At 39.3% G+C, this 62,447-nt stretch overlaps 3 protein-coding genes across 5 annotated transcripts; all 3 read left to right on the top strand.

Moving 5' to 3' along the window:
• Positions 1-1,942: 1,942 nt before the first annotated feature.
• On the top strand, positions 1,943-29,134 carry armh3 (armadillo like helical domain containing 3). Its single transcript, XM_036137263.1, has 26 exons — positions 1,943-2,087; positions 4,056-4,165; positions 4,251-4,307; positions 4,683-4,829; positions 5,081-5,188; positions 5,323-5,415; positions 5,512-5,586; positions 5,689-5,775; positions 7,258-7,314; positions 7,455-7,498; positions 7,982-8,042; positions 8,133-8,179; positions 10,091-10,166; positions 10,530-10,623; positions 11,934-12,035; positions 12,440-12,498; positions 12,595-12,660; positions 12,922-12,991; positions 13,469-13,529; positions 13,615-13,703; positions 14,753-14,835; positions 15,038-15,164; positions 16,929-17,004; positions 19,633-19,711; positions 26,632-26,748; positions 28,232-29,134. Exons 2-26 carry the CDS (start codon positions 4,064-4,066, stop codon positions 28,322-28,324), a joined length of 2,070 nt encoding a protein of 689 aa, XP_035993156.1. The 5' UTR covers positions 1,943-2,087; positions 4,056-4,063; the 3' UTR covers positions 28,325-29,134.
• Positions 29,135-35,837: 6,703 nt separating this feature from the next.
• Positions 35,838-54,871, top strand: LOC105917286 (Kv channel-interacting protein 2). Of its 3 annotated transcripts, none has more exons than XM_036137261.1 (9): positions 35,838-36,086; positions 49,340-49,438; positions 50,696-50,820; positions 50,975-51,044; positions 52,627-52,697; positions 52,912-53,019; positions 53,096-53,200; positions 53,989-54,051; positions 54,148-54,871. In XM_036137261.1, exons 1-9 carry the CDS (start codon positions 36,014-36,016, stop codon positions 54,193-54,195), a joined length of 762 nt encoding a protein of 253 aa, XP_035993154.1. In that variant the 5' UTR covers positions 35,838-36,013; the 3' UTR covers positions 54,196-54,871. The 3 variants fall into 3 exon arrangements, with proteins under 3 accessions (XP_035993154.1, XP_035993153.1, XP_035993155.1); XM_036137260.1 differs by having other exon boundaries at positions 50,693-50,820; XM_036137262.1 differs by lacking the exon at positions 54,148-54,871 and having other exon boundaries at positions 50,693-50,820; positions 53,989-54,057.
• Positions 54,872-57,076: 2,205 nt separating this feature from the next.
• On the top strand, positions 57,077-61,319 carry LOC105917288 (gastrula zinc finger protein XlCGF57.1). Its single transcript, XM_036137259.1, has 2 exons — positions 57,077-57,310; positions 59,382-61,319. Exons 1-2 carry the CDS (start codon positions 57,268-57,270, stop codon positions 61,100-61,102), a joined length of 1,764 nt encoding a protein of 587 aa, XP_035993152.1. The 5' UTR covers positions 57,077-57,267; the 3' UTR covers positions 61,103-61,319.
• The last annotated feature ends 1,128 nt before the right edge of the window (positions 61,320-62,447 follow it).

The raw sequence follows: 62,447 nt of genomic DNA, 5'->3' as shown, positions 1-62,447 counted from the left end.
AACGGCCAGTCAGTTCAAAAGTAGATTTAAATCAAAATGTATTTTGAAGACAGCCCTGAGGACATAAAATAATGAACTGTAATATAGATGATCTAGCTTTGCTGCAAACTAAGCCCCATATTTACCGCAAATATTCTGCTAATAATTGGAGTTTTAATACTGCTAATCCTTTTTTTAACACTGCAAATATATTTTTCACTCTGATTTAACACTTTCTCCACTTTAGAGTCCTTGGTCCTCACTTATAATCTCTACATTTCAGCTCACCGCATATGTTCTCTACAGGATTTCCAAAAAGAAATGATGGATTTGTGTCTTGTGAGTCCTTTATTTGTTGATTCAGCAATATGTCTTGTATTCTTGTACTTTCTAAGCAGCCATCGATGAGCATTGGTGTGCAGTTCACTGGTAGATTTCACCAGATTTTGCTGTGACACCTTCTGACATTTCAAGTAATTTCAGATACTGTGCACTCGGACAAGGTTCCCAGTGCCTTTAGAACAAAAACATGCCCACAGCAGCAAAATGCAGACACATGGTGTTTTTCAGATATTCATCCGTATTTTCTCATATTTTCTGTGATAGGTTGCTGCTCAAAACCCCGAGCTTAGTTTGATCTGCCTTATTCAGTTAAAGTCCCAATAAAGTTTAGTACAGTATGCTTGTTGTTGTTTAAAATGTTAGTATAGAAAAAGGTTTTTCCCTGGTGATATTTCTGCCAAACAGGGGTTTGACATGTAGATGGAGGTTGTTATGGGAATTTGGGCACTTCAAGATACCTCTCACTCTCTGCTGCAGTTTTCTAAGTGTTGGCTTTGGTCCTTTTTTTTTTAACCAACAATCCTGCTCCACGTGTGTGGTGGTAGGATAAACATGGGTCATCAGCCAGTCCAGTGGACTGTGGAGTCTCTCTGTTATATCATATTCATCCAGAAAGTCTTCAACTACTAATACTACTACTTTTACTACTACTTTATTTATAAAGCATTTTAAAAGAACAGCAGCTGCGGCAAAGTGCTGTACAGACAATGAGCAACATTTAAAATGGAAAAAAACAAAAGATTACAACAGAAATATAAAAAGGAACAAGAGCAAAAGTCTCTACGTGTTAAAGGTCAAGGAATAAAGATGTGTCTCATAAGTAATTGCTAAAAAAAACGTTTGATATATTTGAGGTTATGTGAGACTTCCATAAAATTTAAGTTTATTCTCAGGCTTGTTACACATCTTTATTCATGCGGTAACCACAACAGTTTTTCCTGACTTGTTGGCAAAAAAATAAATAAATAAATGAAATAAAATAGACAAACCTTCTTGGGTAAAGCAAGAACATAGTAATCTGCATGCTGGCAGTCTTCATAAAATGCAGAACACAAATTTATAGATTGTATATTACAGTCATATTCAATAAATGAAGATTATTATTGAACATTTCAGTTACTGGATTCACTGTGTAAAACACATATAGATTAATTAGACAGTGACTGATGATTTTAAGCCTTTGTTTCTGTTGATGATGATTCTTTCATCAAGAGGGAGTGGTGGCCTAGTGGTTAGTGGCGCTCTAAGTCCGACTCTAGCGGAAGCTGGGATTTCCGAGTTCCGACTGTAACTGGAACGCATCATTAGTCTGAGTGTAAAATCGCATTTTCACATTAAACATCCATGCATATTGTGGCAATCTCATGCATGTATGTATCCACTTTACAACCAAAAGGAAAATCTGGAACCGAGCAAAAATAATCTCGGATTATATTTCACACGATGTCAACGGTTTCTGCTTAGTTTGGTGTGTATGTCTAAATCTAGACTTACATTTATGTCTATTTAATTCGTTGACTTTATAAAAAAAAATTCAAGTTTAAAACTCTCCTGTTTTGTGGTGCACAGTGATAGGATTACACTTGTTTTATTCGACATAAATCCTTGCGTTACTTAGAATTTAAGAGTAAAAACTGAACGTGTCTGTTGGACTTTAAGACCCTGGAGAGATCCGTGGGGATGCTAACAGTGCGCTAACAGCTACCGCCGCTGCCACAGGCATTCATGAACTACTTAACCGATGACATTCGGGTTGTTTGACTGAGGTACGTTCATGGACATTCGCGGATATGAACAATAAAACGCGGATACTTGACCAGTAACAACGTAGACGTCTGTCAGTTAGTTCGCAGCCGTTAAATCAGTGCTAGCGCTAAGGAGAATAGCGATAAGCACTAGCCAGCTAGCGTTAGCTAAAGCTGCGAAGCATGTATATTTAAAAGCCCGATTAACTTTACAGCGGATGACTTGACAGTCTTGGAAAATGGGGCTTAATGTTTTTTTTCTGCTGTATTTAAAGTATTTGACTGGTTCGCTTTTTTGTTGTTGTTGTTGTTTAAAGAAGCAGCAGTGGCTCGTGTAGCTAGCGCAGGCTAATATGGCTAGCAGGTCATCCAAACCAGGACTGGTCAATATTTATTTCATCAACAGCAGCCGGTGTCAGCCGGTAACTAACTACCGGATCTCGGTGTGCTCTCACTGACTGCTCCGTAGGCTGGAGCCCCGCTAACACAGATACCGAGAAAGGGCCCGGGCGTTTAGGAATGGTTTAAAAATCTGTGAAATATTTACTGTTGTGTAGCAACGAAGCTGTGGGAAGGTTGTTGCCGTGCTTAGCTACAACGTTGTGTGAATTGTGTAAAAGAAACAAGTCACTGGTCCTTACTGATCTTTATAATATTTAATATCCCTTTAGGATTAATAAAGTATTTTAGAATTTAATAAGTTAAGTCAGACAGCTGGGAGAACCTTTTTTCTAATGTAATAATCAATCACAGATGTCTTATCTGTTGCCTAATTGTTACATTTGATTAAATAACAATTGGTTATATGACTATAATTCCCGTTAATATTGTGCAGCCCTTTGATTAATGCCCCAGTTACATTTAAATCTTGAAAACATTTCCTCTGAGCACAGCTCCAGTGGGGAAACAGGCTCCTAAAATAATTAAATTCAATTCAATTTTATTTATATAGCACCAATTCATGAAACATGCCACCTCAAGTCACTTTCCAAAGTCAAATTCAATCAGATTATACAGATTGGTCAAATGATGTCCTCTATAAGGGAACCCAGTTGATTGCATCAAGTCTTGACAAGCAGCATTCACTCCTGAAGAAGCGTAGAGCCACAGGGAGAGTCGTCTGCATTGTCCATGGCTTTGCAGCAATCCCTCATACTGAGCAAGCATGAAGCGACAGTGGAAAGAAAAACTCCCCATTAACGGGAAGGAAAAACCTCCAGCAGGACCGGGCTCAGTATGAACGGTCATCTGCCTCGACTGACTGCGGGTTAGAGAAGACAGTTATTTATTAATGACAACTCTCCCTGTGGCTGTACGCTCTTTCAGGGGGAATGAATGCTGCTTGTCAAGACTTGATAAAATCTGCTGGGTTTTCTTGGATAGGAAACTTTTTGACCAATCTTTATGATTTGATTGAATTTGAGTTTGTAAAGTTCCCTGAGATGACCCGTGTTGTGAATTGGCGCTATATAAATAAAATTTAGATGAATCGATGCTATCACTTTAAATCAAGAAAGGAATTTGTTGTTTCATGCCTTTTGGTCAACCACTTCCCAGATTCTGTTGGCGAGGCCAGTTAAACAATGCATTTAAACGTGGGCTGTTGAGCGGTGATTGTTTCCAGCCACTAGATTTGTCTCCTGATTATTCATGTGCTGGGATTGGCAGTAGAGTCAGTGTCCGAAATCAGATGTCAAACTCATCCTACAATCATTTCTACAAGCTGAGAATGTTTTCATCAAGATCCAAAGATCCAAAATAATTAAAGTTATTATAAAATGGGGTTCTTCTAGCACATTTTAATAATATGCAGTGTTTTCTTATTTTTGTTACCTGGACCCTGAGTCTGAAGTCAAGCATCCTTCCATCCAGCTGTGGATATACCTATACCTTTTCTTTTTAATGATAAAGCATGTTGGTTAGAGAGGATTTTGACTTGTTGGCGTATACCTCCTGATTTGTTTACCTCCACTTCCTCTTTCTTTGCAGACGCGGTCATGTCTCAAGTTGAGAAGAAAGCAGGACTGCTGCGGAGGACGTCGTCCTCCAAAAAACCTTTGAAAGAGAAGGTGGTTCTGATGTACGATGAGATCTTTGCTGTGAGTATAACAGCGGATGAAGAGAAGTGGGAAACGGAGTAAAAGTTCAAGTGTTCACAATACTGTTCGTCCTGTGCTGATTTAGAAAGAAGACCCGGCCAAAAATAACCCTCGCTTCTGGGACGAGCTGTTTCTCATGAAGGTACAGAAAACGTACTCCAAGGGAAATGTGTGCAGACGTGACTGTGAAGCTGTCATCTAGCCGGCTTAGCATGTTTAGGACTCACGTAGGCTGGTAGAAAAGAGTAGTTGGAGGAGAAAACTGCTGATCTTGTTTGCCATACCTGTTACCGTGCTCGAGCTAAAAGAGGGCGTGCTGATTCGCTCGGCTCAGACACAGGCCAAGCAAATGCTGCACGTATTAAACCGCAGCTGCTCTGTTTTCCTGCATTTGTAACAGATTAAGCAACTTGTCGTTTTTAAAGGACTTTATTGCGAAATTGTCACCAGGTTAAAGCTTGAGGATTTTTTTTTTGGGACTGGTTTTGCCCCGGATTTCTACATTCTTTTGTTTCAGGTGAACTTGGAGTACCTGGAGTCCAAACTGGAGAGCGTAAACGGGGAGGAAGTGCAACGTATTCAAGACAACATCAACTCTCTGTTTCACCACTGCGTCCAGGCTCTTGGAGAGGAGCACCAGATCAAAGTGGTGAATGCCCTGCAGGTAAATGATGCCTAGGGAGGCGTTTCCCATTGTTTGATCATCAAATCTGAATGTTGATCCAGCCTTTTGTTTACATAAAATGTTTACATCATTAAGAAACTTCCTGAACACTTAACGAGCTTAAAATCGTAATAAGAATTGACAAAATCCAATTATAGTAACATTTAGGTGCTACCGCAATTGCAATTTATGTATTCAGGAAGGGTTTCGCTTTGTTCAGCGAGGTCATATCTCTCTGCCTATCTCGCCAGACACTCTGTGCACTTTTCCGAGGGGTTCATCAGAAGAACAAGTCTGCATCCGGCTTCGACATTATTAACATGCTCATGGGCTTTGATAAGGCTGAGCAGAGGATGAAGGTGTGTGTGATGAATCACCTGTAAAAAGGGGAGCCATCTATGCGATAAGAAAAGGAAATTTGGATTTAAAAAAAGCTGAGACCGATTGAAGCTTTTATGTTTGAGTTTATTTGGGTAGCTTTTGTCTCCTTCAGGATCTGATGGAGAGATTGGACAGCCTTCTTTGTGGAGACAGCTCAGAGAGCCTCAAGAGCCTTTGCCTAAAGTTATTACTCTGTTTAGTGACGGTGAGAAAACTTCTTGTGTAATGTGCTTAAATACATGCTTCTCGTGTTGTTAAAACATGTGGACGGCGCATAAATGTGGACAAATCTGATTTCTAGGTGACAGATAATATAAGCCAGAACACTATTCTGGAATATGTGATGATCAACAGCATTTTTGAAGCTATTCTACAAGTAAGTTTTTTTTTTTCTTCCCATTTTGGATTTTTGTCATTTTTAAAGCAGTTCATGCTCTGTTTGGTTAACCGCTGCTTTTCCTTCTTCCCGACTGCTCAGATTCTGTCAGATCCGTCCAGCAGAGGGCAGCATGGTTATGATGCTGTGGTTCTTCTGGCGCTTCTGGTCAACTACAGGAAATATGAGGCGAGTATAAGGTCCCATGTGTGATGCAGTGTTTTATTTTTTTATTAACGTTTTAACTTTTGCTGGAAGATGGTTCAGTTCTCACATGGTGTGAGATGTTGATACAATCCATCTTTGCGTTTGCTGGCTGAATGTTAGTTATACAGAACATTAACAATATCTGGTGTCCACAACGCTGAGAAAAGCCCAAATTAAAAATATGAGATTTAATAAGTTTAATGTAAAGATTTTATGCATGAATTATAAGGGCACACATTTTATTTCATTAAAATGTGTGCTAACTCTTCAAAAGTGGCTTTATCCTGCAATGACATTCTTTTTTTTTTAAATATAAGCACCCATTCATTACATGCTATTGTATGAGTCAACTCCTCTCTGCTTAGCTATTTTAAGTACAAGCAGTGACCAGTGATGTTTTTAAATTATTACACCAGCTCACGGAGGCCCTGAGCCAAATTGAAGGTGTGTTAAAATAAGCACAAAGTAGCAGCAACAATTTTTCTGTAGCAGGTGCTACCTCCAAGTTGTGCCGGGCCAGAGAAGTTCCTCTGCCTTATAAATGCAACATACTGTTTCTTGATTCAGCATAAAGTGTCAAGATCTCCCTTGAGGTAGCCTGATGAAATTAAAACATAATTACTCCTTTATTATGTGTTAAAATGTACTACTCCTGTCACATTATTGCTCCTCTGCCTTCCATGTCCATTGAATATGAAAATATGCAGCTTTACATAAATAGCACTCCCTCGTAGCTTTTCTATGCCTCTGATACTCTAGCATACATCATTTGGACTCGAGTAAGTTGTGCTGGCGCAGGTGTTGCCGCTTCCTTATATCAAGGTAATGGCAAGGTTTTAAAAAGTAATGATTTATAAACTGCAGAAAGCGTCTAGGGTTTAAAGTGATTTTACAAAAGGACAGAAAAGTGTTGAATGAGCTGAGTTTTCTCCTGTCTGATGTAGACAATATAATTGCTTTTATATAAAGGAGAGAGACAGACATACACTGTGCCGTCAGCTGTTAAACAGAGTCTCGGCTAGCCGTCTGTGGTTTTAAATCAGTGTTAGGTTAATAATGTTAGACGTTTATGAAGCTCATGCGTGTGCCATTGTATTTATTTTAGTGCTGCAGAAATGTTGTGGCAGGGACCTGATAGTGGCATTACTTGACCTCATGCCACACTGTGCAGACGCTTCTTCTGCGCTGATGAAGATTCACTCACCTCTGCATGTTGAAGCAGCTCCACCAGCAACTCACCCTGTCCTTTCACTGCAGGATCTTACTCTGTCCATCCAAATATAAGGGCACTTTAAATAGGAATATACAAATAACTGGGATACCATTTAGCTAAATTATATTTCATAACATGCCCTTCATTTCCTAAGCTCCTTATTTTTGATGCACCAACATATGTGCAGAGGTAAGAAACATTGGGTCAGAAACTTTGGTCTAATATGTGTGTTTGTTTTTTTTTTTTTTTAGTCTGTAAATCCATACATTGTGAAACTTTCCATCGTGGATGATGAGCCGACACTCGATGTGAGTACTTTACTGCTGGTCACTGTTTCTTCATTTATACATAATAATGAGAAACGGATCCGGTGCAGCAGGTTAGCTTTTCATCAGATACGTTGTTAAAAATGTAACCAGAGGATGGCTCGTTTTTATTTTATTCCCAGGGAATGGGTGTGGTCCTCCACCAAGCTCTGACTGAATATAACAGGTGACATCTTCTGCATTTCTTCACATTTCCATTTGTCGAAACGGGTCTTTAGCAACGATGTCTGTGTGTGTGTGTGTGTGCGCGTGATGAGGCTGCTGGCATCATCACCGTTTCTATTTCTGCTCTGATGAAGGACAAAAACAATACAAGGCCTCTTTAGTTATTTATATCTGGCAGCTTGCTTTGGTGGTCTGTAATGTTTTTTTTCAGAAGAGGTGGTGTGTGGAAATTAAAGCACAGCTCGTGAGGAAGGTTCTGTCTGCCTGCGCGCAAAGACAGAAACATCAGGGTGATGGATGACGGCTTTATACAGCCTATTGTTTTTGTGTTTAAATTGAACAGCCTGTAGATAACATATTGGTAGCGTTAGAGTATTTTCAGTTAATATATGTGTGCGATTGTAAACGTTGATCCTATTTTCTGTTGTAGTGTTTATACGTTTATAACTTCCCATTTTCTGTTGGTTCTGTGTTTACGTTTTAGACAATACAAAGATAAAGAAGAAGAGAACCAGGGTGGGTTCTTCTCAACCCTCACTAGTATGGTAGGATCCACTTTCATAGTTGTAGAAAACAATTTTTTTTTTTTAGATTCATGACTAGTCTGCTTACACCGTTGCCCTTTTTGTCCACAGGTGGGCAGCATGTTTATAGCAGATGCTGATGAGAAGCTCTCTGTACAGTAAGATCAGTGTTTATACCTCTTGTTGGCCCACTTTCTTTTCTGCTGCTCAATCATGTTGCTGCCGTCGTGATTTTGCCCTTTGACCAAATTTGTCTGTAATGAGTTAAACGACTCCAACTTTAAATACATTTCTTCGCTCATGGAATTGAATCCAAAGCAGTCGGTGATTATCGAGTAAAACTCGTCATTTCGTACCTGGCGCTTTCAGGTGCAAGGAGGAGCCATTTTTCTTGAGGCATTTTGCTTATGCGTGTCAGTTTGTACCTGTCTTTGCGATACTTTCCTACTATTTTGTCAACCACTAATTTAAAGTAATTTTTCTCCTCGTAGTCTGCTGTAAGGAAATGTGGTTATGTGACTACAATCAATATATACTCGCAAGAGGACGCTAAGAGTTATTGTTATTGGTCAACTGTGTCATAAAGGAATCAGAAAGGCAATCGGTGGGAATAGGGTGCAGTATACAGTCTTTAGAAAGTAATATACTGTTTAATTCAAATTTTATGTGAAATTTGTGCCATGTTAGGATTATTTATCTCCATTATTCTTTAAAAAAATGCCCATAGAAATAAACAGATTTGCTGTGTTAAAGTACATGGACACATCCTGGTTTGATACGGGTGTAAAATTAAAGCTAAAAGGATGAAAGGCCAACATGTAGGTAAGAAGTGGGTATATGAATTGGCCAAGAGGCGGATTGACCCAGAGCCTTCACACTGCAAAAAGGGAACTAAAAATAAGTAAGATTTTTTTGAAATTTGTGTATTTTTCCTTGATTTGAGCAGGTAAATAACACTATTTGCCAATGGAATAAGATTTTTGCACTTAAAATAGGAACAATTCATCGCCACCATCTTATTTCAAGAGCAGAATTCCTAATTATCTTATTTCAGGGGTAAAAATACTAATTCCATTGGCAAATAGTCTTATTTAGCTGCTCAGACCAAGGAAAAATACACCAATTTCAAGAAAGTTTTACTTGCTTTTAGTTCCCTTTTTGCAGTGCCGTCGCACATGCTGTTTTCGGTAGATAAAGTATATAAAGGATATATTGTGTAATTTTCATTAGAAGTACCTATTTTGCTCGCTTTGTGTGTTAGCGACTCTAGCAAATCTCAGAAAGCTTTCTGTTCACACACAGAACTACGGTCTTGGACCTCCCTCTAAGGTCCTGTTTGCTGTGCAGCAGGTTTTCTTCTAAGCCTCTCAGTTATTGGCTTTCTCTAAACTGTTTTTTCTTATTAACCGTCTAAATCTGCAAGTCCCTTTTTTTAAATAAAGTAAAACCACAAAACTTCTTGCTGCATTTAAATGCTTACCTCACCATCTGCTCCCACAGTCACAGCAGCTAGTTCCACCAGATGGTTGTTTTTCTGTGACATACCCGTCTGTAGTTTTTATAATAAAACGCCACGCTGCTTAATATCAACCACTGTGTTAACGAAGCGGCTCAGACTGGTAGATATCTGGTCTTCTGCCTCGGTGTCATCAGTGTGCACTGCAAAAAGGGAACTAAAAGTAAGTAAAATCTCTTGAAATTAGTCTATTCTTCCTTGGATTGAGGAGCTAAATAAGACTATTTGCCAATGGAATACGATTTTTCCACTTAAAATAGGAACAATTCATCTCGAAAACAAGATAATTAGATATCCTGCACTTGAACTAAGACGATGGAGATGAATTGTTCCTATTTTACGTGCAAAAATCGTATTCCATTGGCAAATAGTCTTATTTACCTGCTCTAATCAAGGAAAAATACAATGATTTCAAGAAAATTTCACTTACTTTTAGTTCCCTTTTCTGCACGGAGCTTTAACCGCTATTTCATCCAAGATTACCTGAAAAACCGTCTTTCATTTAATAGTTGAATGTGCTCACCTTGAATCCTTTTCCCCTTCTAACTTTAAGGACAAACGAGGCGATTCTGCTGGCACTTTACGAGGCGGTCCACCTGAACAGAAACTTCATCACGGTGTTGGCGCAGGTAACGTGACGTGAGGCGTTTGTCGACACGTACGCTTATACTTCTTTGTCCGTGTTTTTAAAACGGGTAACCAGAAAGTAAAAAAAAAAAAAAAGATTTTTTTTTTTTATATATTACTTTAGGGAGATATCTGGTAAATTTGTCCTTCATCCAGAACAGACTGTTGTGTTTCACTTGTCGAACCTCTTGCATAACATAAGCTGATGGAGGACATGAGTAATAAATCATTTTTAAATCACAGGAGCTCCTCATTCCTCACAGTAATGGATCAGGCCTCTTTCTCTGTATTTTTTTTTTTTACATTATTGGGCTCATGTCGTCATTCCTGTCCTGCACATTAGAGCGCGTTTTTGTGCTTCACAGAGCCACCCTGAGATTGACATCGTAGTCACACCCACCACTCCCACGCCGACAACGCCAACGACGCCGCTCGGCACGACGCCGCCCTCCCTCGACGGTAAGCTGCTGATTCTCATGTGAACGGTGACAAGAGTTGTGATGGAGTTTCTTTTTGAGCAGCTTGTAGCGTAGCATTTAAAAAAAAAAAGCTTTTTTTTTTTTTAACCTGCATTTCTTGGTGAACAGTTTTCCAGATTTATTCAAAACCATATTTTTCTTACTTTGGTTTTAAATGTTATTTTAAAAAGAGAGACGAATGTGTATTGTTTTATCAGCATGTCTATGTTTACTTGGTCTATCTGATTAGGACGGACAAACATTTTTAAAACTCTTTAAATGCCTTCTTAGGGGAGTTTGATTCTCCTTTTATACGAAGAGATCATGTTCTCAGGTCCACTTTTCACTGCACTTAAATATCCATGCTTGGATTTGTTGCTGTGTGTATTTTCTGTTTTTTTTGTTTTTTTTAAATCCCTGGGTTGTAGACAGAACCATCGTATCCATTTCAGTTTTCACATTTAGCTTTCAGCATGATCTTAGTTTTCACCGAGAATAGGAGCCAGACTGAGAGAGTCAATCTATTTAAAGAGCAAAAGTGCTTCTTTTCTTTCTACGTCTATTTAAGCGGTTTATTTTAGTTGAAAGAGTTGCTGACTTGACTGCTGACACGGATACACACGTACAAGAAAACCTAAAAACAAACCTTTCACACCAGCAAAGTGTTCAGATAGCTTTATATGATGAACATAAAAGTGAATTATGTACCACAAATAGTGCTTCCATGGGTTCTTGACTCGGTGAAATCCGGATTATTACATAATACGGTTCCGTTCTTTGGAAAAGATTGCGTGGCTGTTTTGTGGAAGCCGTGTCTTGTAGCTAACGTGTGTTTAAAAGCATTTCCAACATACAGGCGCTCGTACTTTCTGTTCCCACATCTAACTCCATCACTGCTTAGCGGAGAGCTTTTCTCTTTTATAAAATATTTACGTTTAGCTTCAAACACAGACGTGCGCCCCACACGCAAGCTGCCTACATGCCATTTGATGGGAGCTTCTACAGAGACCAGACACGGTCACGTGTCCTAAACAGTCTGTCCTTTTTCTTCCCTGCTTCTGGACCTGCGGTAGGTTAAGAACGAGTGTTTTTGGTTGGGAGAAGCACATCTTTAGTCGTTAGTCGTGAAGCAAATTGTATGCTTGGACCAGCAGATTCCTGCCTGGACCCCTTGATATAATACAGCTGCAGCCATGGCTGCTTTTTAGCCGCATATTGAGTTTATTTTTAAAAACAGGCTTGCACAATTGTTTTTGTTACCATATTTACCATAAATGAATTTGAATTTTTATGTGTGTTCTTGTTGTGCAGTGATGAACAACCCAGAACTGCCCCTGGATCCCAACCTGCAGACCAGCAACCTCCTCATTACATTCCTCAAGTATGCCTCTATCGTAATGCAGGACACTAAAGGTAAACAGGACGCCTGGTGTCCTCCTTCTGTCCTGCCTGCTCAGCTTCACCGCCTCTTTCTATTGAAATGCCACGCAGTGTTTAGTTGTTCATGACAGCAGCGGCGAATAATCACCCTTTTAGACCGATGCACTTCCTGCTCCGGTTTGAAGCCAGAACCCATCTGAGATCTCGTCCTTTTTTTTTTTTTTTTATATGCTCTCCTCAGTGATGCCCGGTGCTACAGAAACATTAACTACTGACCGGCCGAGAGCCAAGAGTAGCTTAGCCTCAGCTGTTATAGGCAAGATTATTGAGGATGATGCGGCCAGTTTAAACTAACAAGCAGTGGTGTCCATGTGTGAAGAGGAGTGAGCTCTTTTTTTTATTGTCTTGCTGTTTAAGAGGTTTTCGTGTGTTTACAGATGAGCATCGACTCAACAGTGCCAGACTGTGCCTGATCATCCTCACGTGCATCGCTGAGGTGGGAGCTCTCTCTCTCCCCCCCTGTTGTAGCATTTGTCCATTTTCTTCAACAGCCTCAGTACTTTAGTTTTTTTTTGGTTGGCTTTTGTCACAGGACCAGTATGCTGATGCCTTTCTTCACGATGACAACATAAACTTCAGAGTCAGCCTCCACAAAATGGTGAGTTTGAGGGGAGGGGATTTTAAGCAGAAGACGCAACCAGTCACGACGCCCCTGATGGGGGAGTGGTTGACGGAAACACGAGTATACAGGGGATACAGTTGCAGCCTACTTTTTGGATGTCCTTATTTTGACGTTTGTCGAGTCTTAAAACGAGATCGGCTAATTCGACCCACATTTAAAAAGCAAAAATCGTCTCTGTATAATGTCGAATTTTATAATCCCCTTTGCATTTTACATGATTTATTTATTTTTTTTCAGCCAATGAGACACCGGAAAAAGACGCCGGGGAAAAACATCCCATCGCGTCCGCTGGTTTGCGCCGTTCTAGGTATCCAAACTGTTTTCCTCTGAACACCATTCAACCATAACCTCTTATCTACAAACTCATTGAGTAAATTTGAATACATTGTTTTAATCTTTTAAAAAATATGTTTTTGCTGGAATTTATGAGTAAATACAGATTCAAGAAAACACATTTCCCCCCCAACCAAACAACTTGCTAATGTTAGCTATTGCTCCACATCTGCAAAGTTTAGTCATTAAAAACCTGTTTGAATATTTTAGCTCCATTCCTCGTTATCCATCTACCTTTTTCATGCATACCCTGCAGCTCTGTTATTTCTTTTACATGTTCAGAATATATTGCACATGTAATAAATAATGTTTGTGTTTTACTCTGGTTTTATTAGAGAAAAGAGCTACACATCTGCCTAAAATAAACTAAAAATTGAATGTTTAAGATTAAACTATATTATTTCTGTCTGACGGTGCTCTTCGTTTCTGCTCTCTGAATTCCTGCTTCTAGATCTTATGGTGGAGTTTATCGTCACTCACATGATGAAGGATTTCCCCATGGATCTATACTTGTAAACCGACATTAAATAACAACATTGTTGGGATTCATGTACCGTTCGCTTCTCGCAAGTTTTAAATCATTGTTTCCTTTTCAAGGCGCTGTGTGCAAATCATTCACAAACTTCTGTGTTACCAGAAGAAATGCCGAATCAGACTACACTACACCTGGAGAGAGCTTTGGTCAGGTAAAGTAACCTCACCTAGATTATAGGCGTTTTGTCAAAATAAAGCCGTGTTCAATTAGAAAAGTGGATTCGGTCCAGATAAGCTCCAAACTGTGGGCGTCAAGCAAGTATGATTCTTCTTCCTTCAGTCTCAGCTTCCACACCGAAGAGTGTTGTTGTCCGTGTCCACTGTTAGGACTTTTGCTGCGATCATTAAGTCCTATCAGAAACACCTCTGAGGATTTAATGTTGCGTTTTTGAAAGCATGAAATGTTAAAACTTTGTACAACTTTGTGCAAACAGCGAAATGTTTTTGGTTAAAACTGACTTGACGGATGCACTGCTGTTGTTTTTTTTTTATTCAAGTTAATTGTTGCACACGGTGTACTTAACCACCACATTTTAAGATTTTAATGATGGTAAAAAACGGCGGGGCTATATTTATTACGCCGCCTCTGAAGTTAAAGTAATCCGTTTCTATTTTGGCAGAATGACCCCATTTTCCTCTTGAATGACTGTGCGTGTTGTTTTGGAAATGCACTGCATCATTGAGGTTGGATAATGACTCTGTTAAGAGAGATCCATCCATCCCAGAGGCCTTACTTTTAGCTGGCTCAACACACAATGAGGTAACATTTCAGCTCGTAATGGCCTCATCAAACTGTGTCTCCTTGGAATGCAGATTTCTCCAATCAGACCAATAATCACATTAATTCCCCGAATAACACAGACTCGCTGCCGATAATGGCCAAACAGAAAACAAGCCAGGAGACACAGAATAGCTGAATTAAAACACAGGATGCTTTTTATCTTTCTTCGGTCAGCCGTTTGTTAACAGCGGGCGCTCGCTTTAGTTTCCGTGACGCGTTTGTTTTTTCTCGGCGCGAGCTTGAAGACGGCCTTGGGTTTTTTTTTTTTTGCGTTGAGAGGTTCTCCCTCCTCCGGAGTTTCATTATCCACCTTAATGAAGATGCCCACCGAGAGGCGCCGACTGCTGCTGTCTGCCTCTGCTGGGAGACGGCAATCCTCCATTATTTCTTTAACGCGAGCATGTCTGTCTCTGTGCGCAGCTCTCATCAACCTGCTCAAGTTCCTGCTGTCAAACGAAACCACACTACTGGCCAAGCACAACATCTTTCACCTGGCCTTAATGGTGAGAAGTGCTGACACGCACAAAAAGTGGAGATGGGCGCCTGACTGACCTGTCAGTGCTGCCGTGTTAATATGGAAGTTTGCTGTTAAGATGTCATGTGAAGACGAGTTTAGTTAGTTTAGTTTCTATTAAATCCAAGCGTAGCATCTCTTGTGTGTTTCGAGTCTGGTTATCCTGAAAGGTGTCTCCCCTTTTTTCCCAGGTGGTGAACTTGTTCAACATGTTTATAACCTACGGAGACACTTTCCTGCCCACCTCCAACAGCTACGACGAGCTGTATTACGAGATTGTCCGAATGCACCAGGTCTTTGACAACCTCTACTGCATGGGTACGCTTCACAAGCTCTTGATTAGCCTAACGGAGCAGAGCAGCGAGGCTTTTAATTTTAAACATCCCATCCGGTTATCTGTTGACCTTCTGTTTTATTCTGTTTTTTATTCTTTTTTTCATTAATTATCTCAGTATCCCTGCAAACTGATGCGCCAATATCACCAACTTTAATGTATTATTGTAAACAACAAGATGAGTTCAGGGGCGTTTCACAATCCCAATCATCTCATCCGGACTCTTAGAAAACTGGAGTTAAACAACTTTTAGAGCAGTGTTCATTAGATAGATAGATAGATAGATAGATAGATAGATAGATAGATAGATAGATAGATAGATAGCTTTATTGTCATTTTGTATGCACAAAGTGCGTACAGAACGAAATTTCGTTTGCATACAACTTGAAAAAAATCACTGTAAAAATCACAGTAGATTGCACTATTTTTCAGGATAAAGATGCATCGTTAGGTGTCGTTAATGCAGATTCATTAACGACACCTAACGATGTTAAAAGACCGACTCTGTCCTCAGTTTTGCTTTTATCTCCTGATTCTGTCAAACTATCAGCAGAAGGCAAAAACAGGATGAAACAAATGGTAAAAGTGGCAATATTATGGGGATCAAACCACCTGATCTAACAGAAATCTTTTTTTGAGCACAAAAGGCGAAAGGCGCTCTCCTCTCCCTTTACACCCACGTCACGGTGAGTTTGATCTGGAGAGAGATTCAGACCGCCTAAGGCTCTCTCTTTGATTATTTTGATATTTTTCCTGGAGTTTTCTTTACTGCTTTTTGCCACGGTTGTAGAGTGATTGTGTTTTTTTTAATTTTTTTTTTTTATGTTTTTCCCCTGACGGCCAGAAGCATTTCCCTACGAGGATAATAATGAAGTTCTAGAGAGTCGTACTGATACTGAGTCTGAAATGAAGTTTATGGATTTATTGGAAAACAATCGGGTCGCAGTGAAGTTCTGAGAGCTGCATTTCTCTACCGGTGACATCAAAATAAACTGGGGGAAGATATGAGACAGCTTCTGTAATTCAGATGCATACATCATTTTTATTTTGAATTTGACAATCTGAGATTGAAAGTGAAGTGTGGCGCTCACATCGTTTTGGCTGCTTTTCTCCACAATGCCTCCAGTTTTTCTTGGCCAGAGCGATGGATTGAAACCCTGGCAACAGTTGAGCTCTTGAACCAGGTTCAGGGAACAGGCCCCTCTGTGTAGATTTCTAAAAATGTGCCACAGGTTGATTTATTTGTTTGTTTCGGCAGGGAAAATACAATAAACATAGATCATTATATAAAAAATAATCTGATGCCTGTATTATCGTGCCTATAGCCACCTCTCCCCTCAAGGGCTTTTAACAGTTGAAATAAATAAAAAATATAAACAATTGCAATGAATGCAATCAGAAATCTGCAGAAACCTAATAAAAATAATTGTAATAAAATAAAAACATTCACTGAAGGATCTTGTTTTTTTAAAGTGGAAAGTCTAGTCAGAGTCTTACTTTTTGTGGGAAGACCATTCCACAGGTTGCTTCCTTTCACAGAATTTTTTTTTTAGCAAAAGATGTTGTACAACATTTAACTTTACAGTCTCCACACATAGCATATGTTGATGATTTGCATGTTTTCAGTCTGTTACAGATTTACAAAGGTGCAAGTCTAGTTAAACATTTAAAACAACAACTTTGTATAGCTGAAATGTACATAAAAAGTTATCAGATCATGTTTCTTTCTGGCCGTCTCTTCCCTCCAGTGTTGAGAGTATCCACCAACGCAGGCCAGTGGAAGGAGGCAGCCAGCAAAGTCACGCACTCCCTCGTCAACATTCGGTAAGGACGCTCGCTCACTTGGATCCAGTGAAATATAAAACGGGTGATTTGGAGAAAGTTAAATATCAAATGAAGTCTTTGGATAAATGTTTCCTCAGACCTCCAAGGTTCTTTCCCTCCCCAACACACGTAAAGGTCAGTGCAGAAGCATTCGCCCCCGTTTGACCCTTTTTGTCCCATCACAAACTTAACTTCAGTGTATTTTAGTGCCATTGTGTGTGATAGCCTCGACACAAAATAGCTCATAAGTAAAATTACGCGTTTTCAGAAATTTTTTTTATTTCTGAAAACTGCTCTAGTTGATTTAAATCCCGCTAAAATACCCGGAAGTTTGAGCTTGTAACGTGACAAAATGGGAGGAAGTTGAAAGGGTAGGAATACTTTTGCTCAACTTTTTCGCAGAGCGCCGTCCTCTGATTGTACTGCGGCTCGGAGGCTTCAGGAGGCCGGATCCTCTCACGTTAAACCCGCCCACAAAGACCGTCTGCTGATGGAGCTGTGCTCCTGCTGAACTGGCAGTCGTAGGAGTTGATTTAAGCCCTTGGAGTCAGAACCTAAAGGAATATTTGGGAAAAATAAAATAAAAATAAATGATTGAAAGCAGAGGAGGGTATAAAGAGATCAGAGAGACGGTGAAATGAACCCGAATGGAGGAACTGATTCCATTTTACCTCCCTCAGTTTTCCCCTCTGTCATCCGTCCGAGCTCGCAGAAGAATAACGCCGACCGAAAAACCTCTCCGGTTTTGACACACTATTATATTGGACATGTTCTGCACTCCAAACTAATACAGAATAGGCAAATTATTCTCCCAGCTATGCTCATTGGATCAACTTGCATTTGAGCTATAAAGCAGTTTGTTCCTCGGGATGAATGCTAATGCTGGAGAGCATTGTCTGTGAATTTATATCTCAGCGATGGAGACGGCGATGAAAGAGGGGAGCGAGTTGTGGAGCTACCAGGCTGGCTGCTGCTGCCATCTGTCACCAGTTTAGAGAAGATGTGCATAAAAAAAAAATCTTTAAATAATTTGCTGTTGTGGAGATTAGGTGAACTAAAAATGCCCCTTTTTGCTGCAGTTGTCTAACATTGAGATTTAAAGATCTTTTCCCCCTCTTCTTCTCTCACCATCCTGTCTGCACATGCTGGCAAAGCAAACTTTGGTTCTGGTTCTTTTTAATTACTCTCTGACTGTAGATCCGGGCCGGGCTTAGCGGGCCAAAAAACTACACTGCAAAAAGGGAACTAAAAGCAACTTAAACTTTCTTGAAATTGGTGTATTTTTCCTTGATTTGAGCAGCTAAATAAGACTATTTGCCAATGGAATTAGTATTTTTACCCCTAAAATAAGATAATTAGGAATTCTGCTCTTGAAATAAGATAGTGGCGATGAATTGTTCCTATTTTAAGTGCAAAAATCTTATTCCATTGGCAAATAGTGTTATTTACCTGCTCAAATCAAGGAAAAATACACTAATTTCAAGAAAATCTTACTTATTTTTAGTTCCCTTTTTGCAGTGTAGAAACTAAATCTGTAGGGGTGGAATTACTCGCAGCATTGTAAATGTACTCAAATTACAGGTCGATTTAGTTTTTTGTCATTTTAAGATTTTGTGTTAAATGATGCCACTGCAGTCGGAAGATTAATCTACTTTGGGACATTTTACGCAACTTCACGAGGGCTCGCACTGATTGTGGAGGGAGGTGTGGACGTAAACACAAAAGTAGTCTTAGCTTGCTAATATGTGAATGTTGGATGTGTGTCTGTTGTAAACAGAACAATCTGGACACGGAGGCAGTTCAGCTTAGTCGGCGTAAATCTGACGGCTCGTGTCTCTCACGCCGTTATTGGCCGTGTTCGGTCGGCATAAACTGAAACTTTAGTCTTTGCGGCTTTTCGGCATTCAGTCAGAAAGTCCAGCCACGTTAATATTAGATTATTGATGTTGATGTTGCTGCACCAACAATCCTGGACTTTATGTTCACAGCATCTTCAGGACTTTTCTGATAGACACGTTTGCTGGTTTAAGCAGGTTCTCTAGTTTTTCCTAAAGACTGGGTCGAACAGTTCGTGTCTCTGAAGGTTTTGGTTCCTTGTAATGTAGATTGTCCTCTTATGTAAACATTTTTTTGTTTGCCGCAGTCTTTTTCAGATGAAGTGATGAAGTCGTACCTTTAGTTGCCGTATATAATAGATTCGAGTCAGATTTCTGTTTCTCTATTTACTAGACTTCGGTTGAACCTGAAGCTGATGTTTATTCTTTGCGATTTTCCAGTTATCCTCATTCAGCTGCTGTTTGTATGGAGGTAAATTGGGGTCAAAAAGTTTGTTAAAAAAAAGAACATGTTTGAAACTTACAAAATAGATAAAAATGAATACTGAATTTGAAAGTGTTCGATATATTGTAGTCTTTGTAAGGAAAATTGGGATCAGCAGGTTAGACCTGAAATAAAATAGTTATCCCTGATAAAAGCCTGATCATCTATATATTGGAGTAGCTCAGTCTGTGTCTCACATCCTCTCACCTTTTCTCCACTTCTCAAAACATTTGATGAAACCTACCAGACTCAGAGGCAGTGGGTACTCATAAACGGGTTGTTTAACAGCAGGGCTGTTTTTTTTTTCAGGGCCATCGTCAACCATTTTAATCCCAAGATCGAGTCGTACGCTGCAGTGAACCACATCTCCCAGCTGTCAGAGGAACAGGTAAACAAGAAAAACAAAAAACGCTTCAACTCTTCTGGCACTTTGGTTAAATGTGTTTGAATATAAATCAGCTCAGCAAAATCCTGGGGTTATTTGGGTTTCGACATCCCTGAAAGCTGACTAAGTAATATAGAATCTATGAGATTTTCTGAACTAAAAAAACACAGCAGCCATTAATGACGGTATTTAATAGAAAATACAGGCAATTAATCCAGAATTAGTTACAGCTGTGTGGAAGAAAGAAGTGACTCAAACCCTGCTTATGATGATAACACATCTGCTATGCCGCACACCAACCTAAATGAATCGCAATTTTCTATTAAATACACTGTGTGCACTATGATTTAGCAAATTATATTATGGTGATTAATTTAATTATTGAACAGCTACAGGGCTCACACTTGATGAAATTAATTAACTCTCAGGTCTGAATGTTTATGAAAGTAAACATGAGTTTTAAGGGGTTTTTTTTCAGGAGGATCTCTGTGTGCCTGTTAGTGTTTAACTTTTTTATCTGTTCCAGTTAGAATAATGAAAAGCAATTCAGTATTTATAAATAAACATTTTTGACTTAAATAACTTGTGACCAGTATGGCCACCCTTTTTTTTAATAAATCAGCACACTGCTCAGGTAGGAGTGCTACGTGGAGCTAATGCATGAAGCAGAGCTCTGTCCTGCATGAAAACCCCTCTCTTCTTGAAAGATGACGACTTTTTCTTTCACCGCTGCTCGACTGCGTCTTCTAAAATCTGGTGGTAGGTTTGAAAGTTGGTTTTGAGCCCCATCTTCACCCTGAAATGGTCCTCCTAGCCCGTCTTTAACAACACCAGCCCCCCCTACCACTGCTCCACCTTGAGTCGAGGTGGAGCTCTGAGCCAGTCACTGACCCAGCCACAGGCCTCTCCGTCTGGTCTGTCACACTCGTCTCATTGGTCGGCAAATGTTTAAAAAAAGTCTGTATCCGGACATTTTTTGTCCCGGTCTTATTATTTGAACTCTGAAGACATTCTCCTGGCCCTCCAGGCAGGTTGCAGGGCTGGAGTATGACGGCACTGGCACAGAACAGGTTTTTTTTTTACGATTTTTGACTATTCAGTCAGTTTTTCGGCCCGTTTGGGTTTTGATCTCCTTAAGCCACACACAGCCACCTGATATGATTAAAAGCTAATGAGCATTGAAGTTTATATAGCTTAGAGTAGGAATATATGCATAGAAAGGGTCTAAATGCTCACTGGCCTAAATTGTGCACACATTATAGGTGTCATTACTTACTGAGCTTTTAAGGCAAATATAAAAAGCCGGTTTATTTTGTTTAAAATTCATCCTTGCTACTCTCGCCCTTCTTTTACAAACAGTTACATTTGTCATAATCCCATCTGGCTTTTAAACGCACAAAAAGTGTGGAAAAGTAATTAAAAAGACGCATCTGGACAACTTTCTCAACACTAATGTGTTTCTTAATCACTCTTTGAAAATGTGAGTGAGACGAGGCCGGGCTTTATTAGGGCCCGATTTCAGACTTTTATCGTTTATGCTGAACATGTGAGGACGGAAAAGCAGCCTGGAGACTGTTTTTATTAGCAGCTGATAGGAGAGTAATGGATTTGGTCATTATATACTCTAATTACCTCTGTGCTTTTATCTGCTAGATTTATTCACAACAATGCAACAAGCAGCCGCTGCCTTTTGGTTTGAGCTTGCAAAGATTTTTTGTTTCTTCACATTACGTTCGTCACCTCTAGTCTGATAAATATACAGAAGTCATCAAAATATAGGTAACAATTTTTTTCATTAGTTGTTGCAATTAGTGTTGCAAAAATAATTAATGAATTGCATTTGTTTTATTCGACAAAATATAATTAGTAGTCATTAAAAACACTTTAGAAATAAATTCCGGTTCCTTTGAAGGGGCTGAGGGTAGTTCTTTCTTTTACCACTAATCATTTCAGCTGGAACCGGGTCCAATCAGATTACCAGGGTTGAATTTACCCAGAAAACGGTCCTGGTGGGGAAGCAGTACTTTGGGCTTCACCGTGTTTTTAAGCCAAAGACGCATCAGAAACGTATCCAGGCAGTCAGAACCACTTCTCACCCAAAAAGAACCCAAAGATCCGTCTCACATTTACCCAAAACATCCTGATTCCTGCTCAAGAGCACTTGGGTTATTCAGCAGGATAAAGATCAGAAGCACGTCCGCAAGTGCATCTCTGAATGGCCAAAACAAATGAGGCTTTTGGAGTGGCCTAGTCAAAGTCTGGGCTAAAATCTGATCTGAGATGTTGTGAAGTGACCTTAAACAAGTTATTGATGGTCGTAAACCCACTAAAGTGGCTGAATTAAACTAACTGGAAAGAAGAGTGGACCAAACTTCATTCTCGGCGATCTGAAACACCCTCTACAGATTTACCAAACTTCTGGGCGGCTCCTCGCGGGCATTTAGGATGGTTATTTTTGTCTGATATTAAGAGTCATTATATACTTGTTCTCAGCACTGAATGCACATGGTCCTCCTTATCTGGGGTCTGCATGTTTGCAGTGAATCCAAACCAGAAACGCATTAAAACTTCAGTAATTGTTTGTTTATCACGAGTCATATGATAATCGCAGCTTTTAACATCATAACGTGTCCTGATATGAGGCAGCACTACACTACATCTATCATCTTTGTTTCTCTAAGATTTTTTTCATGACCACTTGTAGTGTCCCAATACAGTGTAAAGGTTTTCTGAATGTATTCAACATGTTTACTATTTGATCAAATGGTTTTATCAGAAAACACTTGGTAGCATTGAACATAATGGTGTCTTTTTTTTTTGGCTTTTGAGTCATGTTTGCTGTAGAAACCAGTAAAGTGAAACCCAGCTCGTCCTGTCTATGCTTTTAGCAGCTGCTTACAGCCTGCTGTACCGTAGATCAACTCAGGAACTTAACGAGGGGCCAGGGAGCTTAAAACCCTGTCCAAACCTTCTGTCTTAGCTTTTCCTGATGCTGACCCCTTTTGTCAGCACGCAGGTTTTATTGAGCGATGGTGAACACTGGTGCATCATTTTTAAAGGGGGTCATGGAGGAAAATGTGCCTCTATTTTATCCTTTAAGCCAACCTAACTCTGCACAATGTTCCCGTCTGCACATGCCTGGGCCCTTAAATGGTTCAAAGTGCAAAAATATCTAGTTCAGACAGGGCTTTAAGTTGGAAAATGGGAAAAGTAATAAATGAATAATTATGAAGAGATCAGAAATTCAACAGCAAGGCAGAAAAATAAAGTAAATAAATATTTCAGAAAGCGTTTCTTACAACCTCCTGCCATGTTACACCCATGCACTTCACCATTGTGCATCAGTTTATTGCTCTTAATAATTAAAGACGATGATGAATTATGAAATAAAGAATAATAAAAATGCTAAAAATCCTATTTAAAGTTTAATTATTGTGTTGTTTTGTACAACTTGTGTATATTTTAAAACAGTTGTAGTTCCAGTCCCCTTTTGGGCCAGCTGATCTTTATGAAATGTGACAGATCATTACCGCCGTTCAGACCAAAATACCCCTTGCTGATGGGTAATATTTATTGGCATCACACAAAATACTAATACGGAAATATGCTTCAAATTATTAATAAAGTAAAAAACATTCCTGAGTACTAAACAACCAGAACTGCAAAGTGAGCAGCACCTGAAAGTAATTTTTTAATCAAACATTTTGGCTTTTCTGTTCCTGTATCCTGGTTTCTCTTTTCCTGTTGTTTTCTGTTATATCAGGGGTGTCATCAGCCATTTGCTGCCCTCAGAAAGATTTAGTGCCCCCGCCAAGTGCAAGTTTTGAAGTGAAATATTATTTATTTTCTTTCCCATACATGCCCTTGCAATTGTCCGACGTATAAAATGAGTTTTCATCTATTTACTGCAGTTGCCTCTATAATCCTCTGTGCATGGGCGTGACGCGCTGCACGCTCTCGTTCACCTGGCTACTTTATTGATTCTCCGCTGTAATCAATGCATTAGTAAGAGAACACGGGCTAACTTCAATATTTATAGACATTATGCCTCTAAACAAAACACCTGTGCAGTTGCAGGGGCAGATGCTTTTCCTCTTCTCCCATTCACGTACACAACACTGGTGTCATTTCATCTTGCCGCCAGAGGGGGCAGACGTCTGCAAAAATCCTGGAACTTGCGAAATGCACCTTTAAGCTGAGCAGGTAAAATAAAAAGATACAAATTTGATTTTTTTTTTTTTTAAACCAAAAAGTAACATTTTTGTGACTTCAAACTCAGCAATTTAGGCCCGTGGAGAAAAAAATGTTTGGACACCCCTATATCACCCCTGCCCTGGGTGATATATTTGTGTAAGCGCTCTTCATTCTGTTTTTATTATTTTATAGGAAATTGTCTTCAGTTTTGAGTTTATAGTTCTCATTCTCATTTTATATTTTCAAAAATCCTAAAAAGCTGCCGTTTACATCCAGAAGGTTTTCTCAGATATTTTAAATTTTTCCTCAGAATGAAACAAACACCAATCTCCTGCCAGGTTTTTGTTTATGTAATGATGGTAAAGTTCCCTTTGAAACATTTTTGCCTTTTTGTAAACAATAAAAAAACAAATCTAGAAGTAACCTGAGGTTAATCGGGTTACAGCTGTACTTCTTATAAAACAAAGTATTACAAACCCAGAGAAGCGTTTACTGAGACTCTAAATGCAGCCAGAGGAGCTTCTGTGTTCGCAGACAGCCTGAACAGAGAGGAAAGCAATAACGCACGTCGTCTCTTCAGGCCATGCTCTTTCCGTCTTTCTGCTGTCCTGTCCTGTCCATCAGCTGTTGTCTTTTAATAAAATGAAACAAACCTTGAATTTCCAGTCCTCCTCTGACATAACGTCCTCACACAAACATTGGGACGGCGCTCCGTCTGCCTGGAGTGTCTTCATCTCTTCATTACTCTGGAAGATGGATGGCCTCTGGAAGCAGAGCATTGAAACGCGACTCTACGCTCTCACAAACAAACAAAGGCCCACACTGAATTCACATCACATAAGATCAAATGCAATTCCACTATGTCGTCTTGTAATTATTATTTATGCATGAATCTAAACTGAATGAAAACCTGAATATAGTTATATCTGCTTGGCGTTTGATAACATGGAAAACTCCTAAACCTAAACCGGCTCGCCACATTTTTCCCTTCTTCCCTTCACTTTTTACCATTAGTTGAGGTTAAAGGTCAAACCTTGCGTTGGTGCTTTTATACACGTGTAGAAGCGAGGTAGAGAGCTGTGACGAAGGAGCAGGCAGAATAAGGGAAGAGATGTTTGGGCATGAATATTTTAGCAGTGTACTTCCAGAGGCTAAAAGAAAAAAAAAAACAGCCGTCATTTCTTTCCCGAGTGGAGCGACCTGCAGACGTGTTGGAAGGAAATAAAACGGGAACTATTATGCACTCAAAGTAAATGTAAAAATGTTGTTTAGCTTTTAGTTGAATAATCCGACAGAGAACAGCTGGTTTGTTAACATTGTAGTGTTTACATCTCTTAAAGCTGGCTGTGCTTCGTATGCAAAGAGTTGGTTTGTAGAGTTTCACCAGGTAGCGTGACGAAGGGCAGCTTAATAAAGTTATGAAAGATGTCTGCTTCTTGCACAACATAAAGGGGGTGATTGACTTTGCCAAACTTAAACAGCTGCAGTACTTGTGTTTAGTGTCATATCACTGATTTGCTGAAGTATATCAGAACATGCATGATATATCAGATGAATACCAAAGTTAGAAAGCTTGGACTATCCAGGTGTCAGCCCATGGAGGGGCAGAAAGTATGAACAGACAAAAGGAGGTTTGAATATCCCACGTGTTAGATCAAGTGTTTGTCTGGCATCTGTCCCTCTGGATAATTTATTCATGCAGGTACGTTACAACAAAATACATTTTGTAGGCGGTGAGCCACCTGTTCTCCTCAGAACCTTACACCCTAAGGCCTTTTGAGTGAAATTAATGATTACAAAGGATCCAATAAAATCCCCCCTTTTCATCAAGGTTTTTTATTCAGTAACATTAGAACCCACCAATTTGTTTGTCGTCTTTATACAACGACCAATAACGTATTTGAACCATAACTAAAGGGCCACGGAAATACATTTAGTACGAATTGTATTCAAAAGCGCCTAAAGTACAACTTTCATTTTCAAAAAAAAAAAAGAGAAAAGATTTAAAGCTGCACTGCCTTGCGACCTCTGATAACAGCTGGATTATTCTCGGCCTCTCTGAGTAATTAGGATTGCTCAGAGAGTGAGTGGTCTGTGTAGGCCTGACCAGCACACCCATGAGGTAAAGATTAGCTTTGAATTTGGTTGTCTGCATGTTTGTAGAACCTTATCATAGAAGAAGCGAGTGCATAGAATTAGTTTATTGTGGCTATGCTATAATCTGCAAAGAGTCCAAGCAATACATATAGACTCAAAAATATTCGTACATTCACCTAACATCTCTTTGTTGTCAATGTTTTGCAGATGATTTAAAGATCTACAGTTATACATGATGTTTGGGAGTAGCTAGATGCACGTCTGGGCTCTTTATCCGGCTTGAGGATATGATTTGTTTGAGTACAATCCATGTTTTTTTTCTGTTGCTCACTTAATTCAGGGGGATCAACTTTATTTTAAAAAAATCATCTATAGGATAATTGGAGGGATAAATATTATTTGAGAATAGTTTTTTTTTTTTTTTTAAACCCTGGAAGCCGGCAGATTGGATCAAATCTTCACTTGAGTTGCTTTCTCATCCTGAGCAAGCATGTGGTGACAGTGGAGAGGAACAACTCTGTTTTTATACGATGAAACCTTAAGACATGTTGACCTGTTTTAACCAAAACCTATACCTGTTCTGTTTTTTTTTTAATGAGTGGTATTCTTGTCTTTTTGTTTAAATTGTTTAGGTTCTGGAGGTGGTTCGGTCCAATTATGACACACTGACCCTGAAACTGCAGGATGGTCTGGACCAGTTTGAGAGATATTCGGAGCAGCCAAAAGAAGCTGCTTTCTTCAAGGAGCTGGTAAGAAACTATATGAGTTTATGGATTTATCTGTTCAGCTCCAACTAAAGTCAGACAGGAAGCAGAGGCTAACAGACTGGATGTGAGCGGGGTTCCTACTTAGTCCGGTAGGAAGCGAGTTTGATTTAAGTGTGTGTTTTCCAGATTTTGGAAGAAAAAAACTAGGAAAAGTATTTTCCTTTTCAGACTGTAGTTCCACTCATCCATCCATCAGTCGGCCCACTTGTCTATCCATCAATTTCAAAATCAGAATCTTTGCCAAGTTTGTGGGTAAAAACAAGGATTCCAAGGTCAAGTTGTATGGCTGATGGACAGTTTCTACGTCCATCCATTTGTTTGTCCATTTCTATGTTTGTACATCTGTCAATCCATTCATCAAGCTCTTTGTCTGTAATCCATCACTTTATCATCCCTTCCCTGTTTGTTAAAATTTTCATCCATCTATCCATCCATTCATTCATTCATCCATTCATTCATTCATTCATTCATTCATTCATTCAATTAAATTTTATTTATATAGCGGCAATTCACAACATTTATACAGATTGGTTAAAAGGTTTTCTAAGGAAACCCAGCAAATTGCATCGAGTCATTGATCTCTAGCATTCACTCCTCCTGGATGAGCGTGGAGCTACAATGGACAGTTGCTTCCAATATAGCGTAGACGTTGCAGCAATCCCTCATACCGAGCATGCATGTGGCGACAGTGGAGAGGAAAACTCCACCTTTAACAGGAAGAAACCTCCAGCAGCACCAGGCTCAGTGTTAAACGGCCATCTGCCACGACTGAGGGGGGGGGGGGGGTTGACAAGACAGAGCAGAGACACACAGAGCATTGATGCAGGAATCCTTTCTATGTTAGAGAGGGTAATGGCCGACTAAACACAGTGAAGCAGGTTGGCTCTCAGACAGTTTTCATGTCAAGAGGATAAAAGGGAGCACAGTTGTAGTAAAACCCCAGCCAGTAGCAGTTCTAGGAGAGAAACAGTGGGTCTGTCCATCACTTCATTCATCCCTCCTCCCGCCCACTGCCTTACAGTCTTTGGCTTTTGCAGTGTCCATGATTAAAGACTGAGCCCTGAATCTGCTGCTATTCAGAGAAAACTTTACAAATTAAAGTCCTCCAAATTTAATTAAGAGCTCTAAAACCTTTGAGTGTGGAAGATTATACAGTTTTTACACCAGATGTGTAAAAAAATAAATAAATATCTGAGTTTATCACACAGCAGGTGGAAAAACAAATATTGAAAGGCAAAATGGAGAAAAACGATGACGCGTTCATTTCAGGGATCTTACCTGCAGATCATAGAGCGTTGGGAGGATACGTGTCAAATCCTCCGGTTCATTCTTACTAGAAAACATTAATGTTGTTTGTAATGCGGCGACGCCTCAGAGGAGCAGCGGAGCTCGTTCTCGGCTCTGTGGGCGTGCCTCCCGCGTGAAAACCCGAGCGCCTGGTTAACAAATGTGTCTCTGTCTGCAGGTGCGCTCCATCAGTCTGAACGTGAGGAAGAACGTCTCCCTGAACTCGCTGAGTCAGGACGTGCTGCTCAAAGAGTTCTCCACCATCTCCTGAGCCTTCAGACCCCCCCCCCCACACACACACACACACACACACACACACACACACACACACACACAGCAGACCAGTCCTGGGTGGTGGAAAGGAGGAAAGCCGTCCTGCAGAGACGCAGCAGTCCAGACTCTCCTCCTCTGTGGTCCCAGACGTGTCTGAAACAATCAGCAGCACTGGCTGGACTGTTAACTTACCGTGGAACACAAGTATTTCCTTCTGGTGTTCCAATAATCCCAGTTTCCTGATTTACCCGCAGAACATTTTTAGGCTTTGCGTGTTTCCTGAGTTTGAGGTGATGGTGATTCTGAGCCGTTCAAGACTTTCGGCGACTCTCCTTGAATTTCAGGATTTTTTTTTTGCTCTTTTGCGTTTTGGTGAGTGAATGTAAAAAAAAGACAACGTCTCCTCTGGTTCTCAGAAGTGTTTCCAACTTTTTGTTTAAAGCGTAGAACAATTAGATGATTAAGTTGAGGATGCCGTGAAGTGATTAAAAGCTGGCTACAGCTAATGAGAAAATCCCTGCTGTTACAGTCATTTCTCTTTTATATTAACAAACTAACCTGGAAGTGTTGCTGAGAGCCGTTGGCTCAGAAGGGGAGGCTACCGTCAAAACTTGTGTGTTTGGCACCAATTAAGACTGTTTATAGCGGGGAAACAACCTTGAAAGCTGATATAAAACTCATTGAGTTGATTTTTTTTTTTTAAACTGAGTTAATTATGCAATTTTATCCAGTGTAGGTCTCTCTGTCATCTCTAACTTCTGTAGGTGTATTTATGTTTTTTTTAAATAAAGATTCTTTTCCTACTTGATTTTTTTTTTTCCCTTTTGATCATCTGATAGATAAATTACTCCATGTCGCTTGTTTCCAAGCTTTTCAGCAGATCTCAGCGTAAACACGCTCAGGCTGACCCTGCTCCCCTCCATCAGTGAGACTTATCGTCTCCGCAGACTGCAGCCACGAAAGATGTTTTCTCTTGATGGACGCGCCGACTGGAAGCCGAACGTTTTCGCCTCGTTTGTTTTTCCTCCGTTTCCTGTTGAGCAAATGTGAAATGTGAAGTCTTGTCTTCAGGTAAACCGAGTGCCTTTCATGCAGAGTCGTGTTTTTGTCCACCTTGAGAATAAGTGCCGTATTTATTCAGATGCAGAATTTTATTTTCATGAACATATTGAGTTTTTTTTTTTTTTTGTGCTTGGTACAGGATGTAAAATGGTTTATCACACCTGCTTAGAAGCAGCAGGAGACAAAATCTGTTTTCATAAAACATGAAATATGAAGGTCTTTTTCCCATTTAGCTATTGGTCATTTAATCTACTAGCGATATAAAAATGCTTGAAGGCCTTCGTTTTGTGATATAAATAATGAGATGACGAACCATTTAAAAAAGTTTTTCTATCTTAAATGTGATATTTATTCTTTGTAATTCAACTGAAAAAAGTGTTAAGGAAGAAAATCTAAAAAGCCAAAAAGGTACAACTGCCTGGTTGCGTAACTACGCCCAACATAAGTATAAAATAAACTTCAGCTGTCGCCGAAGGATTTGCTTGGCTTTTGGTCATTTGCATTATAAATCTAAAGCTACAACTTGCAGAGCGATCACAAAACATAGAAATTGTCTTTTAGCACAAAGGCACCAGATCAAACGTCGAAAAAAAAAAATCCAAAGCAAGATGGAAACCAGAAGGCTGACAAGAACAATGAAGGAGTGTCAAATATGAAATAAATGTAGATTTTTCATATTTGACACTTTATTTTAGAATCTAAGTTCTAAATCTCAAGACGGCTATAAGAAATTCTCTAAACAATTAATCTGGCATTTAAGAAATAGAAATAATTGCGTTAATCTTATCTGAAGTGAAGTAGGAGAAATTTAGACTGATTCAAAGACAGTGAGGGGAAATGTCTATTTTATACAGCATGTAAATGCTAGTGTGTAAATATGTTTATGTAAAAATCTGGTTCTCTCTGTAGTTCCGTGACGAGGAAAGTTGTTGCCCTCGCTTGCGTTTTTTTTTGTAAATTACTCACTGACATTTTCTTTCTGAACCTTGAGCCGCCTGGCAGGAATAATCTCCATTAACGTGAACTGATTAAAGCAAACAGATATTAAAGCAGTGTATCATCCCCTGATGTAAGAGCTGGATCGCTGGAAGTTCACGTGTCTGTGCTGATGCCTGAGCGTGTTACTGTGACTCCGCACTAATGCTTCTGTGTGTGTTCATGATGTTTCATCGGAGCATATCAACCTCCTCATCAAATATTCATTTGAGGGGAGATTGCTTCCTTTGTCTCCCTTCTGAACAGTCCCGTCCCGTCGGCTCACTTTTTATATATTTTATCTGTGGGTTGCAGCCTGGAAGCACAGACTGAACTTCTTTTACAGACGCTGGTTTGTGACGCTCGCTGTTGTTCAGATGTGCAGCCTGAGTCAGTTCATCATCTATCAGAGGATTATTTTTCAGAGTGTGTGTGTTACCTACAACCCTCTCCCGCTGCTCTGTGTGCGCATCAGTCAGAGCTTGTTATTGGTTATCTGTCAGCTCCACTTTCCAGCGGTGTTAAACTTCTCCGTAAACCCCCGCAGGAGATAAACACCATCAATACTGACAGATTTACCAGTCCCAAGGCACCTAGCAAATTCAGATACCTCCTCCTTCTACTTCTGTTCCACTTCTAACCTTCCTCTCTACAGCGTTTTTGATTCTTCAAACTTCTCAGGGTCTCATTTTCTGTCCTCCTTTCTCATCTTTTCTTCTTTGTCCCAGTCTTTCTCCCGCAGCTTGTGGATTATTTCCCTCCTCCATTGGACTTCTGATAGAGGATGTAATAATCCCTCGCTCGCCTGCCTGTCTTTAAAAAAAAAAAAAAAACTCTGTTCATCCCCAACAAGCATTAGTTTTTTTTTTCTTTCCTAGAAAAGGGATTTCTCTCTTTCTGATGTTTCATATTTTTGTATTTGAGGGATATGATGTTTTCAAGCACTTCTAGAGCCAAAATGGTTTGGTTCATTTTGCCAGGAGTTGGGGGATAAGATACCTAGAAGCAGTGTTTTAGTCCAAACTTGGTTGGTCAGCTTTATGCTGTCTTCTGGTTATTATTTATTTATTTACAAGCAATTAACGGCTTGCTGCCACAATACCAGTCTTTTATCTTAACCAGAGTCTCATTAGGCCAGGGGTCACGAGCTGATATGATGCTGTTGTGCGTAACAGATTTTGTATTTCCTGCACTTTTTTGTAAGAGCTCTTATAAGATTATGACTTTATTCTCATAAAATTATGACTTCATCCCCCAAGATTATCCAGGTCAATCGTCTCCCTTTTTACAATGCTGTTATTTCGAGCGTGATCCTGCCCTCTGGGAATAACAGGCGGCCATCAGAGCACTAACGACTGGTTATCAGCCTGAATCACCTCCTTTGCACGTGAGCATATGTTTTGATTATACCAATTAATCCGTTGAGCCCCTATGCAAAAGTATTGCTTAAAAGTTATCACTAACTCTTCAGATTGAAGAAGTCTCTTGGTGAGGAACCCATTCAGAGGACTTAATCAGTTTTTTTATTAAATTTTTTTTGACCTGGATTATTGAGCTGTGTCGGCACATTTACATTTCGTCATTCAAACTTGGGGTTTCGATAAGTTTAGAAAATGTCTAGATGGGAGTTTGGCTTGATAGTAAGACTATCTAGTACAAAATATATGGAAGTGTTTCTGATTTAGGTCAGAAATTCATCAGGAAAACTGATAATTACTTTTCAGGAGACCAACGTCTCTTTAAAGATAAGACACTGTAAAGTGGTATTCACTTAAAAAACGTTTTACATTTAATAAAAAATAATGCCATTCTGAAAATTATTTCTTCCCATTTCAGTAAACAATTGAACAATCTGATAATTGCAGACCAGATTTGCCAGATTTTAAACTGATATTTTTCACGATTCTTCGAGGCTGGAAGGCCTCCTTGCCATCACCCTAATCTTCAGCTCCCTCCACAGATCATATTCAAGTCGGATCTCTGGCTGCGCCGCCCTTAAATGTTAAGATTTCCTCCATTCAGAAGAAACATGATTACTTTAAACCTAAATATTTCAGGGCTTTGAATAATTCTGTGCTTACCTTCATGTGGTGCTTACAAAATGTAGCAAGAACCTCAGAGTCAACCTGAACACAGCGTGATTATATTGGAAACCCCAGTGGGAGTTAATTATTGTGGTTTTGACCAGTTCAAGACAATAACGCGTTTCTTTCCATTGTGTTGATTCAAACACTAAAGGAACTTGTTCACAAATGGAGGCGGTACATTTCTCAGCATGGAACTGCATCAGTGAGAAAAAAAAGTGCTGATAAATACTTCATACTTATAATTTAATGCTAAATTCAATTAAATTTGAAAAACTAATTTTACTGCATTTTGTAGACATTATGGACACCAAGCTCCAAGCTGCTCCCAAATTTACTCTTTACTGGTGTCCCTCTGATCGAAGGTTTAAATATCAACATGAAATAGAAACCCTCCAAGGTTTCTATTTAATGGGACAAAAGTTGTTCTGAGAACAATCGAGCAGTCGGTGTATAACCATTCCCAGAAACAAGCATCCACGTCATCCAGCTTCCTCTTGGAAGATAATCTTTTCAAGGTTTTTGGTGATTTTTTTTTATTTTTTATTATAACTGTTTCCTTTTTTTACAGACTAACACATTTCTGTCTGCAACAACAACAATCATCTGGGGGGAAAAAAGCAGGAACAGGTTGATGATCGCAAAATATATAATCAGGTCGAGAAATAGGCTAAAGCCATTGAGAGGCTCACGGTAATCACATAAGAGGATTGAAATGGGTTTTCTATTAAAAAACAAAAAGCTGGTAAATTTTGATCATTTATCATATGAACCAGGGTGAGAACTTCATAAGTTCAGGGTATGTTTCTAATGATTTTTATGTGAGAAAATTGTGCGCATTTGTATTCAACCCCCCCTCACAATAATACGGATAAATAAAATCCAATTAAGAAGTAATCTATAGCATTCATCTCAGTTAAGCATTAATACAGTGGTTCTGTGGAGGCCGCAGATACTGATTAGAAAATATCAGTATCATGTTTAACGGTGGGGAGGACCCAAATGCTAACAGTAGCACGGTAGTCTCAGGTTTAAAGATATTTATTGAAAGAAATAGAAAAATAAACAGGAAAAAGCACAATGAACAGATCACAATTCGCAGTTCAACTCTGATTTATAAACGAGCGGGACCAAAGGAGAGGATCTGCAAAGGAGTGACTGGAAACAGAGAGGAGGTGACCACTGCGACCGGGATCAGGTACAGTATAATCAACACAATGCAACGGATTCAGCACATGAAACGAAGAACTGAGGGGACATGGGTAGAAATTACTGCACTGAAAGATAAATAAACGGGATATTCACAGAGAAATACAAGGATGAAAGAACAACACTGCAAAAACAGATCTAAAAATAAGTAAAAATTTTCCTTAAAATTTGTGTTTTTGTCCTAGATTTGAGCAGGTAAATAACGTTATTTGCCAATGGAAAGTATTTTGACCCCTAAAATAAGATAATTAGACATACTGCACTTGAAATAAGACAATAGATATCAGTTGATCCTATTTTAAATGCAAAAATCTTATTCCATTGGCAGATCATCTTATTTATCTGCTCAAATCAAGGACAGAAAATGCTCATTTTAAGAAAATGTTACTTATTTTCAGTTCCGTTTTTGCAGCGAATCACTGACCAGAACTCAAGTTCAATAGGAATGTCGAACTCAGTATAGAAAACCAGATGTGACAAACAATATGGCAAGCCGTTTTAACATAAATTCGGTTTTACCGCCCTTACGTTCGAGATATCTCAAATTGTTTTATGACTAGACGTTTTAGCAATTTAAGATATCTCTAATTGTATTTTGACTAGTCAAAATACCTATTCGAGATATCTCTAATTACATTCTGACTAGTCGAAATGACATCAGATTTTCCATTGAGTTGTATGGAGACGTCAATTCAAGATATCTCGAATGAATTACTGACTATCTGAAATACCCATTTCAGATATCTACAATTAAATTACGACTAGTCAAAATTACAATTCAAGATATCTTAAATTGAGTTTTGACTAGTCATAATTCTAATTAAAGATATCTCAAATGCCACCATAATTCAAGATATCTTAAATGTATTTTTGGATAGGCGAAATGTAGTTTTGTCTAGTCAAAATGCATTTTAAGATATCTGGAATGTAATTACGGATAGTCAGACGAAACCGAATTTATGTTAAAACGGCTTGCCATACAAACAAAGCCCGTAGATTGTGGTAGTCGGTGGTCCAACATCAACGAGAAAAGCAGCCAAGAGGCACGTAATAATTTAAGAGGAGCTGCAGAGACCCACAGCTCAGGTGGAGGAATCTGTTGACTAGACCATTTAGTTGAACACTCCACAAATCAGGGCTTTTTTTTTTTTTTTTTTTTGAAAAAAAACCAAGAAGCAAGTGTAAGAGACACAGTAATGTAGAGGACAGGGCTCTGGTCAGGTGATGCTGAGATTAAACTTGTAGCCAACATGCAGAACGCCATGTGTGGAAGAAAACTAATACCGCATCTAAACCTGAACCCAGTGTCCTCGTGCCGATGTTTGGTGGGGGCAGCATCATGCTGTGGGATGCCGGATGAAAAGCTGCTCTGGTCAAGATTTTAGACGAGGGTTGATCGAAAAAGATCTTCCAGCAGGACAACAACTCCAACACAAGTCCAGAGCTGCAGTGGGACGGTTTCGGTCAAAACTGTTAATGAATGACTCGGTTAGAGTTCAGACATGAAACCAGTTAGGAATCTGGGGCCAGATCTGAACTTTAATATGCTCAGACTCGCTCCGTCCAATCTGACTGACCTTGAGCTGCTATAAGACATAGAGAAAAAAATGGTTTATTGAGGTGCGTCCCTGGTAGAGAAATGGGCCCACAGCTAAACGTGGAGCAGATATTGCAGTTTAAAGTAATTCTAAAAAATATGGACTCATATGAAAATTACGCAGGATGGCATTCTGTTAAGAAGAGAAAAAAATGAACGTTATTTTCCTTTTCACTACCCAATAAGGCACTAGTTTGTGTTTGTTTATGACGTAAAATCCCAGTGGAAAAAAATAAACGTTTAAATTTGTGGTTCTGACAAAGTTCAGGTTTAACCTAGCAGCTCAGGTTCTGATCCAAAGAAGAAACGTCTGTCAGCGAAGCGCGGTTCTCTCCTCCTCTCCACTAATCTGTGACGCTGTGCGCCTCCTGCCTCCTGCCTCCCTCCTCCTCTCTGGAGAACATCTTGGACACATGAGCGCACCAGCTGGACGGACCACTCGCGGTTCCATTTTTTGCGCTTCGACCTTCAGCGAAGTAACATTTTAAACTTAGAATCCCCTTTAAAATCCGTCTGAACCGTGGATGAGAGAGCAAGAAAGCGGAAAGAAAAAAGTCGCCGGGAGCTTTGCGTGGACTTTTTTTTTTTTTTTTTTTTTTGATGCTACTTGTTTTTTTCCTTTCTCTGCGCACACAGACCGATGTTTGGAGACCAGTGATGTGTCATCGGAAACAAAAGCGGGAACAAATGCGTAAATGAAGCGCGGTTCAGACCCAGTGGCTCCAGCGAGGTGGTTTTGGTGAAAAAATAAGAGACAAGGATGAAATCCAGGAGTCAGGATCAGAGTCTGTCTGACTCCAGAGAGCTGGACCGGTCCTACGACCCGCTCACAGGTAAGGTTTCTCATTATCATCATCATCATCTTCACCATCAGCAGCAGCTTGATTTATTAACATCAGCACAGCGTCCAAAGAGCTTCAGCATGCTCAGAAATGAACTTTGCGTCAGTTTTCTGAACAAAAACAGCTGGCAGGGTTTTATCCTGACTCTGTTTCATGTTTCCAGCCATAACCTGAACAGTAAACCAGTGAATCAGCAAAGCGGAGCAGTTTTTCTTTCTTTCTTTCTTTTAGATAAAGGATAAAAACAAGCAACACAGATTTATTTTTTGCATTTATCAATTTAAGCTCTGTATTCTCATCTGCCTTGGCTGGAAGAAAATATCCAGTCAGACAATCAACTTTGATCGCCCCAGATAAAAAAAAAACATGATGATGCATTTGCGGCATGGATTTGTACCTGTGTTTTGTCCTCACAGTGAGGAAAAGATTGCAAAAAAATCAGATATATTCTACTACACAACAGACGTGTTCATCTGAGCTGCTCAAGGATTAGTTTGGATTCACGTTCTGGTTGCCTGCAGTCCACCTGGACAACAGTATCATTAGATGCTTTAAATACTTTTCTGAGGTGCTCAGAATGCTTCAAAAGATTAATATTTAATGTAGCTTCGTCTTCTTTAACATCAATAGGGTAAACGGTGCATTGCCTTGCAAAAATATTGAAAGTCCTTGAACTTTTTAACATTTGTCACATCACGACCACAGCCGCTGATATAATCTATTGGGGTTTTATGTGACAGATCAACCCATTGTAGTGTAGAGTGTACCCCCTAATTAAATAGTTTTTTTTAATCGCTTCTTTGCGTTAATTATATCGACTCTAACCAGCGTACCTGTAGCTGTTGAAGAATAGCATCCCCAAAGCACCATGCTGCCACCATTGTTTTCGGATGAGGTGTTTAGAGAGTTAGTTTTCCGCCACACAGCATTTTGCAAAAAGTTACGTTTTGGCCTCATCTTACCAAAACACACCTTTCCGCATTTTTGCAGTCTGCCTTACATGGATTGTGTTAAACTGCAAATAAAGTTTTTTTTTTTTTTCAATGTCTTTCATCTTGGCGCTTGTTTTGTTTAAAATTTCCTACATTTTATTCCAACTGTTTTTTTTTTTTACTTGCTTTTATTCTGTTTTATTCATGTAAAGCACTTTGCATTTAACCTGACGAGCCAGCTGAATTTCGTTCTGCTTAGCTCCGCCTAGCTTCACTCACATCCATCTGGGACATCTCCCATAGAGAGTGATTTCTCCAACCAATTTTATTGTCTAGCCAATCAGGACGCAGGGCTAGAGTTTCATAGATGTGACGTAGTGGAGATGCGACCGTGACGTGAGACTGTTTTGATTCAGACAATGGCGGTTAGCATCGAGGAAGCAAGCGTTAACATTGATGCTGCTATTTCTTCCGTGTTGTCCAATCTACCTAATATTGTTTCATTAAAAGAACATCAGAGAACGCCTCTGAAGGCTTTTGTTGGTGGAAACCATGTTTTCGCGCTTCTCCCGACCGGATTTGGCAAGTTTTGTTTTCCGGGGCCCGACAGTGGCGGAGCGGTTAGCGGTTAGCGTGAACCATATTAGGAGGCCTTTAGTCCTCGACGCGGTCGGCCAGGGATCGACTCTGACCCGCGGCGCTTTGCCGCCTGTCTTCCCCCCTCTTCCTGTCAGCTCACTGTCAATAAAACGCGTGCCACTAGAGCCGCAAACACATTTAAAAAAAAAAGTTTTGTTTTTTCCTGCGTCGCTCTCACCGCGTCACTGGTTAGCTTCGCTGTGAGTGGTTGAAATAGCACGTCGATAAAGATGACAGACAAGTGGCTTATCCAATCATATGCAAGGATTTTTGATAAGGCCCAGCCTTCTGAAACACAATTCCTATGGATCTGTCCCAGATGGATGAGTGGAGCTAGGTGGAGCGAAATACATCTGGCTAGAGTCAGGTTACTTTGCATTGTCCTTGTACTGAAATGTGCTATACAAATAAATATGCCTTGCCCATTTGTCATCAAAGTGTCCTGGTTCCTCAACACTTGACGCAGACCTTGTGACCAGGTGATGTCTGAACCATTTCATTATGATATGCATCGTCCAGCTGCTTTGAGAGTGCGTTGTAGATGTGGGGCAGTCAGTGTTTGCGATAGTGCTATTTTAAAAATGTCCTGCAGTGAGAGTGCCACTTAAAATTTACTTAGTGCTGCTTTAGGGGCCTATGTCAACATTTAGAGATTTTAACTGTGCTGTAATGCTCGATTCTTGATTTGTAATGCTATTTATTCCCTTATCAAAATCATGGACACGTGTTGCTTGATTCATGCATGTCTGAGAAATCCTCGTGAATTTGGCTCTCTGAGCAGCAGCCCCTCTGTACCCTGGAAAACGAGCGGCCATCACAGGTCTACGCAGAGCACCTACAATGACCAAGCCGTCCCTGCCCAGTAGACAAGTCCACCTTCTCAAGCCAGCAGTAATGTGAGGCAGAGCGTGATAATTTCTGTTCAGAGTTGATACGAAGTGGCTCTTTTAGCACCTAATATGCACAATGACAGCAATAGCTGTCGCAAAAATGGGTTTCTGGCTACAAGGTCATGGACTTTGTCCAGCTTTTTTGAAGAAAAGTGTAATCACCAAATTATTTTGGGAGCACGACAACTTGTGTTTGCCTGTGACCATCATTTCACTGATGACTACTTGGTAAACCTCGGCCTGTACATGCCTGTGCAAATTCTCAGTTATCCGGGTCATCGCATCAGCAGACAGGCTTAAATTGGAGGCAACCGGACTTTAGCTCAGTTCTTTCTGAAAACGTTTCAACACCTATCCAGGAGTCTTTGTCAATTCGGGTGGCTCGCACTTGAGCTCAGGAACTGAGTGAAAGTCCGGTTGCCTCCGATTTAAGCCTGTTTGCTTTCAGTCTGTACCAAAGTGGATTGTCCGGAGATTAAAACTGGCACGAATCCTACCACAAAACTATCCGATGGAGACTCCAGAGCTGTAGGTAAATCAAACCTAATAGTAGCGTCGAGTTAGAGTTGCATGCTGCAGCGGCTCTGGGGTGACATCATGAATGTGGGCGGCACCCACATGGGGAGAGGCTGTGTTGCAGTGAAGGCCAACATCTTTCTTCCAGGTTGGAAAAATAGTTCCAGAAAACAACTAATATATCATAACAAATTAATCCTCAGTAGTGCCAAACACAATATTGCGTCATATATATACCTATAGTTGACTTTGGAAGGCTTATAAACGCACCAAATAGAATCTCTAAACTGTTGTTTACGTGTCCATGCTGTGCTCTGTGAAAGATATTAGAGACAGACTTTTTTGTTGGAAAAAAAAAATATCCTCATCTGTCATCTGAAGTTACACGTCAACAAGAGCCTTAGTAGCCGGAGATTGGTGTGTTTTTTTCTACTGTTTTATTTTCTCCTTTGTGAGGATCACACACAGATTTCTCTCTGCTTTTGTAGACCCACTGTCATTCTTCTGACAACTCCCAGAAATATTTATTTATTTATTTTTAAATCTTTGATACAATCTAAAGTAGCATATAAAAATAACCAAGAGGCCAGCTTTAGTGCTGTTCCTGTTACAATTTTAGGTTCTTAGTAAACTACTTTATGTCGTGGAAGATTCATCTCATCATAAGCAGGGTGTACGTCCATCCAGCTGCGAGTTAACCAAACGATGAACGATGTGAGGCTTTAGGGGCCTTCAGAAAATATAAACAAACTGTGGTCTGAACAAATGAAGTCTGAGGGATAAAACCTAATCAAGTTAAAACCATAGTCCTGCTCTTTTAAAACTTATAAAACTTAATATTTAATATTTATCAGCTGCCCATGAGCAAGGCAGCTGAAAACCTCATGTTTTTTGCTCATATATTATAGATCCAGTAGATATTTGTCAAGGCATCATTTCTATGCCACCTGTCACATGTCCCTGAGATGAAAGTGATGTCATTGAAAGTGAATTTTTTTTTTTTGTATAGATTTGCTGATATAGAGGTGGAGGACTAATGCTTCTAGAGCAAAATAAAGTCAACACAGGCATGGTGCCAATAACACATGAGAATAGGGGTCTGGACCTCTTAATTTAGAGGTGGACACCCTTAGGAAAGGGAATAATAAGTTGGACTATACTATCTGTAGTCATGCATTAACATTAAATAAATTGAAAAAAAGTGTGGAAGAAAATTGATCATTTCACCTTAGCTCCCCCAAAAGTGAACCATACCAATTATGTGCCATCACGTTAAGCTTCCACCTCCTCACTTAAACTCAAACTTTATTTTTAAGACAACTCATTTTAACCAAAATGTTGTACAAAATACAGACAAATTAAAGTAATTTGCATGGAAAATAGATTAAGCTGTAAAAATAACAAAACTACTAATGAGTTCTATGCAAATTCAATCAGAGCAACTGGGACAGATGACATATAAAGACAAGTCTAATTAAATGGGCTCACATGCCAATAACTTGTCTAAGTGTCTTCCAAGATCATTAAAATTGACCAATTAGCACAAATTATGATTGCTAATGATCCCAGCATAGGCCATCTCATATTCTCTCTGTGAAGTTCAAGCCAAAACTATATTAATCATTATGGGAAACAAACTAGAACAAGTGAGCTGTGGGTCCGTTTGGACCCAGTCCTTCACATAAAAAGGACCAGGTGTCAGGATCATGTGGGCTGTCACGGTCACTTTAATTGTCCATTTTCTGTTTCTTTGTGGTATTTTGTATTTCAATGTATTCTGATTTGTACGCAGTTCTTAGCGTTTTCTTTTGGTGTTCGTGTCTGTTTATTTCCTCTGTGTTTCTTAGTTTGTGTGCATATTAGTTATTTTTTTTTTCTCTGTTTCCCTTGGATGCCTGCTCCTCATAGCTGTTGCATGTCCAATAATTAGACATGACCGTATTGTATTCCAGTAATCAACCTCACCAGCATGCATCTTTATTTGCTCTGCTTTGGTGCTAATAACCAACTATTATTATTAACAAAGTATTTTATTCTAAGCCATATTACCCAGCCCTTGTATAAACACTGAAATGTTTAAATGTGAGTGCAAAATCCTGCCGAGGAGATTGAACAAAGTGACCACCCTAATACACTCTGATCAGGTGGGATTCATTTGCTCTTGTAGGGCAGCAGATAATATTAGGTGTTGGATAGATCTGAGGTGGGCTGTCCATAAATGATACCTCTCTTGATGACCTTAGTCCAGCAGCATTCCTCTCCCTGGGTGCAGAAAAAGCTTTCGACAGGGTTGACTGGAGTTTTCTTTTTGCTACTCTGGAGACCTATGGCTTCGGGCAAAAATGTATCTCCTGGATTAAGCTGCTGTATGATGACTCTAAAGCCTTGGTTAAAAACAAGCGGTGTTATTTCACAACCCATTAAGCTCTACAGGGGTACACAATAGTTTTTGCCCTAGCACTGGAACCTCAAGGGGCCTCTCTTCACAAGGAGCCCAACTTCCCAGGTGCTCAAATCCGTGGAAGGACCCATAAGGTTATTATGTATGCTGATGACGCTCTGGTATTGGTGACAAAACCGCATCGATCTATATCGGCAGTTCTCTTTTCTATCGGGATACGAGGTTAACTGGACCAAATCAGAGGCACTCCCTCTAACGTCTTATTGTGCGAAGACTCTATTCACATCTGGTGACTTTATCTGGCCACAGTAAGGAGTTAGATATCTAGAAATGTTATTTCCTTGCTCCTTCTCAGACTTAAGTTTGTCAGGGTGCAGTTTTTGAACATTTTCCAGCACCTTCCTCCTCCCATCCAGCCCTGATTCCACTCTCCCTGGATCACCTACACCTGTCATCAATCAACCCGGACTCAAGCCACCTGTCAGTCAACCTATTTAAACTCACCTCAGTCTCCTCTTCCCCGCCGGTTCGTCTTTCGTCCGCCTTTGCCAGAAGGACTATCCTCTCATCGTCCTCCAAAACGACTGACTCCCCGCTCACGCATGCTGTCCTATCCTGACCGCATTCCTTCCTTGGATTCCGCTCCAAGCTCGGGTCTCATCCCGAAGCTCACCTGTAACCTTGGGTCCCGTCCCAAGGATCACCCGCCGTCTGCCTGCTCCTGCATTCACCTTCCTCCTGCTCCATCCCGGTAAAGACTCTCCGCTTCTCATCCTCCACTACTCATCTAGTTCAATAAAACCCTTAAAACGAAGCTCCGTGTGGGGGGTGTGTGTTCGGGTTCGTCGTGACCCATAAACTCTGCACAACACCCGTATATTGCACATTTTGCATCATTGCATCTCCATCTAGCAGTACAAATGCTGCCGAACTCTTAGTTTTTAAATTGTGTACATACAAATGGTTTGTAAAAAAAATAAAAATAAAAATATCCACCTGCACACTGTGGCTTTCTCCTGCATTGTTTACATTTCAATTGTTTTACTTTTAAATCAGTGCTGCAGATTATACTGTATTTTAAATCTACGGTAAATTACAAGCTGTATTCTTGCACTAATGCCCTTGCACAATCAATTCTGCACATACAAATGGTTTTAAAATACTCACCTGTACACTGTGACTTCTCCTGCATTCTCTACATTTAAATCGCTTACTTTTAAATCACTGCTGCACCTCATACTGTAAATTCAATTCTTCTGCAATTTTACAAGCTGTATGCAACGAAATTTCGTTCTGTACGCACTCTGTGCATACAAAATGACAAATAAAGTTGTCTAAGTCAACAAATGACAAAGTTTAGTTAACGTCAAACCCTTATTAGACGCGTTCAGTGATGATATAGAACAGTGTTTGAACAACATGTTTGTCTCTCTGGAGCAGGGTTAATGTTGTTAAGATGATGATCACTGTATGTCACAACAAACCAGTCCCAGATTGGCATGAATTGACAGAAAAGATATATTTTTGAAATTTGCTTTACATCCATCGCAGGTTTCGCTTTGCTCTCTCTTTACTCTATTCGCCCTAGTTGCTCCCTTCGCATTGCTTCACTCCTGAACGCGCCATAGGGATAACATGGAAAGCAATCAATTTACAAACTTTCGTCTCTCTGGAAGCCTCCCTCAGCTCCTCCTTTAGTTATTTGGCATCAGGAGCTCAGCAAATTAGCAGCTTTAGAAAGCCTCTCATTTAAGCTTATTGACAGACAGAACTGCTTTTATTTGAAATGGGGCCCCGATTTGGCTTCTCTAGGTGGAGCTGTGTTAAGTCAATAGGTTGTATAACTGGTTTACATCTTCTCACTGTATGCTGTTTTAGTTATTTTTATTTAAAAATTCTGATGTTACTGTCACTTTCTGACTTTTAAGGTACCACAGACTTTATTGTCTTTGCATAATGATATACGTACCTTACATGCATATTGTGTAATGTTTAATTTAGGAAAAAACAATAAAGTTTAAATAATAAAAAAACAATTTTCATTGTAATGATTTTCAAGCATTTTTCAATTTGTCTTTAGTGTGTGTACATAGTTCACTTGTTTCTTTTATCTTAATTTTGCTTAGTAGTTTTAATTTACTTTCACTAGCCTGGAGTTGTTGATTGAAATATGTTTAACTTGAAGTTGAATTATTTCTGCTAATAAATTCTTGTATTTTAAGGAGAAGTTGTTACTGGTTTGTTACATACAGAGTTTGCTGTTTGAGAAAGCCAGATCTCGAATCCCTCTTTCATCTATGGTCCTAACACCATCGCCAGATCGGGTTGGTATTCGCAGAACAATGCCTAATAGACCAGGAGTTATTTGATATTAATTACCTTAAATGTATTTAATTGCAAAACAGTGGGTTAAAAGTGTGGGGAAATAATGGCTTTAAAATGGAACTTCAAAAGTAAGTCCAATTAATTTAAAGGTAAATAACATCTATAAAATGTCTGAGGATAACAATTATATAAATCTATATTTAGCATCAAAATAGAAACAAAAAGCTTCTTTTTCTATGAGTCACAAATCAAGTCTGTAACTTCTTAACTTTCCCTGAAAGTTTTTGCCCTTGTGGAGTTTTTGTCTGCTTTCTGTGTCAAATAATCATCTTACAGAAAAGCAAGAGAGAAAGAAAATCTGAAATGTCAACACTGCAGAAAGGAAGATATTTTCCCTTCTCTGCATCATGGCCTCAGATGAATTCCTGCTTGTTGTTTGCATGGTTGGACGGAGGCTTATTTGTTCTCCCCATGCTATGAAGCTGCCAAATTTGATACTTACACAAAGGAGACAAATATTGTTGCCATCCACCGTGACTGATAGCAATAATTAGCAGACTTAAGGTCTCTGCCAGCCTGGAAACTGCAGTAGTGACCAAAAGACTGTTAAGCCAACGCGTCAATTTGTTGGGAAGAACCAACTTGTTCCAATAATATCAGAAACAGTGGAGGGTAAAGGAGAAAAAGAAACACAAATATCTGTCTTGAAAACATTGAATTTCAGCATTGTTGCTACATGTAAGGAAATGCCCCAGTCCAGACCGAGGATCAGTTCACCCCCTTTGATGGATAATTTTATCAGTATCAGTCTACTGTCAGAGATCTCGCTGAAAAATGTTGTTTCCTCCATGGAAAACACCCCATTTATTCTTACAATAGTTGGTCAAGAGATTATAAATTTACGCGTTGGATCACTAATGAAGCTTGCTGTTATTATTAAACCTCTCAAATCCATTCACAGCCAGTAGTTTGCTTAGCTCAACACCACCATCTAGTGACCGAAAACATTCTGACATATTTCTGATTTTTGAATTCTTTGTTACACTTGTTTCATATCATTAAAGAACCTCTGACAACATGAAGTAGGCTCCAAGACCAACGTGTCATGCTCCTATTTCAGAACCAGTCCTCAATATCAGTATCATTTCAAATTAGAGATACGGCTGTTAGGTGACGTATAACCATAAAGATTTAATATTTGGTCAGATTTTAAATAAATATCGTTTTTTCTTAGATATTTAATGTATTGTTTTTTGAGGTGCATTGTGGAAACTTAAATGTTCTTTCTTAAAGATCAGATGCTGTTATTTATTTATTTCTATATAAGGAAATGAGCTGTGATGATGTGTCTCTGTAAATCACCTGATATTCAGAATTTTAGAAGAAAAAGTTGTTGGTTTTGAGGCGATAACTCCTTATATCATGACCTATTTACAATACAGAAAACTGACCACATTTAGCATACTTCAGTTGGTGATTTGTCAGATACGTTGATTTTTAATTGATGTGTTTTTAGAAATACGTTTATTCAGTCTGATTTAACCTAGGAAATGTTTCATACACAGCGACATTGACATTTCATTGAAAAAAACACACGCTGGGATGATAGTTTGATATAATTTAAAGATAACTGAATGTTTGAATTAAAATCTGTTATCTGTTCCAGTTAAGATTACAGCTTTAACACTTTTGTATCAATTATTTCCATCCATCCATCCATTTTCTTCCAGTTTCCTCTCCCCAGTGATACCATCCAGCTTATTCTGGGGGATAATCCCAAGGTTTTCCCAGACCTGACAGGATATATAGTCCCTCCAGGGTCTTCCCCAGGGTTTCCTCCTAGTGGCATTGGTCCAGAAACTAGCAAAAGGAGGTGACCAGGGAGCATCCTGATCAAGTTCCCTAACCAACTCAACTCAAACTTTATTTATAAAGCACATTTAAAACAACCGGGGTTGACCAAAGTGCTGTACAGAAATCACAGTTGCATGCAGAGTATAAGATAAAAACGGAATGCTAAGATACATAAACACAATGCAAAAAGAAAAATTGAACGGAGATAAAATATAATAGGATAAATGTTTCAATTTAAATAAAATAAATGTCAAAATAAAATATAATTTTGCCAAATGTCCACTTAGACTTGATTAAAAGCCAGGGAGAAGAAATGTGCTTTTAAAAAGGATTTAAAAACCTCCAAGGAGCCTGCCGATCGAATATGCCAAGGCAAGTTATTCCAGAGTCTCGTTGCCGCTGCCATAAAGGCGCGGTCACCTTTGGTTTTAAGTCCGGTTTTATGCATGGCCAGTAGCAACTGATTAGAGGATCTCAGTGTTCTGGCCGGGACATGGATTTTTGAGAAGCTCAGTCAAATACTGGGGGACTAGACCATTAAGAGCTTTAAAAACAAACAATTAAATTTTAAAATCTATTCTAAAAACAACCGGAAGCCAGTGCACCTCAACTGACTCCTTTGGATGTGGAACCCTAGCTCACACTATCTCTAAGGCTGAGCCTGATAACCCTCCAGAAAAAGCTCATTTTGGCTGCTTGTATCCAGGATCTCGTTCTCTCTGTCGTGATCCATACCTCATGACCAAAGGGTTGGGAAGTACACCGGTAAATCAAGAGCTTTGATTTTTGGCTGAACTCTTTTTTCATCACAACAGATCGGAGCAGCTCCCACGTTACTGCAGATGGAGCCCCACGCTGTTTTTCCATCACTGCTGACCAACACACCAAGATACCTAAAGTCTTTCGCTTGAGGAGACTGAGAAAAACCCAGAGGCGTAGACCCTCAGTAATACCACAAGGGGAAAGATCGGGTTCCCTATTCCAAAGATGTGACAATGCTATTAAACAGGAATCTACAAGATACTATATATTTCAACATTTAACTGTTGTATCATTTTGCTTTTATCCTTGTTTTTTTTATCTGTAGAGGATTTTAAACACAAATCAGAAAGTAACAGACTTACTCAGGCATGCTGTCAATGTGACTGCTGCAACTGTATAATTTATTGACAACGCACATACGTCACAACAAAGTGTGTGTGTGTGTGTGTGTGTTTTATCTTTTTCCACATAGAACACAATATTCTGGTCTCTCTCTCCCCCGTGTGGATTCTCATGTGTCTAGTTGGCTTACAGGTGAATCTTTGTCCACATAGATCACTACCAGTGGCCAGGCCCAACCAGATGTCACTGTGGAGCTCTATATTCACAATCAGCGGGACTCAATCGTTTCTATTTAGAGCAACATTGTAAAAAAGACAGAGTCCCTTACCAATAAAATTCCTTTGGAAGCATTTGTGTCTATATATCTAATTCTTCCAGAAAACTGACAAGCTCAGCAGGCTAAATCCTCTTGAGGCGTCTTGATATTGGGGCCGGCCCACCAACGTTTGTTTAAATAATGGACATGCATGCCCTGCAGACTGCAGAAGCCTATGATAGAAACAGCACATCTTTCAAAGGGAACTAAAAGTAAGTGAAATTTTCTTGAGATCAGTGTATTTTTCCTCGATTAGAGCAGGTAAACAAGACTATTTGGCAATGGAATAAGATTTTTGCACTTAAAATAGGAACATTTCATCTCTATCATCTTATTTCAACTGCAGGATATCTAATTATGTTATTTTAGGGGTAAAAATAATCATTCCATTGGCAAATGGTCTTATTTAGCTCCCCAAATCGAGGAAAAATACACACATTTCAAGAAATTTTTACTTACTTTTAGTTCCCTTTTTGCAGTGAGGCAAAGAACCTTGGGGTGACCGCAACTGGAGGCGGTCAATTCTCAACAGGTCTGTGTGCTGAGATGCATGTGTATCATCTAACAGGCTCTTTCATTCTCACTTAAAAAAGAAAATGGGATTGAATCAGCAGATTAATTCCTAACAGGTGTTTTAATTACTAAAGTGGGGACAATCACACATATTCATAAATATCTGCATAAAGTTGTGGATAATTGTGGAATGGTGGCGGCTTGGCACTGCTGGAGGACATCGCCGATGGAAGAATGCAGGGGGAGCTTGTGTTCAGAGATCCTGCTGACCTGCTGGCACATGAGTAGCTTACTAACTGGGCGATTATTTTTTTAACAGGCCCCAGCATTACTGGGAAACAGGGAAACTAGGAAGAACTATGCGTCTCCAGTGCCTTTTCAAGTTCTAACTCTGCTGTTGTCTCTGCAAAGGGAGCTGACTGACAGTTTGGGTAGTTAACATCCAAAAATCGTTCCTATCTTGCTTCCTAGGGCAATCTCCATTTGTTCTTCAAATATATAAAAGCTCCCCGAACCGCGGCTCTCAGTTGTAGCAAGGAGCCGATTTTCAAATGTAATCAAAGCAATGCTATAATTCCGCTGTACTATCATAATTATAATTGTTCTTAATATAATAGTGTGCCTGGAACAAAATAGGAGCAGGCTCTGCGTGCAATTGCTGGCTTGTAATTTTTATGTAACATCCTGACCCACCTTAGAGATTTATAGTAGTTCGGTTTGGGGACAGACTCCCTCATCAAAGTCTGGGAGGCATAATGAAGCTGAAGCGCAAGTTCAATCGAAGAAACTCATCGCCTGTCTCCATTCAGAGTCCGATCCGCCTCTGATGTGAGCCAATCAGCTACGAACCACACCTCCATGAAGCCAATCAGCATCCCGCGCTCATCTTAAGAGCAACTTCCAATCCACGTCTCAGCCTTCTAACCAGCAAGCGCAAACGGATTGCATGTCGGATTACGAATCAGATGTCCGATTCAACCCACACCCAACCCCTTCTCCACCATCGTAGCTGAGTTCATCTAGCTTCCAAGACGTTCCTCCATCCTCAACCCATCAGAGTGTTTTCTCCCTTCAGTCTTCAGCACTCCCTATCACCCCGTTATTGGTCCGGCAGAAGACCGCCATGTTGGGCCCGGTTCTGCCAGAGGTTTCTTCCCAAAGGGGAGTTTTTCCTCTCCACAGTCGCTTCAAGCTTGCTCATCATGGACAGCTCATGCAAACCTGTGTTTATCAAGTTGGACATCTATCTTAAACAGATCACCATATGGACTGAACAAACTTCTTCTATCTCCACTCCACCACCAGTTTCAGACCTGGGGGGAACATCCCTGTTCTCATACATCTACTTATGCATATTAAAGTATAATTCAGCATTAATGTTCCTGCCGAGGTCTGAGCGCCAAAGACTTAAAATATTGTGTCAATAAAATCCTTCTAATTGCCATTTCTTTCTCTGTGAGTTTTTCAGATTGAATTCACATCATTAAAATGATTCGGTGTACATTACAATAATTAGCATTAAGTTCTATATCTATCTATCTATCTATCTATCTATCTATCTATCTATCTATCTATCTATCTATCTATCTATCTATCTATCTATCTATCTATCTATCTATCTATCTATCTATCTATCTATCTATCTATCTATCTATCTATCTATCTATCTATCTATCTATCTATCTATCTATCTTCACCATGATTTATACACCACAACTTATTTCTGTTGTGTTGCCCTGCTTCACTATTTTCAGGTAATCCTCGTTCCAAACCCAACAAAAAGACAATTAAACAACGCTTCCTCAAACTGCTGCCATGCTATCACTCCGGCTCCAGCCCTTCAATTAATCAAAGTAAGTGTCATTACCAGACCTCTCAACTTTTATCAAAAGTTAGGAGTGAGATTATGCTAATGTGGGGGCGGGGCTTGTTTGGGGGCGGGGCTAACCGGACCATGGAAGTGCCGGTGGAGTCAACTCCATCTCATTTTTATCCCACCAGACAATGAAGTAGACATGTATTACTTGTGTTAAAAAGAGAAAGAGACATATTAATACTTTATTGTTCAGTTAATGGATTAAAACATAAATAATACACAATTGTTCAAATAATACTGAATAAAATTAAGTAGATTTTAATTATTGACCGAATTATTATACTGTTACACATTCATCTATGGGTTGTTTATCATTGTAAATCTATAACCTGATTGGTGAATCAGGCTGAGTTTCATCAAGCCTTTATGATCCCCTCAGCAGCAACACTGAAGCACACAGAGGTTCCCGCTGCGTCTTTACGCACGATCCAGCTGCTGATGTCTCCCTCTTTTCAGCTCAATGCACGTCTACACTGTTACAGTTTATAACATTCTCATCACCTTTCACAGCGACAGGTTTCTCAGTCAGTCGCCGCGCTGGCCAGACAAATCTCTATTGCTCTCGTCAGTGCGCTCTGGGCGCACCTGCTCCGAGGGAAAGGAGGGGAGGGAGAGGAGCAAGCGCGGAGGCACAGAAATACGGTGCATGTAGTTAAAAAATGCAGAATTAATAAAAACGAAACTTATAAACTGACCAAGTGGCGTTTTAAACTGCATCTGGTTAGCAGAACTGTTTTATGATCAGCGTGCAGCCATGACTGGTTCTGAATGAACCGGTCATCTGGCTGCAGCTCCACCCCCTCCCCTCCTGTGTACGCGGTACAGGACCTTACCGGCTCACTTTCACCACTGTTAAGACTAAAATTATTCATAACTCTGATCACTCTTCCTGCTGCCCTGTTAACACGAACTGCAGCAGGAATTACTGATGGCCACAAGCTGTGAAAGAAGCCGAAAGAGCTCAGCAGAAGGCGGAGTTTTGTCGTCCGCAGCCCAGATGGGCTTTGTGATTTTTATGCATGAGAAATTCCATGTTTGCGTGTGAAATGCCATGTGTTGCGTGTGAGCGTGTGAAGTTAGTGAAATGCGTGTGTCACACGGTCAATGCGTGAGAGTTGAGAGCTATGGTCATTACACAGGCACATATCTTCATAAAATTATCCTATTTGTAAAACAAAAACCCTTTAGTGTGGATCTCTGTATAGCTAACGTGTGTGTCTCTTTCTTCCAGCAGGAAGTATAACCGATGAGGGGGAGCTATCCACAGTCTGTTACAGACCCGAGGGGCTTGACAATCTTGTCCAGCAGACCAAATTCAGCAAAAAGGAGCTGCAGGTTCTCTACCGAGGATTCAAAAATGTCAGTTTGAGGATTGCTAGGAACTTTCAGCTCTCTTGCATTCCTTTACAGTGAGAGTGTTTTACCGTGCACGCTCCGCAGCTGTTACATGCTGTTTGTGTATCAGCGTGCTGTTGGGAAGTTTTGCTGACTCATGTTTTTCTTATACCTGCAGGAGTGCCCCAGCGGTGTTGTGAATGAAGACACGTTTAAAACTATCTACTCCCAGTTCTTCCCTCTGGGAGGTTAGCCAGTGTCTCTATCCTTTAATAATGCTTGGAGTTTTGTTTTACCCTAAATTTTTTTCTTCTTCACTATGGTAAGAGCATTTTTTGTTGTGTGTAGGGAAAGAGAAACTTAAATTTTTTTTTTCATGTTTCCATTGAGAAACCTAACAGAATAATAAAGACGTAGCAGTCACAGATTCCTGAGCGCCTCACCTGTGGTGACAACAGGGGTGTTTTTGTGTTTCAAGATTGATTTGATACCAATTCAGAAGTAAGAAGCTACAAATCAGTAAAGGAAACAGATACATGTTCGGCTAGATGGGTGTACTGACGCACTCACTGTTTCTCCATCAAAAACTGGGCTGTGTCCAGATAGTAAATGATCCAGTACAAGAACACAATTACACAGACATCTAGAAGTAAATAGAGACCACCACTGCCTACACGAGGAAGTGCTTTGATGATGTCCCCGTCTCCAGAACCGTTCCCATTCCCAACAAGGAATCCCAACAACAGCAGGGACACCGAGACACCTCTGCTGAATGAGCTAAACAAGACTCTAAACAAGACTCCTTCACCATCTTCAATACCGACAACCACAGATGTCCTCACAAATATCTTCAACACCTCACTGAGCTGAGGTGTTGTGCCCACAAACCTCAAATCCACCACCATAATTCTTGTCCCTGAGAAATCATCTCCATCCTGCTTCAACAACTACCTCCCGGTTGCACTCACTTCACCGTCCTGTCCAGCTGCATCACTGCCAGCACCGTGTCCTGCAACAGGACCAGAGAAGATCTTGGTTTATCTGGATATCTACAGGTCCTGCCTTACCTACAAAGCCCCACAGACTCCAGATGACCCACCTAGCCATCTCACAGGCTGAAAGGAAGCTACACTGTCTCCCAGTTGTGTGTTTATTGCCTAATTGTTGCCCATTTGCATTATAGATGTTGGTCATTGGCACTGCATCTTGCCTGGGTGAGAGCAGACGTGAAAGGGTTCCTCCTGGTCCGTGATAAAGCCCAGCCTCACATGGCAGGAGCATGCAGTTCCTGAAAGATGAAGGAACTGATATCATTGACTGACCTCTAGTCTCCCCCAACCTAGACCCAATAGAAAGTCTCTGGTACATCATGTTTAGGTGCATACAAGCACCCGGGGGACATAGAAACTACTGAGAGCCATTGTCGCATTTCTATAAATTAGACTACCTTTCTGTATCGGCTTTTCAGCTTCGCTTTCTCCGTGACTTCGGATTAGGCCCCCAGTTTCATCAAATTATGTGGTATCCTTTTGTTTCTAATACATTACCCATTCCATATCTGTAGGGATAACGAGCATGATATATCATTTTATCTCACATCCCTCATGGATAAGTTTACATGTAAGTATAATCAATGCATAACGTAATGAAAGTGAAAATATGAGTAAATAAAATAAAACAATTTGCTGTTTGCTGGTAAAATTCAAATAACCTTTTGACTTGGAACCTAATTGAAACGTGTACTTTTGTAGACTGCTTGGAAAGTCAAACTGCCTGGCTCAGTGGCAAAAAGAAATTAAGATTGTCGGTTTCTCTTTTTTTTTTTTCTAGATTCAAGTATGTACGCACATTTCCTGTTTGAAGCCTTTGACACCCACAACAACGGACTGGTTAGCTTTGAAGTGAGCCATTTCTCTTCACTCTTACTCCTTTCTCTGTCTTCAGACTTCTGAACATATAACAGGTTTTTAAAAGCAGTATTGCATAAAATCTTTAATCAGTGTCCTCACGTCTGAAACCATATTAGTATGTTAACACTGTAAAGTAAAGATGGGTTAACTTTTAAACTTGTTTACTGACCTAGTTCATGCTTAATTGTTCTACACCCTGCTTTAGGACTTTGCAGTAAGTCTGTCCATCATCTTAAGAGGATCCATTACTGATAAACTCAATTGGGCCTTCAATCTGTACGATCTGAACAAGGACGGCTGCATAACCAAAGAGGTACTTGAAGTCATTCTTCGTATAAAATGTCCTAATTGGTTTCAACATTCTTTATTATTGTTTCCTTTTGGTTCAGGAGATGACAGATATAATGCACTCCATCTATAACATGATGGGGAAGCATACATACCCCAGCATAAAGGAAAGCGCTCCAAAGGAACATGTCGACATCTTCTTCCAGGTAAAACACAGAAATTATCAAACCTACAGCTTAACTGAAAACAATGAAACTGGGCATAACTGCGTATATATATATATATATATATATATATATATATATATATATATATATATATATATGTATATATATATATATATATATATATATATATGTGTGTGTGTGTATTTGGAGCATTGATTGTGCAGAAACCTTTTAAAAACTAACGAGTAAAAATGTTTTTAATGAAGTTTTAAAATATAGATCTATATGAACCACAATCTCATTATTATAGAAAAAAACATCTCTCTCCCTCAAGATTGCCTAGTGAGGGAATCTATTTCATCTCAAGATTATAAGGATTGCTAGACTAATATTATAAAGTTATTAACATATTTCCATGAAGAGCATTTTATGGTGTAGTAAGTTTATTTTGGTTTAGTGAGTGCAATTTGTTTCTCGTGGCAACAAGGGATAAATGCATTTATCACAACCCTACAGATCTTTTCTCCAATGTGCATTTTAAGGCATCATTTTCCTCTAGGACTTCATTGAAATAAAGTATGTGGTTGAGTCACAATTCGGTTAAAGACATTTATCAAAAACATTTATGTGTTTGTTTATGTCCAAACTGGTGCACACAAGTCCTTCATTTTTCCCCTTGTAGAAGTAGCAGCTTAATAGATGCCCAGAGTACATATTATAGAAGTATGCTACAAAAGTGGAAAAACATTTTTATGCTGACACAATAAGACGTAGCACCTCAGAGGTCCTATTTGAACCAGTTGTGTCTTTGCCTTGTGCTTTTCCAGAAAATGGACAAGAATAAAGACGGAGTGGTCACCATTGAGGAATTCTTGGAGACATGCCAAAAGGTTTGAAATGTAAACCTTTTCTTACTCTGCACAGCAAATTGACACCTGCAGTTAATAAAATGTTTCAAATTTGGTCTCTTATATCCTTCCATCCAGGACCAGAACATCATGCAGTCCATGAACTTGTTTGATAATGTGATTTAAATGCTGACAGATCAGAATTATCCTGCCCGTTATGAGCTGTCAGTAAACAACAGTACCCCGCCTGAGTGGGGTTGGTGTTTCTGTTCCTGCATCAATGACCAGAGGGGGATCCACTGCAAAGCCACTTCTTAGGAAACTACACTGAAGAGACTGAGTAGAATGGGCTGGGTTTTAAAATGTGAAAATTACACAGTTAAATTAGGAATACCTTAAAAAGTTTGCTCTGACGAGACGAAGAAACGGACTGTGATGTGTAACCTCTAAATGCCTCTGCTAGGCGAACTAAAAGAAAATCCTAGATATAATCCTGAAGCAGCTCTGGTTTCTTCATCTTCGCTCATAGAAAATATGAGAACATGTTTCTGTTTGCGCATATTCTACATTAGAAATAAAAACTGAATGTACAGACACACCTTTGAACAATGCAATTGTGCTCAAAATGTAAATGGTTGGAAACTTTCTGCACTCACTGTCTGACTGGAGATGTCTGTAAGCATGCAAAGAAGCAATAATCTTACAATAACCTTTGTATCCTTACAAAACTTACCGTTCACATTAACTTTAAATGAAGATTGTGTCTGCATGAAATGTGTTTTTACCAGCCACTGAAATGTTCACTCAAAGTGTTTTTTAAATGGAGATGGGTACATGAATGATGAGGTTGTTGAATAAAATGACAGAGATTCAATTCAAAAGTCTTCATTTTTATTTCTAAGATATTTGGTATTAATTATTTTATAGTCTGTTGTAGTGGTGTCAATTTTTTAAAAGTATTTAATAGCAATCAATCCTTTGAGTGTCCATTGTTAACTTAGGACAGATGGCAGATTTCTTATATCTGTTCTCTATGTACCCGTTAATATTTTTCATATTTTTAATGCAACTTCTAATGTAAGCATTAGAAAGTAAAAAACAGTTTATTGAAAAAAAAACCTGTCCTGCCTTTTGTTAAAGACAGCAATAAATTCATGGTGTGAATAAATTGCATGAATAAGATAATAAATAAGTTCAAAGTTTAAAATTAGTCCAAGTAAGTCCATGCTCAAAACAGTTAAAAAGGTTTTGGGTTTGATATTTAATCAGAGTGAGACGTCTCACCTTCGTCAGATTTGTACGTGGATTGCGTGAACAAGAGAGTGCTCTCACCTTAAAACTATCTTCCGCCTTGTTAAACATTCGTCTTTTTGCATAAAACCAAATTTATGAATAAATGTTCTTCAGATAACTCAAGAAAAGCACTTTTGACTATTTATTTCTTATTGAAACTTGGCAACAAGATGGGAACTTAATTCATTTTAACGAAATATGTCCACCAAATTGTTCTTTTTTTTCACCACACCACGTGCAGAATGTGGTTGGCATTGCCTTGCTGAAATAAGCGGGGACATTTCCAGCTGGATATGAAGCTATGAAGATGGGGGAATGCTGGAAGAAGAAATGCACTTCAGCTAAATTCGGATGTCGACGGTTTGATCGCCTGCTTCATGCCATAAAATCTTACATGCAGCATAGAAGGACCCATATTAGCCCTGTTACTTGACAAGACAGATTGGCTATACCTTTAAAGTTTTATTTCCTTCTTGTCAGTGCTGTAATTCATGTTGTTACTTTTACTTGGATTATTTCTACTCTTAATTCTTGTCTTACTTGTTCAAAATTTTTATTTTTATTTTAATCTCTTTATTTTAAATCATTCCTTTTGTTCAGCACTTTTGGTCAATGCTTCCTGTTTTTAAAGGGCTTTATAAATAAAGTTGGCTTAGCTTGGCTTAACATTGCTGCATAAGTCTATGAAAGAAATGGGAGGCTTTTCCAAAGCAGTGAGTTTGGTTCTAGACTCCTGCAAAGGACCCCCGAACTACCTGCAGTCCAATTTGCTGCGCCCCTACCCAGGTATTGTGTATAATGTTGGGGAATCATAATTTCTTCAATTAAATTGGTGCAAGGTAGTAAATAGATTCTGGTAGTGGGAAAAGCTTCTCTTTTTTTAGCCCAACTTCATTAATTAATTACAATTATGTACCTTTTTATTTATGCTCACTCAGTTTATGTATTTATAGACTTATAGACCTTTTAGTACGGCACGTTTGTATCGAAGCACTTGACAAAGATGTGAACGTTTTTTTAATGTGTGTACATCTTCTTATCTTACAGGTGCCAACACTGTAAATGGGCAGACGTCTGCAATTACAGATTTTTTAGGGCTAGACGAGTGATCAAAAACTCATTTGGTGTTCTGCAGGGCATTGGAGAATTTTAGGAGGGCCCTTTGAATCTCACCGTGACAAGACGGTAGATGTGGTGAAGGCCTGTGTGGCCCTTCATAACACGTTGCCCACACTGATGCGGCAGCCACTCCTTCATCCAGGTACACACTGCAGAGTTTTGCTGATGGGGCCCGGTGAATGGAGAAAGCAGGTGGTCGGGAATATGTATATGTATATATATATATATATATATATAGATTGATACACAAAGACAATTTCACAATTTGTAGGACATGCAAGAAAAGCAGGAAAAAGGATTAACAGTAAATTATTACACGTTTCACAATAGGTCACACAGATCTTAACAATGCCTAATGTTATTGGAAAGCACCAGTGTTAATGGGACTAATTTGCCTGAATCTGCACAGCATGCTTCCATATAGGCGGCTATGATTCTGAAAGGATAAAGCTCTTAAGCTTTTATTTTAATTAATACTATCTCCATGAATATTTTCAATTGTCTAGACACCATTTGGTTTATTAAGTCCAGACATTTTTGAAAAACAAATCTATTTTTTTCCTGTCAATATCCTGTTCATACTGCTCTCCAGTAGATGGCGGTAATGCACACTTAACATATATCACCCGCAGTCTGTAGCAGAAGGGGTAGAAGAGGAAGACGACGCATACAGACGAGATGTATTCTGTCTGAAAAAGAACAAAATAACGTGCTGCGCTGAGTTTGGTTGAAAGCTGAACTCTTAATTTTTCGGTAACTGTTAAAGAAACATTTGAAGAGCTGCTGACAGCAGAGATATTGAGAAAGCGGCACACAGTTAAAAAGGAGGACAAAGAGGACAGCATCATGGAGGCTGCTTTCTACCCCAGAGTTCTGCTGCACAGATTAGGTTTGTATGTTTTCATATCAGATACACTCTAGGGACATTTTAAGATGATCGATTACCTTCTTAAGGCACAAATGTAGTTATATAATTGTGCAATTAATTGCACAATTAATCGTGTTTGCCATATAATCGCAATTTAAACCCCCCCCGCAATTTCCAAATCGTAGAGGTCTGTAATTTTTGGCTATGTAACAATTAATGGATCAGACGCGTCCTTTAGGTGTCGGTAATATGTTTAAAGTGGGTTTGACTCCACGTGAAGGGGAAAGAGAGTTGCAGCAGTGAGATGATATAATTTTATTTTTTGCTTTAGAGTTTATATAATCATACTTTTTTTATCAGAAACTTTCAGAAATCTCTTCATAGCATTGTACTGGTCAAAATGTTTAATACTTAGACTTGTTTGTTGGTTGCACTATATGTAGGCATGTGACAAAAAAAATAAAAATAATTCAACATTACTTAAAATGACTAAGACTTACAAAGATCTTTAAAATTATACCAAGATTATTGTTCTAAGATAAATATTAATGAAGTTATGAATATTTGAAATCACAAAATTGATGGGCTAATTCGGCTTTTGTCTTAGTACTAAAACTATAGGAACACTTGTGACCATTTTCAATGACTTTTCACCAGTTATTGCTTATAACTTCAGAAATAAATATCATAGCTCATTGAAAATTTCAGGACTTATAAGTTGTATACTTTCCTTTCTGAATGAAAACATAATTCTTAATTAAGCTTAATCAGCAATTTTAATTACTCATCGCCGTCTACCGACATAGTGGAATATGCAAAATATACAATATATGAGAGATTAAATTCCATTTCCATTTCCACTGTATTAATATCTACTGTTAATTATATAAAGGAATTGAAATTTCATAGAAAAAACTTATCACGTGCATTCTCATTGTTTGTAAACAAAGCAGTTGGCCAATCAGAGACGCTGAATCGTGCCATGTGATCGGTTTCACAGTGACGTGTGCAAACGGCAACGAAAAATATAAATTTTGTGGAAGCAAGGAAACCATATGCGAATTGTCAAATACACATAAATAAACTAAACTATATGGTCTTAAAGGAGTATATACTATCAAAGAAGAAGTTACTAACCTTTGATAAGATTTTGAAAACGAGGTTGCACAAGATAATGCTGTCTACGTCACTGAATAATGATCTCTACACTGCATCTCAAATAAGCGAGTTGCCGATTTATCAAGTCTGAATACCACCGACCGCGATGTACAGTGTGGCTTCACTAGCACTGGTCAACACTTGCTATAGCGCCACCTGCTGATCGTCATGTACCTACTATATGTTCAACAACCAAGATCCAGAGAAGAGATGGCATATTTATATGACCATTTAGGCTACTGACATTAATTGTACAATACAGAAACATTAAACAGTATAATAAAATGCAGTCGGTGAAGTAATCAGAGCACGTAACTGGTCGATAATTGTGAGGGGAAAAGAGAAATTAGTTGTTTTTTGCCGTCTGTCCCGCCAGCAGCCGCTCAAACTGACTGACATCGCTGAGATGTCTGGAACTATTCAGGGCTCCATGAACCACGTCAGCGGGTGTCGGCGAGTTCAAAGTGTGTCGTAACTCTCTCTGGTCCCAACCAATTACAAATACAGACCTAGGAAATCGCCAAGCTCCGCCTCCTGCAAAGAGTTGAGAGAGCACTGTTTTGTTTTTCTTTTTTTATGCTTACAGTTTTGGTAAAAAAAATTGTTTGTGTTTGAATTCAGTCTTATTTATGAGGAAACTGGTAATTAAGCAATAGCATGAAATGGCCAGGGTAGCACACAAAATGTATTTAGAAAATGTTGATAATTATCAATATTGATCAATATGATTTCTGTTTTATCAATATGCTTTTTCCCTATATCGTCCAGCCCTAATGCTGAATAAAGGATAAAGAAAAACAAGCAAGTAAATCATAGGATTAAATATAACCATAGCACTTAATTGTCTCTCTGTCTGTCTTTCGAAAACGACTCAGTCCTGGCTGAAGTGAAAATACTTTCAAATATTCATAATGTGTTTTAATGTTTCCTGCAGATGTTAAGCAGATGCTGGTGGTGAAGGCAGAAGATCCTGAAGTCCACAGACCTTGTGCTGACCTGCTGGACCCTAAGCCCCAGCACATAAAGAAGGAACAGGAGGAAGTCTGCACCACTCTGGGGGGAGAGCAGTTCAGTGTGAAGAAGGAGATGGATGTCATCAGGTTTCCAGTCACTGGTATCCTCATAAATTGTTTTAATGACAAGCAATCCCCTCTGCTCTCACAGCGTTATCCCCATGAGATTAAAAACAGAGAAGTTCAAGAAGAGAACAACGGAGTAGGATTCATCAGAACAAAAGAGGAAGAGGATGATGGTATAAAGCACCCCGTCTCCGAGCTAAAACAAGTGTCTGACTCAGGACTAAAATCAATGTACACAGACAATAACTGGAAGGAGTGCAGAGCTACTGAGTCAGATGAAAACATTGTTAAAAAACCTATCTCCTCTGAGTTTGCTGAACAATTTGTCAACGGTTGCACTCTTCAGAAACAAATTACAGATTCAGATATGGGGTCTTCAAATTCTCTTGATAAGAAATGTGTTACAGACAAGACAAATGAGGACTCAGCTAGGAAAGAACAGACAGGAGTTAAATTTAGCTGTGAAGACTGCGGTAAAACATTTATTGGAAAGAATAGTTTAAACAGACATAAAATGACAAGCCACACAGAACAAAAAACATTCTGCTGTGATCTGTGTGGACAAAGATTTAGCTGTAAGTCAACTTTAAATAGACACATGATAAGTCACAGAGGAGAGAAATCTTTCTGTTGTGATCTGTGTGGACAAAGATTTGCCCATAAAGCATATATAAACTTACACATGAGAATACACACAGGAGAGAAACCATTTTGCTGTGATATTTGTGGACAAAGATTTAGTATTAAATCAATTTTAAACGCACACTTGAGAATCCACACAGGCCATAAACCATTCTGCTGTGATCTTTGTGGACAAAAATTCAGACAAAAAACTATTTTAAACCAACATATGAGGATCCACACAGGCGAGAAACCATTCTGCTGTGATCTATGTGGACAACGATTTGGCACAAAACCATATTTAAACACACACATGAGAATCCACACAGGACAGAAACCATTCTGCTGTGGTGTATGTGGACAACGATTTAGCACAAAACAAAATTTAAACACACACATGAGAATCCATACTGGAGAGAAACCTTTCTGTTGTGATCTTTGTGGACAAAGATTTAGCTGCAAGTCAAATTTGAACAGACATGTCAGAAACCATGCAGGAGAGAAACCATTTTGCTGTGATCAATGTGAACAAAGATTTAGCCGTAAAGCATATTTAAATTTGCACATGAGAATCCACACAGGAGAGAAACCATTTTCCTGTGATATTTGTGGACAAAGATTTAACATGAAATCAAACTTAAGCACACACATGAGAATCCACACAGGACATAAACCATTCTGCTGTGATCTGTGCGGACAGACATTCAGACGAAAAACTGCTTTAAACCAACACACGAGATGTCACTCAGGAGAGAAACCGTTCTGCTGTGATCTTTGTGGACAAAGATTCAGCAAAAAAAACAATTTAAATCGACACACGAGAAGCCACTCAGGAGAGAAACCATTCTGCTGTGATCTTTGTGGACAAAGATTTAGCAAAAACACAAATTTATATCGACACACAAGAATCCACACAGGAGATAAACCATTTTGCAATGATCTATGCGAACAATGATTTAGCATAAAATCACCAGACTTATTAGAAAATGAACTGTGTATCCATCCCTACGGACACATGTCTTTGGTTGACCACAAGAAAGGCAGGTCCTGTTATACTTTTTTACAAGTTTCTGATTAAATCCACATTACTGTGTAAAAAATATTATTGGTCTAATGTAATATTTCTAAGATGTGTGTTTTCATCAGCTGTAAGTAGAAACGTAACATGACAAACAGAAATAAAGCCTTAAAACAGTTTGTGTGTAATTAATTTATATATTTCACTTTATGGGATACTGATATTTTAATTGCATTTTTATTTATTGAGATGCACTTCTAGTGTTTAAATAAGGCAGGTGATAAAAAAGGTGGACCTAATGACCTCTCTTTGGGCTAAGGGCTGCTTTGGGGTACTTTAGTACTCTAGTGAGTTGAGAGCAGTCATACCAGCAATATCAGAAAAACACGTTACCACATGTAAATAACAGATTAAACAGTCATAGCGGATGAAAAAGTGGGTGGGGGAGGACAAAGGGCACACCGTTACACCCATGGTGCGTAATTCCACATGACTTAAGGAATGACTCGAATAACTGTCCTACCAACTGTCTACCATTGTCAGTAACATCCTCTAGGCGATAGCCAAATCTTACAAATATCTTAGTCAACAGTGGCTGAGAAAATGTCAGAAATAACTACAGCTTCTGGAAAGGAAGTATAGTAGTCAATCACAATTAATAGTACTTATTTTGGATAGTACCAACTAGATCAATACCTATTTTAGTCCAGGGTCTCGGTGGTAGTTCTAGTGGTTAAAGACATTGATCTTCATGTAGTGGCTGGTTGAGCACACAGGCAGAGCAGTTTCTGATCAGTCTCTCCACATCTACAGAATAGTAGAATTTGCTCCTTAGATAGTGTTTCCTATGGACCACCCATTGGTGCGTCTCGTGTCCAATCTCCAGTGCTTGTTCTACCATTGCTCTTGCTAGCACTATTCTGTGTCCTCTCAGCATCCGCTCGTCCAGCATATGTGCACAACTCTCCAGCAATTCCTCTGGAATTGGACTTGGCCATTTTCCTGTTTCCACTATTATCTTTAGTTGTTTCAATGTATCATCGTCTGTCATTTTCTGTTTTATATCCGCAATGTTAATGGCTTATACCTCGTGCATCGTCTCTGATAACTCTCTGTCCACATGCGTTTCCACATACTCATTGTGTTCTGTCTCTGGTAAAGGAAGTCGTGATAGTGAATCGGCTACATTGGACTTCCCGACAATGTGTTCCATTTTATATTCATATGATTGAAGTCTCATTCCAAGTCTTTGTATTTGTGGTGGTGACAGTTAAATATGTAA

Source organism: Fundulus heteroclitus, chromosome 5 (genome assembly GCF_011125445.2).
Source record: "Fundulus heteroclitus isolate FHET01 chromosome 5, MU-UCD_Fhet_4.1, whole genome shotgun sequence".
NCBI lineage: Eukaryota > Metazoa > Chordata > Actinopteri > Cyprinodontiformes > Fundulidae > Fundulus > Fundulus heteroclitus.
This window is presented reverse-complemented; position numbering and strand designations above follow the sequence as displayed.

Bases quoted from the DNA above. Each gene is read 5' to 3' on its own strand.
- LOC105917288 (XM_036137259.1), top strand. From the start codon at position 57,268: ATGGAGGCTGCTTTCTACCCCAGAGTTCTGCTGCACAGATTAG. The intron at 57,311-59,381 runs GTTTGTATGTTT...TGTTTCCTGCAG, and splicing joins AGTTCTGCTGCACAGATTAG to ATGTTAAGCAGATGCTGGTG.
- armh3 (XM_036137263.1), top strand. From the start codon at position 4,064: ATGTCTCAAGTTGAGAAGAAAGCAGGACTGCTGCGGAGGACGTCGTCC. The intron at 7,315-7,454 runs GTGAGTACTTTA...TTTTATTCCCAG, and splicing joins ATGATGAGCCGACACTCGAT to GGAATGGGTGTGGTCCTCCA. The intron at 12,036-12,439 runs GTAAACAGGACG...GTGTGTTTACAG, and splicing joins CGTAATGCAGGACACTAAAG to ATGAGCATCGACTCAACAGT.
- LOC105917286 (XM_036137260.1), top strand. From the start codon at position 36,014: ATGAAATCCAGGAGTCAGGATCAGAGTCTGTCTGACTCCAGAGAGCTG. The intron at 53,201-53,988 runs GTAAAACACAGA...GTGCTTTTCCAG, and splicing joins ATGTCGACATCTTCTTCCAG to AAAATGGACAAGAATAAAGA. The intron at 54,052-54,147 runs GTTTGAAATGTA...CCTTCCATCCAG, and splicing joins TCTTGGAGACATGCCAAAAG to GACCAGAACATCATGCAGTC.